Here is a 71130-nt window from a genome sequence, read left to right as displayed (position 1 = left end):
TTGAGTAGGGTTAAGGAAAATAAGAGATCTTAGAATAACCTTAACCATCTCGTGGTCATCCCACTTTACGCTCCCGAGGTTGCGCACTTGATTCACCAAGGTCTTGAGCCGGTTATACATGTGTTGTGGCTCCTCCCCTTTGCGAAGCCGGAACCGACCGAGCTCCCCCTCGATCGTTTCCCGCTTGGTGATCTTGGTGAGCTCGTCTCCCTCGTGCGCGGTTTTGAGCACATCCCAAATCTCCTTGGCGCTCTTCAACCCTTGTACTTTGTTATACTCCTCTCAACTTAGAGAGGCGAGGAGTATTGTTGTTGCTTGAGAGTTGAAGTGCTCGATTTGGGCCACCTCATCCTCATCATAGTTCTCATCCCCTACCGACGGTACCTGTGCACCAAACTCAACAACATCCCATATACTTTTGTGGAGCGAGGTTAGATGAAATCGCATTAAATCGCTCCACCTAGCGTAATCTTCACCATCAAAAGTTGGTGGTTTGCCTAATGGGACGGAAAGTAAAGGTGTATGCTTGGAAATGCGAGGGTAGCGTAGGGGGATCTTACTATACTTCTTACGCTCTTGGCGCTTAGAAGTGACGGATGGCGCATCGGAGTCGGAGGTCGATGTTGATGAAGTGTCGGTCTCGTAGTAGACCACCTTCCTCATCCTCTTGTGCTTGTCGCCTTTCCGATGCGGCTTGTGGGAAGAAGATTTTTCCTTCTTCTCTTTGTGGTGAGAAGAGGAAGACCTTTTCTCCTTCCGTTTGGAGGAGTCCTTCTTCTTCTCCTTCCTCTTGGTGCGGGACTCTTCCGATGAAGTGCTCCCATGGCTTGTAGTGGGCTTTTCGCCGGTCTCCATCTCCTTCTTGGCGTGATCTCCCGACATCACTTCGAGCGGTTAGGCTCTAATGAAGCACCGGGCTTTGATACCAATTGATAGTCGCCTAGAGGGGGGGGGGTGAATAGGGCGAAACTGAAATTTACAAATATAAACACAACTACAAGCCGGGTTAGCGTTAGAAATATAAACGAGTCCGCGAGAGAGGGCGCAAAACAAATCTCAAGCAAATAAGCAAGTGAGACACGAAGATTTGTTTTACCGAGGTTCGGTTCTTGCAAACCTACTCCCCGTTGAGGAGGCCACAAAGGCCGGGTCTCTTTCAACCCTTCCCTCTCTCAAACGATCCACGGATCGAGTGAGCTTCTCTTCTCAAATCAAAGCCGGGAACAAAACTTCCCCGCAAGGGCCACCACACAATTGGTGCCTCTTGCCTTGATTACAATGGAGTATTGATCACAAGAACAAGTGAGAAAGAAAAGAAGCAATCCAAGCGCAAGAGCTCAAATGAACACGGCAAATCACTCTCACTAGTCGCTAGGGCTTTGTGTGGAATTGGAGAGGATTTGATCTCTTTGGTGTGTCTAGAATTGAATGCTAGAGCTCTTGTAGTAGTTGAGAAGTGGAAAACTTGGATACCATGAATGGTGGGGTGGTTGGGGTATTTATAGCCCCAACCACCAAAAGTGGCCGTTGGGAGGCTGTCTGCTCGATGGCGCACCGGACAGTCCGGTGCACACCGGACAGTCCGGTGCCCCCTGCCACATCATCACTGCCGTTGGATTCTGACCGTTGGAGCTTCTGACTTGTGGGCCCGCCTGGGTGTCCGGTGCACACCGGACATGTACTGTTTGCTGTCCGGTGTGCCAGCATGGGCGATTCTGACTCCTGCGCGCGCAGAGCGCGCATTAAATGCGTGGCAGAGAGCCGTTGGCGCGGAGATGACCGTTGCTCCGGAGTCGCACCGGACAGTCCGGTGCACACCGGACAGTCCGGTGAATTATAGTGGACTAGCCGTTGGAGTTTCCCGAAGCTGGCGAGTTCCTGAGGCCGTCCTCCCTTGGCGCACCGGACACTGTCCGGTGTACACCGGACAGTCCGGTGAATTATAGCCGAGTCGCCTCTGGGAATTCCCGAAGGTGGCGAGTTTGAGTCTGAGTCCCCCTGGTGCACCGGACATGTCCGGTGGCGCACCGGACAGTCCGGTGCGCCAGACCAGGGGTGCCTTCGGTTGCCCCTTTTGCTCCTTTGTTGAATCCAAAACTTGGTCTTTTTATTGGCTGAGTGTGAACCTTTTACACCTGTATATTCTATACACTTGGGCAAACTAGTTAGTCCGATTATTTGTGTTGGGCAATTCAACCACCAAAATTATTTGGGAACTAGGTGTAAGCCTAATTCCCTTTCAGCTGCCCTTATTCGAGGCTAGGCTCGGGCGAGGCGTGATCGAGTCGCTCGAATGGACTGATCCCTGACTTAATCGCACCCGTCAGGCCTTAGCAGCTTTATGCTGATGGGGGTTACCAGCTGAGAATTAGGAGTCTTGAGGGTACCCCTTATTATGGTCCCCGACAGTAGCCCCTGAGCCTCGAAGGGAGTGTTAGCACTCGCTTGGAGGCTTTCGTCGCACTTTTTTGCAAGGGGACCAGCCTTTCTCGGTTGCATTTTGTTCCGGTGGGTGCGCGCGAGCGCACCCGCCGGGTGTAGCCCCCGAGGCCTCGGAGGAGTGATTTTACTCCTTCGAGGTCTTAATGCCTTGCGTAATGCTTCGGCTGGTCTGGTTGTTCCCTCATGCGAGCTGGCCGTAGCCCGGGTGTACGGTCGGGTCCCAAGTTCTCGGGCTGGTATGTTGACGCTGTCAACGGTTCGGCCGGAGCCGGGTTTGCGAGAGCAGCCCCCGAGCCTCTGCACAGGGCGAGAGGGCGATCAGGGACATACTCGGCTTTTTTACATACGCCCCTGCGTCGCCTTTCCGCAAGGAGGAGGGGGGGAAGCGACATGTTGCCCTCGATGGGCGCCGAACATGGTGTCTTCGGTGAGCTGCAAGCGGGTAATCCGAGTGGACGTCCGTGCCCCGTTCGTTAGGGGTCGGCTAGGGGCCCAGAGGCACGCCCAAAAGTACCTGCGGGTGATCTGCCGGACCCGGTCCCCTGGCGACGGGGTCCGAGGGCTCGATGCCTCCCTCTGATGGGATTCCATTACAAGATCGCTCCCGCTGGTCTCGGAAATGTCCTAGGGTACCTCGGGAGCGCAGCCCGAGCCTTGGTTATGTATCGAACGTACCCATGGTCATCCCTCGCTCGGCGTCTGAGGCGGCTGTGAACCCTTCGGGGGCTAGCCTTCGAACCCCTGATCAATAATGGGCGCGGAGCCCGAGTAGCCTGAGGCGGCCGTGGAACCCTTCGGGGGGCCGGCCTTCGAACCTCTGACCAGTAGTGGGTGTAGGGCCCACACGATCTGAGGCGGTTGTCGAACCCTTCGGGGGGTCAGCCTTCGAACCTCTGATCAGTAGGGAGGCTCGGAGCCTGGTTCCTTCCGGGGAAGGATCCTTTTCGGGGTATCCCCCTTTCCCGGTCCCTGTTGCAAGAGAGAGAAAGAGGAAAAAAGGAAAAGGATACGAAATCGAACGACGGGGCGTACCTTTACTAACGCGGTCATTATGGCGAAGGCGAAGCGTCGCCCGCTTCTCCTGCCAGAGGCGCCGCCTGTCCCGCCGCGGAGTTAATGCGACGGGGCGAGTGGTTGGCGGGGCGGCCGTTGCGCGTGCGCGAGCCGTTCGAGGAACGGAACACGGGCGCGTTGTCTTCACGCCGTGAGAGAGGGTTCTCTCGCTGCCCCCGGATGGGACGTGAGCTTGGCTGACGACGTGACCGCTGCTCCTGCCTGCCTGCCACCGTCATTACTGTCGGCCCATTTTCGGCCGCACTGACCGCCGCGCCAGGCTGGCGCTGCTGGGTCGCCTCGAGTCACGGTATTGGTTCCGCAACCGAGGAGGCGCGGTGGTGGCGCAAGTGGCGGTGCGGTTGCATGCACGAAGCATTCGACGCGCCGGTTGCATGACACGTGGGCCTGGGCCTCCATGCTGGGCGTGTTGGGAGTCGGAGAAGTGCGCCCACTTGGCGTGGTTGCATGCCGCCTGCATGGCTGCCCGCCCCCTTCGCCCGTTGGTCTGGGTAAAAGTGGACGGTCACTTGTAACCACTGGGCGGTTGTGCGCACCGCGCATGGCGGTTTGGCTTCTTCTGCTCTGAGCCGGCTTGCATGACATGTGGGACCCAGCCCCCGCGCCGCAGGGGAGGGCCTTGGAGCGTGTTGGAGAAGACTCAGCCCGTGACGGCTGGGGACGCAAGTAGAGATAGTCGCCTTTAAAAGGAGGGTGACCCCCTTGGAAGTAGACCATGTCTTCGCGCTCCCTCATGCATCGTGTCTTTCCACCTTCCAAGCCCCCGGATGGGGGATACCCGTCGTCTTTCCGCCTCATTGTTGGAGGAACGCAACTCCGCGGGAGTTGGTACCTTTCAGCCATCGTTCGGCTTCAAGGATTTTCATCATGCAGCCCGGCTGCACCCCTCCGCCGTGCGGTCACCCAAGATGGTGAGCTCCAGCTTGATGGTGGGGGAAAGCGAGCCGGGCTGCGGCCTCTGCCCCTCCCTCAGCCTCAAGGATTTTCATCACCAGGGCTAGGGAGGGGAGTGTGCCGAGTTGGGGTTGGCCCCTGCGTGGGCGGTGGCCCGCTCCTTCACTCAGTGATCGGAGGGAAGGGCGGTCGTCGTCCGTGGCGCCGGCAGCTGCACCGTGCCTGGCTCTCGGACGCGAGTGGCTTCGGAGCCGCTCGCGGCGCCGGCGTCTGCCACGGCAGCTGGAAGAGGTTCTTCCGCCGACGAGATAGCCAGGGCCGCCCACGGACCGACCTCCAACTCTACGGCCTTTTGCCCGTCCTTGCCTCACAAGTTTGGGCATGGGCGGGGGCCTCCTGGCAGCAGCACCCGCCCTGAGGTCAGTGCTGCCGCTGTTCGGCCCCCCGGAGCAGAAGTCGTCGTCGTCGCTGCTGCTGGAGCGAGCGACGGCGCACCGTTCGTCGGTCTTCCGTTGCTCCGCAGGCCCTCCCCCATCGAGTGGGGTTGTTCGTACCTGCGGAGGGGGAATCGGAGTTCCGTTTGTAATGGCACTTTGAATGCCAGTGTTTTTGTTCATTGTGGCTGTCGAGGCCTGAACATGTATGTAATTTTGGCACGGAGCCATGTTTTTTCCTCATTTTCGAGCACTAAGACTCGCCTGTTGGTTGTCTGAACCGCTTCACCAAGCGTGAGTCGCCCCGTGTCAAGGTGACGAGTGAGGTATTCGTATCACGGAGGCGTAGGAGTCCCTCGGCTCGGTCGGCCTTGTTGTCTGAGGCTCCTCTAGCTTAGTTAAAGGGACCCCTTGGCCGCTCTTCGATGAGCCGAGGCCAGGGGTAGCGATATCAACATGAACAGGGGCAGAGTTGGCTCGAAAATGAAACCTGGTTGGCCGGAGCCTAGCCGGGGCGTCCATTAGCGGGACCGACGCCGGAGTTGACCAGCCGAGGCCTCGGGTCGGGCTGGCGCCCTTGGAAGATGGTTGGCCGAGGCCCCGGGGTGACCGGCCGAGCCGCCCGCTCGGGCCGGGTTCCCGGAGGAGACCCTAGCGGTGATGGCCCGGGCTTGGCGATGACGTCGTCCTTCGGAGTGGAGATCTTCGGACCGCGTCGCCGTCCGAGGCTCGGTCGGACCTCGCCGATGGTGTCGTCGATGCCGAGGGTGCTGCTGCCCCCTTCCAGCGTCAAGACCCGAGCCTGCAGGATCAGATTGTCTTGTAGCGTGTGTCTCCTGCGGCCGCCGAGGCCAGAACACACCCTCGCTGTATTGTAAAGCTGCGTCTCTTTTCCTCTTGTTTCGAGTATCTGGACTTTTTTGTCGACAACAGGGATGTTTGTGCGAGCGAGAATTGCTTCTCGCGGAAGGTGATGAGTGAGGTATCCGTATCCCGGAGGCGTAGGAGTCCCTCGGCTCGGTCGGCCTTGCCGCTTACGCGCACTTTTACCCGTCCATGAGGCTCTGTCACCGACTCAGTCGAGAAGGCTCGAAGGATCGCTTCGGCAGAAGAACTTCTGAACGTGAAGACTTGTTCGGTCCGCGGAACCACTTATCCGAACGTGAGTTACTTATCGCAGAAGGTGATGAGTGAGGTATCCGTATCCCGGAGGCGTAGGAGTCCCTCGGCTCGGTCAGCCTTGGCTGCTTACGTGTACTCCGTCGTTTTCAGGATCCACTTTTCGAAGTAGTCAAAAAGCACGAAAGATATTCTGGCAGAAGAGATCTTTTTTCGAGGAAAATTTCGACGCAGAGGGGGTTGCCCCCCTTTTAGCCCCCGAGGGAGGGTCGGGCTTTGCCGAGGCGAGGCCGACCCTTCCTTGATGACTAAACTTTGCGTGGGTGCGAGGTATATGAACAACTTCAAAACATCTTAAGGGTAGAAGCGACGTAGCTGTTGGATGTTCCAAGCGTTGCCGTAGACCTCGCCTTGACTGTTGGCCAGCTTGTACGTTCCGGGCTTCAGAACCTTAGCGATGACGAACGGTCCCTCCCAGGGGGGCGTGAGCTTGTGCCTCCCTCGGGCGTCTTGTCGCAGCCGAAGCACCAGGTCGCCCACCTGGAGGTCTCGGGGCCGGACCCCTCGGGCGTGGTAGCGTCGCAGGGACTGCTGGTACCACGTCGAGTGTAGTAAGGCCTTGTCCCGAGCCTCTTCCAGCTGGTCCAGCGAGTCTTCTCGGCTAGCTTGGTTGCTTTGATCGCTGTAGGCCCTCGTCCTCGGGGAGCCGTATTCCAGGTCTGTGGGCAAGACAGCCTCAGCCCCGTAGACTAGGAAGAACGGCGTGAAACCCGTGGCTCGGCTCGGCGTTGTCCTCAGGCTCCAGACCACCGAGGGGAGTTCCTTCATCCATCGCTTGCCGAACTTGTTGAGGTCGTTGTAGATCCGAGGCTTGAGCCCTTGTAGAATCATGCCGTTGGCACGCTCTACTTGCCCATTTGACATGGGATGAGCCACGGCGGCCCAGTCCACCCGGATGTGGTGATCCTCGCAGAAGTCCAAGAACTTTCTGCCGGTGAACTGGGTGTGAGTTCGGGACCCCGAAGCGATGGATGATGTTGGTGAAGAACGCCACCGCCTGCTCGGACCTGATGCTGTTCAGAGGTCGGACCTCGATCCACTTGGAGAATTTGTCGATGGCGACCAGCAGGTGCGTGTAGCCCCCGGGCACCTTCTGCAAGGGGCCGACGAGGTCCAGACCCACACAACAAAGGGCCAGGTGATGGGTATCGTCTGCAGAGCCTGAGCGGGCAGGTGGGTCTGCTTCGCATAGAATTGACACCCTTCGCAGGTGCGGACAATTCTAGTGGCATCAGCCACCGCCGTTGGCCAGTAGAAGCCCTGTCGGAAGGCATTCCCGACAAGAGCTCGAGGCGCTGCGTGATGGCCGCAAGCCCCCGAGTGTATCTCCCGCAGGAGTTCCTGACCTTCGGTGACGGAGATGCATCGCTGGAGGATGCCTGAGGGGCTGCGGCGGTAGAGCTCCTTCTCATCGCCCAGCAAGACGAACGACTTGGCGCGCCGCGCCACCCACCGAGCCTCGGCTCGGTCGAGGGGTAGCTCTCCTTGGTGGAGATATTGCAGGTACAGGGTCTGCCAGTTTCGATCAGGCGTGGCCCCGCTTCGCTCCTCCTCGATGCGCAGTGCCTCACCCTCGGGGGTCGAGGGTACCTCGGGCTGAACCGAGGGCGCCTCGGGCCGAGCTGAGGGTGCCTCGGGCTGTGCCGATGGTGCCTCGGGCTGTGCCGAGGGTACCTCGGGCGGGGCCGAGGGTACCTCGGACTGGGCCGAGGGCGCCTCAGGCTCGGGCGTGTCGTCGATCTTGACGGAAGGTTGGTGCAGATCCCGGGAGAAGACGTCCGGGGGAACCGTTGTCCGCCCCGAGGCTATCTTAGCCAGTTCATCCGCAGTCTCGTTGTAGCGCCGAGCGATGTGGTTGAGCTCGAGCCCGTAGAACTTGTCTTCCAAGCGCCGAACCTCATCGCAGTAGGCCTCCATCTTCGGGTCGCGGCAGTGGGAGTTCTTCACGACTTGGTCGATGACGAGCTGCGAGTCACCGCGGGCGTCGAGGCGCCGGACCCCTAGCTCGATGGCGATCCGCAACCCGTTGACCAGAGCCTCATACTCAGCCACATTGTTGGACGCCGGGAAATGGAGGCGTAGCACATAGCGTAGGTGTTTCCCGAGGGGCGAGATGAAGAGTAGGCCTGCGCCGGCTCCCGTCTTCATCAGCGACCCGTCGAAAAACATGGTCCAGAGCTCCGGTTGGATCGGAGCCGTCGGCAGCTGGGTGTCGACCCATTCGGCTACGAAGTCCGCCAAGACCTGGGACTTGATGGCCTTCCGAGGGGCGAACGAGATTGTCTCGCCCATGATTTCCACCGCCCACTTTGCAATCCTACCCGAGGCCTCTCGGCACCGGATGATCTCCCCCAGGGGGAAGGATGACACCACAGTTACCGGATGAGACTCGAAGTAGTGTCGCAACTTCCGCCGCGTCAGGATCACTGCATACAGCAGCTTCTGAACTTGTGGGTAGCGGATCTTGGTTTCGGACAGTACCTCGCTGACGAAGTAAACTGGCCTCTGAACGGGCAATGCATGCCCCTCTTCTTGCCTCTCGACGACAATCGCGGCGCTAACCACCTGAGTGGTAGCAGCGACGTAGACCAAGAGGGCTTCTCCGGCAGCTGGAGGCACCAAGATAGGCGCCTTTGTGAGGAGCGCCTTCAGGTTCCCGAGAGCTTCCTCGGCCTCAGGGGTTCAAGTGAAGCACTCGGCCTTCCTTAAGAGGCGGTACAGAGGTAGACCTCTTTCGCCGAGGCGTGAGATGAAACGGCTCAGAGCCGTGAGACATCCCATGACCCTCTGTACGCCCTTTAAGTCTTTGATGGGCCCCATGCTGGTGATGGTTGCGATCTTCTCCGGGTTGGCTTCGATGCCCCGCTCGGAGACGATGAACCCCAAGAGCATGCCTCGGGGCACCCCGAAGACACACTTCTCGGGATTGAGCTTGACGCCTTTCGCCTTGAGACATCGGAATGTCACTTCAAGGTCGGAAAGGAGGTCGGAAGCTTTCCTCGTCTTGACTACGATGTCATCGACGTAGGCCTCGACCGTGCGACCGATGTGTTCGCCGAACACATGGTTCATGCACCGCTGGTACGTCGCACCCGCATTCCTCAAGCCGAACGACATGGTGACATAGCAGTACATGCCGAAGGGTGTGATGAAAGAAGTCGCGAGCTGGTCGGACTCTTTCATCCCTATTTGATGATACCCTGAGTAGGCATCGAGGGAAGACAGGGTTTCGCACCCAGCGGTGGAATCCACGATTTGATCGATGCGAGGCAGAGGGTAGGGAACCTTCGGACATGCTTTGTTGAGACCTGTGTAGTCTACACACATCCGCCATTTCCCCCCTTTATTTCTCACAAGCACGGGGTTGGCAAGCCATTCGGGATGGAATACCTCTTTGATGAACCCTGCTGCCATTAGCTTGTGGATCTCCTCGCCTATGGCTCTGCGCTTCTCTTCGTCGAATCGGCACAGAGGCTGCTTGACGGGTCGGGCTCCGGCCCGAATATCCAGCGAGTGCTCGGCGACATCCCTCGGTATGCCGGGCATGTCCGAGGGACTCCACGCGAAGACGTCGGCGTTTGCGTGGAGAAAGTCGACGAGCACTGCTTCCTATTTGGGATCGAGCCCGGAGCCGACCCGGACCTGCTTGGAGGCGTCGCCGCTGGGGTCGAGGGGGACGACCTTAACCGTCTCCACTGGCTCGAAGTTGCCGGCATGACGTTTCACGTCCGGCACCTCTTTAGAGAGGTTTTCCAAGTCGGCGATGAGGGCCTCGGACTCGGCGAGGGCCTCGGCGTACTCCACGCACTCTACGTCACATTCGAACGCGTGTTTGTACGTGGGGCCGACGGTGATGACCCCGTTGGGGCCCGACATCTTGAGCTTTAGGTAGGTGTAGTTGGGGACGACCATGAACTTCGCGTAGCATGGCCTTCCCAGTACCGCGTGGTAGGTTCCTCGGAACCCGACCACCTCGAACGTCAGGGTCTCCCTTCGGAAGTTGGAGGGTGTTCCGAAGCAGACGGGAAGGTCGAGTCGTCCGAGGGGCTGGACGCGCTTCCCGGGAATGATCCCGTGGAAGGGCGCAGCGCCTGCTCAGACGGAGGACAGATCGACACGCAGGAGCCCGAGGGTCTCGGCGTAGATGATGTTGAGGCTGCTGCCTCCATCCATAAGGACCTTGGTGAGCCTGACGTCACCGATGACGGGGTCGACGACGAGTGGGTATTTCCCCGGGCTCGGCACGTGGTCGGGGTGGTCGGCTTGGTCGAAGGTGATGGGCTTGTCGGACCAGTCTAGGTAGACTGGCGCCGCCACCCTCACCGAGCAGACCTCCCGGCGCTCTTGCTTGCTTGCGATGCCGAGCCGTTCGCCGCTTGCCCACCGTAGATCATGAAGCAGTCGCGGACCTCGGGGAACTCTCCTGCTTGGTGATCTTCCTTCTTGTCGTCGTCGCGGGCCCTGCCACCCTCCACGGGTGGCCCGACCCTGTGGAAGTGACGCCGAAGCATGATGCACTCCTCAAGGGTGTGCTTGACGGGCCCCTGGTGATAGGGGCACGGCTCCTTGAGCATCTTGTCGAAGAGGTTGGCACCTCCGGGGGGTTTCCGAGGGTTCTTGTACTCGGCGGCGGTGACAAGGTCCGCGTCGGCGGCGTCGCGTTTCGCTTGCGACTTCTTCTTGCCTTTCTTCTTGGCGCCGCGCTGAGTTGACGCCTCGGGAGCATCTTCCTATGGGCGGCCCTGGGGCTGCTTGTCCTTTCGAAAGATAGCCTCAACCGCCTCCTGGCCGGAGGCGAACTTGGTGGCGATGTCCATCAGCTCGCTCGCCCTGGTGGGGGTCTTGCGACCCAACTTGCTCACCAGGTCGCGGCAGGTGGTGCCGGCGAGGAACGCGCCGATGACATCCGAGTCGGTGATGTTGGGCAGCTCGGTGCGCTGCTTCGAGAATCACCGGATGTAGTCCCGGAGGGACTCTCCCGGCTGCTGCCGGCAGCTACGGAGATCCCAGGAATTCCCGGGGCGCACGTACGTGCCCTGGAAATTGCCGGCGAAGGCTTGGACTAGGTCGTCCCAGTTGGAGATCTGCCCCGGAGGCAGGTGCTCCAACCAGGCGCGAGCGGTGTCGGAGAGGAACAGGGGGAGGTTGCGGATGATGAGGTTGTCGTCGTCTGTTCCACCCAGTTGGCAGGCCAGACGGTAGTCCGTGAGCCACAGTTCCGGTCTCGTCTCCCCCGAGTACTTTGTGATAGTAGTCGGGGGTCGGAACCGGGTCGGGAACGGTGCCCGTTGGATGGCCCGGCTGAAGGCCTGCAGACCGGGTGGCTCGGGCGAGGGACTCCGATCCTCCCCGCTGTCGTAGCGTCCCCCACGCCTGGGGTGGTAGCCTCGGCGCACCCTCTCGTCGAGGTGGGCCCGACGGTCGCGGCGATGGTGCTCGTTGCCGAGGCGGCCCGGGGCCGCAGGCGCGGTGTTGCGCGTGCGCCCGGTGTAGACCGAGGCTTCCCGCATGAATCGGGAAGTCGCGGCATGAGGTTCCGAGGGGTATCCCTGCCTTCGGGAGGCAGAGCTCTCGGCCCGTCGGACCGCAGCGCCTTCCAGGAGATTCTTGAGCTCCCCCTGGATTCGCCGACCCTCGGTGGTTGATGGCTCCGGCATCGCGCGGAGAAGCACCGCTGCTGCAGCCAGGTTCTGGCCGACCCCACTAGATGCAGATGGTGGCCTGACCCTGACGTCGTCGGCAACACGGTGCTGGAAACCCTGGGGCAGATGACGTATTTCTCCGGCCAGGGGTTGGCCCGCCCATGCCTGCCCGACGTCCCGGCGGATCGGCTCAAGCGCTCCTGTTCCCTCATCGAGCCTGGCCTGCACCCCGCGGATTTGTTCGAGCTGTGGGTCATGGCCCCCCGCCTGAACGGGGACCACAGCTAGCTCCCGTGGGATGTCAACACGGGGCACCGGCCTAGGGAGATCACCATCCTCCGTCATGCCGAGATGATTGCCTTCGGAGGGACCCCCTAGATCGACGTGGAAACATTCGCGGCTTGGGCCGCAGTCCTCGTCGTCGAGGCTGCGGCTACCGTCGGAACAGTCGGAGAGGCAGTAGTCACATGCGGTCATGAAGTCCCGCATGGCACTGGGGTTGCCAAGTCCAGAGAAATCCCAATAGATGCTGGGCTCGTCGTTGTTGGGGGCCTTCGGCTTCCGAAGGTCCTCAAAAACATAATTTAACAGTGTTTCTAGAGTGTAATGTGTGAACAGGTACCTTCGGACTTATGTCAAAGAGGGAGAACCTCAAAAGATACGAAGGTTGGCAGTGCCGAAGCTGTGAAGCAGGAAAGCTTCGGCATGTTCGCAGAAAAGGGAACCGACTTAAAGATGAAAAGGCCATTTAGACCTCGATAGATTGCTATGGAATTATCACCAAATGTAAAGGGCATGTATGTAATTTTGTATGGGTTGTATTCCGTGCCTATAAATAGGTGAACAGTACCCCCGTACTGTTCACGCTGACTTGGCATTTGCTTTTGCGTCACGCTTGTACTTTTTATCTTCTCTCAGGACCGAAGGTACATTTGTAATTTGAAATCATTTCTATTTTTCCATGTCAATAAAATAGAAATGATTCTATGATGATGCTTATATTATATTTCATGCTTTATATGAATCCTTCGTCATTACTTGTTATGTTCACGAAGGTATGTCTCTTATGACCTTCGTCCGAAGCTCATTATTTCCCGAAGGGACATAATGCTTCGAAGGACGAAGGACTTTAACACCTAACACTTTTTATGTTGCCTTGTTCTTAACTCTTAGCATTTGAGAACAAGTCCCCAACATTGGCGCCCACCTCCGGTGAACTCACTTCCATTTCCTGAGCTTTTCGACACCTTCGGCAAGCATCAGCTTCGTCATGCCGCCGAAGAAGGCTTCAGCACCAGGGGCTGGCACGCTGCAGCCGCTGGACCCCAATCAAGACGTCCTTTCTCTCAGAGAGGCACGAAGCCAGAAGAGGAAGGCTACCAGTCCAACACATCCGGAGGATGATCTAGATCAGGAGATTCAGAATCTGGAAATCCTTCAGCAGCAGGTTCAACGCAGGAAGGAGAAGATGGCCAGGCTAGCTGAACTGCAGAGGCAGATAGATGAAGCCTCTGAAGAAGTTCGTCATCTTGCTCAGGATGAGCAACACCGAAGGCCTCAGCATCAAGACCTTCATCAGGAGGGCTTTCACAACGAAGACGACTGGTATGACAATTTCCATCGTGGGAATTTTGTTTTTGATGATACTTCTCCCCTGTCCGCTGAGTTACAGGCTACACCTTGGCCTCCGTCCTACAAGCCGCCTCAGCTCCCCGTATTTGATGGCCATTCAGACCCGAAGCAGTTCTTGATGAGCTACGAAGCAACAGTGTCTTCGTACGGTGGCAATGCTTCAGTCATGGCCAAATCTTTCGTTATGGCTGTCAGAAGTGTTGCTCAAACCTGGTATTCCTCCCTTCGACCAGGAACGATCACTTCATGGCAGAAGCTGAAGGATTTGTTGTTAACCAGTTTTCAAGGATTTCAGACGAAGCCGGTCACTGCTCAGGCTCTGTTCCAGTGCACTCAGGACCACGAAGAATACCTTCAGGCATATGTCCGAAGGTTTCTGCGTCTAAGGGCACAGGCGCCGACAGTGCCCAATGAGATTGTCATTGAGGCCATGATCAAGGGGCTTCGGCCAGGGCCATCAGCGCAGTATTTTGCCAGGAAGCCACCACAAACGCTGGAGAAGCTGCTCCAGAAGATGGATGAATATATTCGAGCTGACAATGATTTTCGCCAAAGAAGGGAGGAGGCCTTCAGATTTTCTGAGATGACCAGGGGCTTCGGAGGAAGATTCTATCCGAAGCATGTCAGATCAATTCATAATTCCAATCAAAATGATGATAAGGGGAGCCAGCAGCAAAGGCCACAGTACTCCTCACAGACTTCGGGGCAACAGCAAAGCTCCTTTCGACCACCAGCTCCAAGAGGCAGAGGCGCCAGGGGCTTCGGCGGAAGATTCGGGGATCAACCCAGAAGAATATTTTGCTTATTCTGTGGTGAAAACAAAGGTCATACTACCAGGATGTGTCATGTTACCATTCAGAAGCAAAAAGAGATAGCCGAAGCTGCTGCGCAACAGGCTCAGCCGAAGCAGGTCATGCACACTGCTTCGTATCATTCGCCCTACATCCCAGAATATGTGGGCAACCATCCTGTAGTCTCTGCTGCTTCGGCAAGTCAGCCTTCAGCTTCCTGGCAACAGCCCCCGCCTCCACCCCCGTTGCAACAAGGCCAGCAGCCAGAAGGGAGCCAATATGCTCCACATCAAAGGGACTTCAGAGAACAGTCCGAAGCTCGCACGGTCAACAGCACCGTGCCAGAGTCAAAACACATCTATTGACAAATATCCTACCTTAATAGCAATCTTTTTCATTCAGTTTTATTTTTTCTAATAAAGGACATTGTTTAGGTTTCATGTAATTAGTTTCGTTGATTCCTACAAGAAAAATATGTTTTCTTCACAGGTTTGTGATAATAAAAAGGACCTTCGGACTATCGAAAATCCTTCGAAGCAACAAAAAGTCGTTCTAAGGAACGCAGAGTAAGTCTGACGAAGTCACAAAAAGTCGTTCCGAAGGGAGCGCAGTGTAAGTTTTCTGCTCCAAAGTCGTTCCAAAAGGAATGCAGAGCATACAACGAAAAGTCAACGCTGATACCGCCTAAGTAAAAGGCGAAGAAGCTCCAAAGACGTTCCTAAGGGAATGCAGAGCTTATACCGCCTAAGTAAAAGGCGAAGAAGTTCCAAAGACGTTCCTAAGGGGATGCAGAACTTACAGCGAAAAATAAACGCTGATTCCGCTGAAGTAAAAGGCGAAGAAGCTCCTAAGGGAGGCTTATAATGAAAAAGTCAGTATTGATACAAAAGATTGTGCCCCATTGCAGGAATGTGTGTATCTTCGGCACAAAATATCATTTTGCATAACATAACATCATCACATCATTTTGCATAGCATAATCATCATACATCATGCTGCATGTGGCACAAGAAGGGGGCATGTTATCGATCTTCGGAAAATGCTTTGAAAAGGGGCAAATCATGCCAAGTTACAGGGAGAAACAATATTGATTTTCGAGGTATAGCTTCGGAGATTATTTTTACGAAGCTTGGATATTTCTTATCAGAACACTATGGATATTGTCGTGATAAATGATAAATTCTTCTTCACGAAGCATGAAAAGAAGGGAAGGTGTTTTTTCGTCGAAGACTCAAAAATGGTACGTGTTTAAAGTTTCATGCATCGTAAAGAATTGAATCATAAAACAAGTATATTACATACAGGATTACAGAATATTACACAAATCATATATCAAATGTTTTTTGCAATAGCACTTAGTCTTCCCTAAGTACTATCTCTGCAGCTTCGTTCAGCAGTCGATCGACAACCTGATCCATGATAGCTTCGGCCATCTTTTTAATTTCGTCGTCATCTTTAGGCTGAGGGCCCGAAGATGCTTGAGTAGGATCTGAGTGAGGACGGGACACGACTACATTACTATTACAAATCGCAAACAGATCTTAAAAGCCTAAAGATTACAACACGGTAAAAACTATTATTTAGTACCTAATTGACCTTCGGGCTCTGTGCTCTTTTTAGCAGCCTTAGCCACTTCTCTAGCATCATGGATGCCCTTTTCACTTCTCTGAATAATTTCTCTTGCCATTTCTCGGCCACCGTTATCCCAGATATCAGTAAAAAACTTTCCACCAATTATGCTAGCTTCGGCCGAAGGATCTTTTGTATCTTCAAAGGACAAAGCAGCTTCGGACTGTGCTAAAATTTTCACATGCTCACAGCCCTTCTTCTCTAAAATGGTGGCAATCCCTCTGGCGCCAGAGAAGGCACATATATCTCCTCGGCTATTTAAAATTTCTTCGAAGGCTTCAGCTTCGTGGTCAATCCATTCAATGACACTTTCGGGATTGCCCCTCAAAAAATTTTCTTCACTTGAGAATGCGCCGACTTTGGCGAAGCTAGCCTTTAATTTTTTAACACAATCTACAGATTTATTGTAGCATTTCTTTTTGGACGAACGAAGCTCTTCAACAGTCACTTCTAGATGATCTGCCCATTGATCGCTGAGTTCACGCTTTGTTTCTTCAAGTATACGTTCTTCTTTGGCTCTGGCCAGTTGTTTCCGAAGGTCTTCAATTTCGCGTTTCTGAGCTTCAGCTTGACTTTTGAAAGCAGCTTCGTCCTCCTTTATTTTATCTATCAATGAGTATAATATTTTGTCTTTTTCGAGACCTTCGTTCCTCAGTTCAATTACTTCGGAACGAAGGTTGCTCAGGGCTATAGTACATCCTTCGTCCTCAGCATCTTTCTGTGCTCTGAGGGCATTGCTGAGTATCAGGCCATGCAGACAGGAATATGTCTGTGTCAATAGTTTTAAACAAACGGAAAATTTTGAATTCAACAAAAATATAAGAATTCCATTTGTCGCACCTTTAAACTGTTGTAAGCTAGGCTGTCAGCCAGATCGTTCTTTGACAGCACCGAAAGTCCGTCTTCTAAAGTTGGAAATCCGAAGCTTCTGCTCATCTCCCGACAGACAGAAATTTCCTTGCTGTCGGGGAGGCAATACAAGAAATCTTCTTCTCCACTGCCATTAAATATCAACGCCCCTTTGGATATTTCAACTTTTGGGCATAGTGTTGGGCCTCTTGTTCTTCTTTTTCTGTTAATTTTTTCCCCGAAGCATGACGAAAAATATAATCACGAATTTTGGATGCTTCGGGGGTAACAACACCAGTTCCTTCAGCAAAAGTTGGCTTTGTTATTTTTTCTGCCTCACTTTCCAAGGTTTTTGCCTTTGAGGGCCCTGAGGGCCCAGCTTCGGCTTCAGTATCTTGCTCTGGAGCTTTAGAACCCGAAGCTTCGACTGTTGTTTCAGGAGTGACGGCAGCCTTCTTCGGAGGGGTGCTTGAAGATTTGATCGTTTCCAGCACATCTAGCACATTAGCCATTCTCCTTCTTTTCGGAGTCACTGCTGGCACTTTTTGATTACTTACTGTTTCAATGTTTGCCACAGGACTCAAAACTTCTGATGTTTTGGAGTCCTCGGTTGCTTCCTTTACCTCTTCCATTTTTTCTGTGAATGGCGCTTCGGCCTTCTCTTTCGTTTCTGGTAACAAAATTTTTGATTGCTCCAATTTTGTCTTCGTTGGTATTTCGGCTGTTTCTGTGACTTCTGGCAGCAAAGTTGGCTCGGCTGGTTTTTCAGCTTCGGTGGCCGAAGAAGTCTCTCCGGCAAACTCAGGCACCGAAGCTGGTTCAATATAACGCGGTCGATAAGTAAGAACCTTTATCTTTTTCCTTTTCGGTTCTGGCTCGCTAGGAGCAGCTGCAGTTTCTTCTTTTGCAGAGGTTGTATTTTTTCTCTTCTGCCTTCGAATGGGGTAGCAATAGTCAGGGTAGACAAACCCGATGGCATCAAATACCCGATTCAGCCTTTTCTTTTTTCGGCCTCCGAAGGCTGCTGACATTGCAGTGTCTTCGGCCTTCGAGTATGTCCCAAGCAGCTCATCACTTAAATTGTCAATGCTTTTCAACCACTCATCGTCTGGCTCAATAAATTTATCTTCAAATTTAAAAGTGTACTTAAACCTGACAAGTCCACCTTCGTCGGCCTCTTTAACGGTTTCTTGTGGCATTTCCCATTTCTCCGCAAGCGGCCACACCCTGAAGGCAATATGCTCTTGTACTAAGTCCCTTGTTCCTATAAAAGAGCAGACAACGCCGAAGGCTCTTTGGCACTCTTCGGCGGCTTCGTTCATTTCAACCTTCGGCCTCCGAAGGCCGAAGCTTTGCCAAATAGGACGCATAATTATACCTTTGATGTCTTCTCGTGCTGATAAGTCATTCTTCACATAAAACCATTCTGTCATCCAATCCCCGGGCCATCTCTTCCGAAAGGTTGGTACGGGACAGCTTGCCCCGGACCGAGAGACGAAGCTGTAGCAGCCAAAGTTGTTATGGTACTGTTCTTTGCCCCAAGGCTTTGTTTCATATAATAATTCATGAACATTACAGAAGCTTCTTGCGTCAGGCTTCAGACCTTGGCTTCTCGCGGCCCACACGAAGATATTTAGCCTTATAATTGCCTCGGGAGTAAGTTGATGAAGATAGACTTCGAAGATTTTCAACACCTCCACGACGAAGCTGCTCAAGGGGAATCGCAATCCAGCTTTCAAAAAGCTTCGATACACCACAACTTCATTTTCTTCAGGGTGTGGACAAGTTTTTTCCCCTTCGTCCGCCCTCACAATGGACAGATCCCGGAAATACCTTCCTCTCATATTAACAAGATGATTCTCTTTGATAGTTGATTTACCATAAACTGAATGGCTTGGTCGCCAGGGGCGATCTTCGGAGTCTTCGCCACCGCTGTCCACATCATAACTTTCACTGTCACCAGTATCTTCAGACAGCCCTTCCAGAATTTCCCTGGTGATCTTTTCTGTGTTGGTCTTCGACATTGCTATAAGAAACCCTAAGTTCTTCTCTTCATCAAGACTCAGCTTCATCTCAGCAGCAGCCTTCTTAGCAGCTTCAGACATCTTCGGAAACACTAAAAAACTGTTTTTAAAAGCCGAAGCTTCAAAGCTAAAAACTTAGCAGATCACAGTGCACAAGAGCTAAAAAATGAGTGAGCAGGAGTGGTTGGCCAAAAAGCGTGCAAAATAAGTTTGCGGTATGGCCGTATTTATACGCCTGATGCGTTGAAAGTTGAAAGACCCCACTTGTCATTGAATGTTGCTATTCTAGCAAAGGGAAGGTGTTTTTTCGGACCTTCGGCATAAAGCCTTCGTTCATATCGCAATCTGAATTTATTATTTCAAACAAATTAATATTGCGAGGGGCTACTGTTGGGGGCCTTCGGCTTCCGAAGGTCCTCAAAAACATAATTTAACAGTGTTTCTAGAGTGTAATGTGTGAACAGGTACCTTCGGACTTATGTCAAAGAGGGAGAACCTCAAAAGATACGAAGGTTGGCAGTGCCGAAGCTGTGAAGCAGGAAAGCTTCGGCATGTTCACAGAAAAGGGAACCGACTTAAAGATGAAAAGGCCATTTAGACCTCGATAGATTGCTATGGAATTATCACCAAATGTAAAGGGCATGTATGTAATTTTGTATGGGTTGTATTCCGTGCCTATAAATAGGTGAACAGTACCCCCGTACTGTTCACGCTGACTTGGCATTTGCTTTTGCGTCACGCTTGTACTTTTTATCTTCTCTCAGGACCGAAGGTACATTTGTAATTTGAAATCATTTCTATTTTTCCATGTCAATAAAATAGAAATGATTCTATGATGATGCTTATATTATATTTCATGCTTTATATGAATCCTTCGTCATTACTTGTTATGTTCACGAAGGTATGTCTCTTATGACCTTCGTCCGAAGCTCATTATTTCCCGAAGGGACATAATGCTTCGAAGGACGAAGGACTTTAACACCTAACACTTTTTATGTTGCCTTGTTCTTAACTCTTAGCATTTGAGAACAAGTCCCCAACAGTCGTCTTCCTCGGACCCAGAGGGCCCGTAGGTCGAGACGTCCGTCACCCGGTCCCAAGGCGACCGCATGCGAAACCCCGGAGGGTTTGGACTCGCCTCTACGAGAGCGTCCGCCAAAACGAGGTCGCTAGGCGGGTTGAGGCTGAATCCAAATGACGTAGGATGGGAATCGGTCGGTACCTTTTGGTCGACGAGCGGCGATGAAGTCACGTCGGGGACTGACTGCACCGTCGTCTCAGGTACGAGGGCGACGCCCAGCAAGCTTTTCGCAAGCGCGCTGGCGTCGTCCGCTTGCTCGGGATTGGCGTGTCGCGGGGAGACGTCGCTCGTCTTCGTCTCAGGCGCGAAGTCGATACCCGGTGCGCCCCTCGTTGGGGTGCCGGTGCTGTCGGCTCGCTCGACAGCCAACGAGGCGCTGCCTCCTGCTTGGCCTTGGTCGTCCTGCCTTCCCCTCCGTCGGCGGGGAAGAAAGCGGGACGAGCTCGAAGGTTGTTCTTCCACCACGCGGGGAAGACGTCGTCGATTCCGCCGCCGGCGGGCGGGCTGTCGGTCGCCATTGTCGTCGTCGCGCGGCGGGGGAAGGAGTATCATGTCGTAGCTGCCGTCGAGGGACATGAACTCAAGACTCCCTAAACGGAGCACCGTCCCGGGTTGGAGAGGTTGCTGGAGACTGCCCATCTGGAGCTTGACGGGAAGCTGTTCGTCAACACGCAGCAGACCCCTACCTGGCGCGCCAACTGTCGGCGTTTCGAGACCGGGGGGTCCCTTGGGCCGACGAGTGAGTGTCGCCGCGTGCCCCAGCCCAGATGGGTCGAGCGCGAGGGCGAGCGCGAAGGGGGGAGAGCGAGGCGGCCAGAGACCGGCGTGAGAGAGGTGGGAATCCCGCGGCCTTCGTGTTCGTCCCACGCCCAGGTCGGGTGCGCTTGCAGTAGGGGGTTAGAAGCGTCCACGCGGGAGAGGGAAGCGAGCGGCTCCGAGCGAGCGCCTGTCTCGTCCTCGTCCCGCGCGGCCAACCCTCTCTAAGAGGGCCCTGGTCCTTCCTTTTATAGGCATAAGGAGAGGATCCAGGTGTACAATGGGGGGTGTAGCGGAATGCTACGTGTCTAGCGGAGGAGAGCTAGCGCCCTAAGTACATGCCGATGTGGCAGCCGGAGAGATTTTGGCACCCAGCTGGTGTGATGTCGTGGCCGTCGGAGGAGCGATGGAGCCTGGTGGAGGGACAGCTGTCGGAGCGGTTGAGTCCTTGCTGACGTCCTCTTGCTTCCGTAAGGGGGCTGAGAGCCGCCGTCGTCACAGAGTATGCGGGGCGCCATCATTGCCTATCTGGCGGAGCTAGCCAGATGGGACACCGGTCTTGTCCCCTGCGGCCCGAGTCAGCTCGGGGCAGGGTGATGATGGCGCCTCCTGTTGACGTGGCTGGCCTGCGCCCTAGGTTGGGCGATGTGGAGGCTCCTCCGAAGCCGAGGTCGAGTCTGTCTTCCATGGCCGAGGCCGAGTCCGAGCCCTGGGGTTGGGCGAAGCGGAGTTCGTCGCCTTCTGGGGCTGAGCCCGAGTCTGAGCCCTGGGTCGGGCGGAGCGGAGTTCACCATCTTCCGGGACTTAGCCCGAGTTCGAGCCCTGGGTCGGGCGGAGCGGAGTTCGCCGTCTTCCGGGACTTAGCCCGAGTCCGAGCCCTGGGTCGGGCGGAGCGGAGTTCGCCGTCTTCCGGGACTTAGCCCGAGTCCGAGCCCTGGGTCAGGCGGAGCGGAGTTCGCCGTCTTCCGGGACTTAGCCCGAGTCCGAGCCCTGGGTCGGGCGGAGCGGAGTTCGCCGTCTTCCGGGACTTAGCCCGAGTCCGAGCCCTGGGTCGGGCGGAGCGGAGTTCGCCGTCTTCCGGGACTTAGCCCGAGTCCGAGCCCTGGGTCGGACGGAGCGGAGTTCGCCGTCTTTCGGGACTTAGCCCGAGTCCGAGCCCTGGGTCGGGCGGAGCGGAGTTCGCCGTCTTCCAGGACTTAGCCCGAGTCCGAGCCCTGGGTCGGGCGAAGCGGAGCTTCCTATGGTGCCTTTGGCAGGGCCTGACTGCCTGTCAGTCTCACTTTGTCAAGTGGCATTGCAGTCGGAGTGGCGCAGGCGGCGCTGTCCTTCTGTCAGGCCGGTCAGTGGAGCGGCGAAGTGACGACGGTCACTTCGGCTCTGCCGGGGGGCGCGTCAGGATAAAGGTGTCAGACCACCTTTGCGTTAAATGCTCCTGCGATTTGGTCGGTCGGTGCGGCGATTTAGTCAGGGTTGCTTCTTAGCGAAGGCAGGGCCTCGGACGAGCCGGAAATATGTTCGCCGTCGGAGGGGGGCCTCGGGCGAGACGGAAATCCTCCGGGGTCGGCTGCCCTTGTCCGAGGCTAGGCTCGGGCGAGGCGTGATCGAGTCGCTCGAATGGACTGATCCCTGACTTAATCGCACCCATCAGGCCTTAGCAGCTTTATGCTGATGGGGGTTACCAGCTGAGAATTAGGAGTCTTGAGGGTACCCCTAATTATAGTCCCCGACAATATATATATATATATGTTTAATGTGTAAACATATGTTTAATGTTTATTATAATCATAAATCATTATATTTTATAATTCACGGACTTGAAGTGATAACCATTTTCTAACCAATCTTTGATCTAATCTATCAGCTATCTAAGGTACATGGCCCATAGGTCTTATCTTCCTGCCTATGTCGAATACCTCTACTGTTGAGCCCATTGGCTAGAAAAAAAGTCGCACCAATCCAACTAGGGTTTGGTACCAACAATGAGATCTCTTGCACGTGTCATACAACATACTCAAGATGTAACCTTATGTTACCATATTATTCTTGTTGAACTCCAGCTATTTTTCATTAGTTAGATGACCTTCATAAGGCTTGACAACCTTTTAAAGTTTAATCCATAGTAGTGAGCCATAAATCAAGTTCTGTGGACCATCTTTTAAAGTTTAATCCACCAAACTTCTTAGATTTCATTGCATCAGTAAAACTATTATTATCCATCTCAAAATCCCTACCGCATCATTGGATTATTAAAAGATTGCATATTTTTTAAGATTGAATTAATTTCTAAAATAACCACTACATAACCCATGGATAAATTATATATAGCAAATAAAAGCATTCTCACGTAGTAGAATAAATCTATCTTGAACGCATATAAGGGATACATGAGCGAGAAAATCACCATCACGCACAACGAGGATCACTCGAGTATGATGGAAGATGAGTTTATAGTGTTATTGAAGTCCATAGATGACATGGTGAAGATCAACTTGGCGAGCAGTCGTCCAATTAGCTGACCAAAAAAAAACCCGATTCATCCAAAACTTGCAGGTTCTTCACGTGAGTGATATTTTGTAAACACTGTTCTTTCCAAAATTTCTAACCCGTAGTAAGGGCTAGTTTGGGAACTCCAACTTTCCAAGAGATTTCTATTTTCCCAAGGAAAATTAGTTCATTTTTCCATGGGAAAATAGAAAACCCTTGGGAAATTGTGGTTCCCAAACTAGCCCTAAATTGGTCGTTTCTCGTGCCTTTTAGGGAGAATCTCCTCTCCATTAGAGCAACTCCAAAATAATGTTAAAAATTTTACCCTAAAAATGATTATTAAGAGCAGGCTAAACAATTTTAAGAGTGAATTATGATGGGTACTCCAACAGTTCTTTTAAGTGTGATATGTGGCGCAATCTGTACAGTCGTTGGGAGACCTTGGATGATCTGATACGTTGAGGAATGGATTGGGAAGGGACGGAACACACCAAAATATGAGGGTGAGGAGGCTGTAGATGCGGGACGCTAATTTTTTGGGGAAGAATGAGGAAGCTGTTGGAGTAAGAAAAACTATTATTCTTGACTAATCTCTGTTTTTGGTTTAGTTTACATGTTCTTTTAGAGTTGCTCTTATACAGTGGATCAGGCTTAGGATACACAAAAGGTAAACAACTGACTCGGTTATGGTCTTTTTTTATCCGATGGATTGGGTTTTGAACTTGTCACACAACACAAAATTAAATTATTACAAAAAATGGTAAAAGATATAAATGAAATTAGCGTGGGATCGTGGTGTGCGTGTGACTTTAGCTTTGTCTCTCATTTTATACTTCTTTTAAAGTGATAGCAAAAGACGAGCTATTTAATTGGATTGATCGCTTCGGTCAAAATTCCTCGCTTTCACTTTCACCGAAAATGAAAAGAAGAACCGATAACGAAATCGCACTGGTACTTCTCCATTCATTCATTCTCGTTGAAGACATCTAAAACTATGACCTCCGGTACTTTGCTTGTTAAATGTACAATTAGTAGTTTGGCTCGGACCGGTACTCTCATTGAGAGGGATTGTTGGTTGTGGTATTTTTGAGAGGTTATATTTATTGTCCTAATTAATACGTAACTAATACCTACTTAGTGCACAGAGAATGCAGAGGTCCTTTTCTAGTACTACTCGGTTGGAGTAGCTGTCAGTTTTCCATATTTTCCTTTCAAGGTTGGTGGCCCAGTGGTCCTACGTGTGGACAGTACGTAGCCCACCGTTTACAAAGAAATTCTGGGTACCAACCCTTTGGATCTGCAGCACACGGCTCGTCTCTGATTGAGACAAACTATAGTAATTTCTATATTATTAAAAACCTATCTTTCACAATACAGTTTTCTACTCTTAAGTCGTCCGGATAAAAACATGCCCAATCATTTATCCCTTCCCTTCTCTCTCCCAATTCATCGCATCCTCTGCTCTACGCCGCTTGCCGTCGATAGTACTGTACCTGATAATAATGGCATTGTTGGAGGCTTTCGGCTTCCGAAGGTCCTCAAAAACGTGATTTGACAATGTTTTTGGAGTGTAATATATGAACAGGTACCTTCAGACATGGACCCTTCGGACTTGAGTCAAAATCGTTGTATGAAGAAACACAAGGAAAACGAAGGATGGAACAGAGCCGAAGTTGTGTGCAAGGGAGCTTCGGCATGTTGGCAGGAAAAAGGAAACCGACTTAAAGAGGAAAAGACTATCTAGACCCCGATAAATTAATATAGAGTTATTATCAAATGCAAAGGGTCTGGATGTAATTTTACATGGGCTGCGACTCGTGCCTATAAATAGATGAACAGTACTCTCGTACTGTTCACGCTGCCTTGGCATTTGCTTTTGCGTCACGCTTGTACTTTTGCCTTCTTTCAAGCCGAAGGTACATTTGTAAGGTAATGTCATTTCTATTTTTCCATGTTAATAAAATAGAAATGAATTAATAATAATATATAAATGTTTATGTTATCTTTCGCATTTCATGTGATTCTCATTTTCACTACCATGTGCCGTAATAATGAAGGTATGTCCTTCATGACCTTCGTCCGAAGATCGTTATATCCCAAGGAAAATAATGCTTCGAAGGACGAAGGACATTAATCATTTAACCTCCTTTTGTGTTGCCTTATTTTTGATTTATAACATTTGAGAACAAGTGTCCGACAGACATAATTAGCACATCTCAAATGGAATGTGGTAGCACTTGTTTCGTCATCTAAATAGTTTAAATGGAATGGTGGTGGTGTGGTCGATATAAATGCAACAGCCCTTCTTCCGACAGCTAGTTTGGTTGGGCACTGTTCAAGAATTGCAACAGAAAAGAAAGAGACAATATTTGTAAAAAAATGAATATATTATAGTATGTACAATCGTGACATTGGTTTTCCAAGTATATGAATATATTATGCCATGTACAATCCTGACATCGGTTTTCCAAGTATAAAAGACGACTAAAACACTGTATGATACAATTCTAAGTTTTTAGATCATAAATATAATTAATAGATAATATGTATAGATAATCGTATAGAGACGATCTCTTAATTTATTTCACTTACACAACAAGAATTCAGGTTATACTCGTCGGCTAGAAACGACGGGAATTAAACTGTTATCGACAATGATTAGTTATTCCCATCGGTATATAGTTAATTTCCGTCGGTTTTTAGTCGACGAAAATTAACTGTCAAGAATTAGTTAACTCCCCGTCGGTTTAATGTAGCCGACAACAGTGTCGTGCTGTAATTCCCGTCGCACCCTTTGAGCGACGAGAATTAATAATCCCTGTTGGTTACACATTGTCGACGTGAGTTAACGCATTAATCCCTTTGAGCGCCGTCCTTCCAACACCAGCATCAAATGCGCGGCCGCGATCCGCGCAGCCTCTCCGACACATGCACTGATGCACCAATGCGCGCGTGCTTGCTTTCACGCATGTGGTAGCTGTGCTGGTCCATAGTGGCACGCCGCTCTGCCATGCATGCCTGCACACGAGTGCTTGAATGTTGAATCTTGATGAGCTTCCTTTCCCCCGGCTCCACCACTCGCGCCAATGGCAAGCACACGGAACGTGTCTGCTCTTGATGGACGGTGCATGTACCTAGCTTGCTTTTCGCATGTGCTATAGCTAGTTGTGTTGTGCTGCTCCTCCAAAGTGGCACGCCGTTCTGCCATGCCTGCGGATGTGTTAAAGTTTAGTGCTCAGTGGAGAGAGAGAAAATGACAGAGACAGTTATCCTTTATTGCAGTGATACTTGTTTATATACAAGTGTATACAGTGTTTCTCAAGGGGTGTGTCCCTTGGGAAAAGACTGTCAGGGATTTGATCACATGTACAATATATTTTGTAACACTCCCCCTTGATCAATCCAAGTCCATTTGATCATCTGCAATCTGTCTTCCAAGATATTATCTCCTCAAAAACCCTGTGGGAAAAATAAGGAGTACACAATGTCTTTTGGATTATGAGTAAAACTCATATTGAATTCCAAAAGAAAATATGCTTATAATCATCATGCATAAAAACCCCTATGGGGAAAATCAATGATGAAGCATATAGCTTAGTTGATATTACCTCGTTAAAAACTTTGGATGAGAAAACCTTAACAAGGCAAAACTCATACAAAGAAAAGAGTGTAATATGATGGTAAAACAGGTCGAATATCACGGAGAAGTACTCCCCCTGATCTTGCAAACACTTAAGTCTTCTCATACCAATCACCTCAACACATTTCTGAAAACGTTGAGTATGGTAGAGATTTTGTGAATAGACCAGTAAGATTATCACAAGACTTTGTTTGCAAGATGTTTATTTCTCCATATTCCTGAAGTCATGGGGATAAAACAATTTAGGAGCAATATGTTTATTAATGTTGCTCCTGATATAACCTGTTTCCATCTGAACAACACAAGCTCAATTATCCTTATGGATAATGGTCGGTGATTCAGTTGAATCATGGTACAATATTGTTCTCCAATGGACCTCTAGCCCAAAGAACAATAATATGTCTATAGCCATCATCTCAAAAACCCCCGTGGGGAAAATAAATGATGAGACATATAACTCAGGCTAATATTTCTCAAAGATAATCATGCCAGAAAATCTGAGAAATCAACATATCAGCTGAGTCTCCTTAAAAACCCGGTGGGAAAAATAAGGAGAGTAGTCATACTCTATTGCTGATTCATTTGAACTCTAGGGAGATAAACTCATATCCTATTTCAAATACAACAATAACTATGCCATAATGTATCATCCTCGAAAACCTCTACGGGAAAAATAGATGATACGACATAGGCTTTGTGTTGATGTTGCCTCGTTAAAAACTTTGAATGAGAAACCCAAATAGGTGAAAACTCATACAAAGAAAAGAGTACAACATGATGTATAAACAAGTTCTTCTGATCAAAAAGGGAAACTCCCCCTGATCTTTACAAAACACTAAGTCATCCCATACATACTCTCAAACACATTTAAAATGTGAAGTAAGGAAGAGACTTAGTTCGTAACTTGTTTTTCATCTAAACAACACAAAGTAATATTATCTTTATAGATAATAAGGTCAATGATATAAAATCACGACCACCACATACCCTCAGTATGTAGTATATCATTTTGTACAATCCCATGAAGTGTACTATAGAATGATTAGTGTAAGTGACCATTAATCTCTGTTGATCAATATTTATCAAACAGTAGGTCCAACTTACTAGAAGTATGTCATTGATCTTGTACCTGGGGATCTTCTATAGATATCCAAGATCAATATATCCAAACATAAGGAGAGCATGAGTACACCTGGAGATCATAACTTGATCTCATGTGCTGTTAGCTAGCAAATCATTGCAAAGCAATATCCAGTCGGATGCTCTTGCAAGATACAATAGCACATCTCATGATCCGAAAAGAATCAAATAACAATGATCCTCTCATATTGAATTTCTTCAATATATGTTGGATATAGACAACTTTGTATCCAAGATACTTAAGATAGTTTACTTTGAATTGGAAATCTCTTTCAATTCATATCCTCTATCTTGAACTCTGTCGATAAGTAATGTATGTTTAAAATATGTTGCACATATTTACACTGAACATACCATACTTTGTGTATCCTTTCAGAAAGAAGGATTCACTAGGTCGAATGTACCATATTTGACCAGGATGCTGTAAGTCACAAAGACTTTCCAAGCATTGCAAATTTGTGATTGGTGATTATGTATTTGGAATCCTTCAAAACTCCATAAATACCATAATCCAGTGACCACATATGCACATGTTGTCACTACATCTATCAACTGCACAGATAGATGATTTACTGCCCATATTATTGTATCGGAATTTAACTACTCACAGTAGAGGAGAATTTATAGCATTAAAATAATGCTTGGGTTTGCGTATAAACCCAGTTGCTACTAGCCATGCTTTCTCACCACCTCATTGTTTCCAAGTCCATGAAAACAAACTTGTATCCACAGTAAGATACCTTGAAGTGAAAATAAGTTAACACTTCTTTCCGGTGAGCAAGGCTATCTCTGCAACATTGTATCACTCAACAAGATCCAGTTTGAGCATACTCATGCTCTGCTATGGCCATAGTCTTTTGGATCACTTGGAGTGCATATACAATTTGCTGAGATGTATGTGTCGACACTTGTAGCTTTTAAATAACACAATTCTCCAGTTGACATAAAGTCATTTTTTATGTACCCTTATGATTCCTCGTGAAATCCCAAAACAAGAATCAAGGGCTTCCGATAACCTAGCCTCATCAGTGCGCACTGAGCTAGGTTGTGAATGTCTTCCATTCACAGGATAATTCATATCCTTTAGGTGTCCACCAACGCTAAGTTGGTTACCAACGAATAGTTGGTTTGCATTTACTATCTCAGAAGGTCTAGCCTTCAGCTGCTTGCAAGCATTTTAATCCCAATTTGTGACCATACTTCTCCCCCTCTTATTTACAACATCATTGTAATAGGGAGTTGAGTGGTGTTCCATTTAACCACTCTTTCTGGCACTTCCACGTAGGATTAATTTTAGTGACACATCATAGTAAATGCACATGGCAGTCAGTTTGCAACTTCTTGCAAATCATTCGAACTCAAAGGTTCAATTTTAGTACGTGATCCTGAGCCTGAATGCTTACTGCATTCATTATAATTTCCTGGCATTCTTTTTGGTACTCGAAATCTCCCCCTAATGCCTGGAAAAGCTCATGATACAAGCAAGCGTACGGGCCATAAATAGATTCTCATGAAGAGATTCTAAGACTTAATGATCGACGGAGAATGAATTCTCACATAGATCCCCAGTTTTCTGTGTGCCCATCCATGTACGCTGCGGTGGTGAGATTAGGAAAACATACCCAATGTACGCATGGGAAATTTTTCATGGATTCCCACGTACTAAAAACCATAGGGAACTTGTACATCCAGTACATGCAGTTAATCACAAGTCAGGAGCGTGCAAAACTTCCTGACTCCAACCATAACTAGTTGGAAATGACAATTCATTACTGATGGTCATTAATGATCTGAAATTTTCGAATCTATCACAGATTCATCATATCCTGTATGGATATCATTCTGAATACCAAGACAAACAATCACCATTGTAAGCACATTAATTTGGTAGATTCAGTAGTGTGGAGGCTAATGTGCTCAAGCTTGAGACATTATTACTTAATGGTCATTTGTTGTCCGAAGGACACACTTCAGGTCATCATATAGATGCACCAAATAACCATATAAAGCCTTCAATGTCCATACCATCTATGTAATGGACCACACTCGTTCCTTTGAAACAATTCAAAGAACTTAACCAATTCAGATCAGATTTTAAGATAAGAGGGACTTAAAATCTCATTCCCAATGATACTCATCAAGTATCCATCTTATGGGAAAAACATGACCAACAGAATTGTCCATAACTTTTCATTTCATCCCAATAATGGAATTACCAATTCAGTCTTACCCAGCATGGTAAGAATCATCACATGAAAAGTTATAACAAATGCAACACTTTGTATGGGAGGATGTATGTAGAATACAGTCCATAAGAAATGTTTCTGAGAAACATATGCAATATCCATCACTATCACCTTGTGTTTCCACATGATAGTAATTTTATGGATATCTCTATAATTTGGTAAGATAAATTAGGATATATCAACACATCCTTGATACTTCCAATACCAAAAGGGGATATGATAATAACATATCATGATATCGCGCAAAGCGATTGTTAAAATATTCTTTCCTCTTTCCAAAGGAATATGAGAATATTTTGTTTCCCCACTTATAGAGTTTGTGGCTCAATTCTCCACATTGCATGTTTCTTCCTCAATTGGAAGAATCCCTGTACAAGTTTGCACAACTCAAATCAATGAGTCTTCAACTCCCTTGATGAGTTGGTTCAACTCTAATCGATGAGTTTGTTCAACTCAAATCACATGAGTGATCAACTCCAATCGATGAGTTTGTTTAACTCAAATTCATATGAGTTTTTACACTCAAATCACATGAGTGTGTTCAACTCACATCGCATGAGTTGAATCTATCACAACATCAATTATGAGATTATACCAAATCTCATGCATCATTTAAATAGTACTCAAAAGCAAATCATCTAACAAAGTGGTCTTCTCTTAGAAAAAGAAGTGTTGTTACATGATTAGTCTAAATCATGATTTACACAACTAACCACTGTTGTCATGTCAGATGGTAGATTGAAGTACACTTCATATCTTAGCTTTCATGAGTAGTATGCATCTATTGGGATTTCATATACAAGATTAGATGCTTAGGCATACAACACTATACCGCGTATAGTGTAATGACAAAAGAGTTTGTCATACTCATTGCCCTTCCCTTTTTAATGTGCTTATATATTTGCTTTCAAGCAAAATATATGAATACAAAGTGTTAGTCTACAACATAATGTAGACACATACTCATAAGTCCACATGTCTTATGATTTTCTTTGCTATTCATTTTGGGCTTGCACATAAGCCACAAAAGCACATTAGTTCTTTTCACAAGAACCATAAGAGAATGAGAGCATCACACTTCCTCCAAAGTGAAGAAGTGAATCCCCATATTATGCAAAAATGATCTTTACATCTAATGAACATATCCAATGAACATTGAGGATAATTAAGCCCAGCAGGCGAGTTATCAAACTCTATTAAATAATTATCCTCCAAATGGCTTAACCATTTTCTGATGTTGTAATATGCCGCAAAATATATCATATCTTTATATGCTGGAGAACTCTAGGTATCACATAAAGTGTACCAAAGGATTTTTGAAAATTGGTGTACACAACGTAGATAATCTCCATGTAATGAAACAATGGAGTAGATCTCTCAGTAGTGGGCAAAACTTTTGCTGCCTGAAAGCATGGTCTCTGGGCTGATATATTCAAGGAACATACCGCAGCCAATGCTTAGGACTCCACTACCCCGTGCTTGACCAAAATTTCAAAAATAAAATGGTAATCACCATAAAGGTGAATAACCAACATCACATCTCCAACATATCTACTTGGAAGAACACATAGGTAATCATCATAACCATATGATGTAGACCTGTTATTGATGGGCAAATAACCTTTTGCTGTCTAAAAGCTTGGTCTCAGGGCAAATAAATTCCAAGAACTTATTGCAGCCAAAGCCTAGATCTCCATCATGTGTTGAATAATCCCAAGTTCAAGATATGTATCATATTTTGCAAGAATTCATCGTTTAATTAAGTATAACTTAATTAAAAGAATTCTTTTAGCAGTCACCATGACTGCAGCGTCCAGCCTGGCTCCATAGCCCACGACGCCTGCATGGTCCGTGATCTTTTGGATAGCACATATAGGTAATCATCTTGAAAGATGTAGACCTCATAGTGATAGGCATTTCAAATGCGGCCTAAAGCACGGTCTCTGGGCTACTAAACTCTATAAAGAATTTAGCGCAGCCAGTGCTTAGGACTCTATCACCCTATGCTTTTCCAAAAATGCAATATCATTTTGCATGAGGACCATTAGTTTCGACTTAATTATGTGCTATGTTTTCCATGCAAACATAAAAGAATGCAAAAACAAAAGCAAGTCGAAAAATTGTGAATTATAAATGAAAATAAAATATAATTCACTAACAAGTCTGATTTTTTTTAATAATAAAAACAGACTAATTTGTATAATTATATGTATCGTCAAGAGTCTAAATATGCAAATTTAGACGCCCTAACTCAAGTTAGAACTGAATGTACATATAAAACCGGGTTTATACTAAAATTCAGAAACTAATAAGGTAAACAGGCCTTATAGGCCTATCTGGTCTTGTGGGGGTGGCCCAGGCGCCACCAGACCGAGGGAGCCCAGGCGCCACCAGGCCGAGGTGGCCTATGCGGCCAGCCTCAAGGCCGGGGCGACCCAGGTGTGCCTGCCAGGCCGGGGCGGCCCAACAACCAGCCAAACGCCCCACGAGCCGGCCAGAGCCCATGTGCGGCCATTAAAGGGGAGGCGGTAACCCTAACCGCCCCCATTCCCAGCAGCCGCCGCCCTCTCGGTTCTCGCGCCAGGAGCTCGCACTTGCCGAAGCCGTCGAACCGAGCCGAGCGCCCGCAGCCGGCGAGGCCGAGCCGCGTCTGCGCCAGGGCCGCACGTTTCGGCGACGTCCGCGCCGTGCGCCGGCCGCAACCGGGCAGCGCCCGCTGCCGGCATGGTCAGGGCCGCACGCCCGCCCGCGAGCCGCCGAGGCCCGCGCTCCCGGAGCTGCCGAGAAGCGCGCCGAGGAGCCAACATGGCCGGCGTGGCCGAGAGCCAGGAGCTCCATCCGCCAGCGCCCTAGGCTGCCTGGCCGAGGGCCTGGCCGACTGCGCCCACCGGCGGGACCGGTCTGCAGGGGCCGCGCCACCCGCAGGGAGCGCGCCAGGGCCAACCGGCCGCCGTGCCGAGCCTCCGTGCTCAGGAGGCCGAGCGCCCCTGCCCGCCAGGTCTTCCGAGCGCCTGCGCGCCGCCAGGGCGCGGATCCAGCCCACGTCGGGTCGCTCCCAGCGCTTGCGTGCCGCTAGGGCGAAGTGGATCCGACTGTGCCGAGGACCCGCACTTGGGGTCGCGCTCGAGGCCAGCAGCCCCGCGGCCGGTCGGGCATCCCGCTGTCGTTGCGCGGGTGCAGTACGGGCGAGGGCTCGCGGCCCCAGCGAGGGCGCGGTTGGCACGCAGCCCCTAGCGCGTGGGCGCGGCAGCCAGACCCCGACGAGCCATGGCCGTGAATGGCGATGCGACAATCAAGAATAAGAAATTTGAAGCAATGGTGGCATAGCAATGCAAGAATGCGTACCAAATTATCCTTCTGTAAATTTCTGTTTGCCAGATACTCCATACATTTGGTTCGATAACCAGAATCATTTCTTTAATTCTTGTCTTCGCGTTATAGAGGACGAAGAAGCATTAAGGCTTCTGGTTCCAACGCTTCTTTGGCAGCACTTGGTGTTGGTGATGAACAATGGAGACGTGCAGAACAAAGCTTCTACAACCAGCGACAAGGCGGCCTTCTTGCGCGGTGCGGGGACTAAAGGCGACCATACACACAAGTGCTGTCAACTATTATAGAAAGATCTTGATGAACAGATAACTGTTCTTTCTTCCTACTTTCTCTCTTTTCTGATCTCGTGAGCAGTGCTGATAACGTGTTAAAGTTTAGTGCTCAGTGGAGAGAGAGAAAATGACAGAGACAGTTATCCTTTATTGCAGTGATACTTGTTTATATACAAGTGGATACAGTGTTTCTCAAGGGGTGTGTCCCTTGGGAAAAGACTGTCAGGGATTTGATCACATGTACAATATATTTTGTAACAGGATGAACGTCTGGCTCTGCTATCGATGGACGGAGCCACTGGCCACTGGAGAAAGCGCGGCAAGAGCGTCCCCGCCTCCCCATTCGTGTCGGCGCTCATGCATGCATGCATGCATGCATCACCAGCACGTACGTGTGGCCCCGTACGCGCGCGTGCACCACACCACAGACCACACCACGACACCACGTCACCACCCACCCAGGAAGACCCGCCCGGCCAGTCCCGTCTCGGACTGCTGCACTCGCTTATCATGTCGGCCCACTACGAGCTCTGCACTCCGCGGCCGCGACGATGCCACCCACCGCTGGAAACCACGACGCAGCCCTGCCGTTTGCTGCCCTATCGGTCGACCGAACGACCCAACTACTTCTCGCCGGGCGGCCGCGACCATGGCACCGCGCTGGAAACCACGACGGAGCCCTGGCGTTTGCTGGCCGTGGCCGGTCGGTGGACCGAATCCAACTACTGGTCGCCGGCCGGCCGGCCGGCGGCATCTTTTCGTCGACACGTACGCTGTGCACCGCGTGCATTATCGTTGATTCGTTGCCTTCGCGTCGAAGGAATTAGCAAAGGCATGCATGCCCTGCACTAGCAGCTGGCAGCCTTTTGACGCTGCGTGCCTATGCCATGCTCTCTCTCTCTCTTTTTCTATTTCGCTGCTTACCCTTTGCAGTTGCAGCAGCGTCTTTACCCACCAAAGTTGCCTAATAAGCATGGTGCAAGGAAAAGAGTGGCTGATACTCACACGCCGTCGTGAAGCCTAATTGGTAGGGCGAAAAGCGTCTGACGGTACGTACGTCGTGGGACGAGTCGACGGCGCCAGCTTTTGTGGAATCTCGCACTGGTTTCATTTCGACGATTTCGTTCGCGTGACTTCGTGCCATGCGGCATGCACGCGCTTAGTACTAGTGTACAATGCCGCGCTGGGGCGTTAGGATTGGGCCGTGTGGGCGGAGAGTGGAGACGACACGACCGACGGCTGGACGGGCGGACGCTGCCAGTGCCAGTGCCAGTGGCACCGCGGCGGCGGCGGTTGTTGGACCGGAGCGGTAGCCGGCAGGGCAGGCCACTGGGCACCGCCGGATCCACCCACGGCAGTGGCACCTGGTGGCCACACGTACGTCTCGTCATGCACGCGCCAGAGTTATGCGTGCATGAGCCATGCACGTCGCGTTGCGGGCGCTGCGCCAGGGCACGCGCGTGCGCGCACCGACGACGGCCGCGCGATTCGAACGATGTGTACAGTATATATAATTAGTGGAGGGAACAGTACAATCGGTGACGCGCGCACTGGCTGATGATCGATGGCCGGCGGGCAACCTTTTGGCAGAGGACGCAACACAAACGCAACCGAGGTCGAGCAGCGAGATGGATCGCGCGCGAGGTGGCTGGCCCCTGCAGGGCAACTTGTGCTGTGCAGCCTGTGCTCAGTGGGCTAGTGCGTCGTCGACTCGTCGTAGCCCCATTTGCCCCAGCCAGGTATCCGGACTGGACATACATGTCACACCAACATGAGCACCGCATTAGCGTTGCGTAACCGAGCACTCATCATATATGTCAAAAAGGCACTGTCCCGTATTACTCTATATATGCAATCTCATCCCATCTCGCGTCAAAAGCACTGCTATTGCGTCTTATCTCATCGGATGGATGCATGCAATGCATGGCCCCGTACGTACGTTACGGGATCAGTCTTTGGTAGGGTGGCTTAACTTTTTGTACAGGCTTTTAGATTAGCTAGGCACTGCGAAGTCGTCTCGTCTGCGCTGACAATGCTGCTGGCCGGGGCGTCCTAAGCGCAGCAGCACGGCTCACGCTGTCACGCACCGGCACCAGCACCCCGTGCTATGCACGAAGACAACTATGCGCCCATAAAAACACCGAGATCGACCACCGCTCCTCTCTCCACTTGCTCACTCACTCACTCACTCACTGCTGGCCTGGTCTGGTAGTGGTCGCCATCGCCGGAGCGCCCTCCGACCTTAATTTAATACGCTACTGTAGTATAATTAAGAGCGTAACGTAGTAGCCAACTACTAGATCAGGACGTAGCCTGCATCAAAATTGGGCATCAACCGCCACGATTGAGCGAGGAGGCAAGGATTAATAGCCTTTCTTTTTTCTTTTCCTTTTTCTTTGTGTAGTGCGGACGTGCGGTCCGCGAGAAACCGCGACAGCGCGAGACATTCGCCGGAAGGAATAAACCCCGGCCGGGGCGGCGCGGCGCACACATGGTGACACGTGCATTCGCCGCGGACTCCGGCCACGACGACCAGGGTCGCGGGTCGCCTCGCCTCTAGGGATGGCAGTGGGTACGGATATGGGTAAATAACCGCGGTTATTTACCCGTTGGGTACGGATATGGTGAAGTTTCATATCCGCGGGTACGGGTATGGATACTATATGGTATCCACGGGTAATAATTTCGCGGGTATGGATATCTGCTATCCATATCCGTTACCCGGTGGACATATGTCATGTGGACCCAAACATCTAATGGACGCATCCCAGGTCCCAGCGGCCAGCATCCTTGGGCTTGTTCACTGCTTCACGGATGGAGTCTGGATCAGCGCCTCAACACTTCAGCAGCAAGGCCGCATTGCCACAAGGCCAGCAGACAGCAGTCCAAGCGGCCCAAGACTGCTCACGGACGGAGTCTTAGAGTCTCGGTCAGTCTCTCTCTCACTCTCTCTTATCTCCCAGTTTTAACCCTAGCCGCCAAGGCCAAGCTCCCTCCCAAATCCCAATCTGCTCGTCTGCGGTGCAGGGCTGCAGGCATCCACCTCCACCAGGCGCTGGCCCAGTTTTCGCCATCCACCAGGCGTCCTTAGAATATGGTGCAGGGCTACCGAGCAGCGAGCAACAAGCTGCCGAGCACAGGGCGCCGACCGTCGAGCAGCGAGCACCGAGGACCGCCGAGTAGTCGAGCACCGAGCAGCTAGCACCGAGCAGCCGAGCAGCAAGCAGAGGGCTGCGACCACCGAGCAGCCGAGCCGCCTCGTCTTCTCTCGTCTTCTCTAGTAAATTAAACAGGCTTGGATGAATTAGTTTTTTGATTTAGAGTTTTGGAGAGATTATTTGTACGGATTTGAAAAGATTACTTGTATGGAACGTTGAAATTATTGTTTGGTGCTAAAAAATATTATTGGAATGTTGTTGGAATGTTAATTTGTGATAAATTTCTGCTAGAATGATGCTGTAATTTTAGTGGGCGGGCGGGTAATGGATATCCGTTGGATAACGGATACCCGACGGGTATGGGTACGGATATAGATCCGTACCCACGAGCGTAAATGGGTATGGATTGGGTTTTACCTCGTGGGTATGGATACGCGAAACATATATCCGCCTTCTACCCGCCCGATTGCCATCCCTACTCGCCTCGCCTCCCCGTGGACGGGCGGGCCGGGCGTGCTCGGCACTGACCGGTGCCCCACCGCGATATACCATAGGGGGCCACGCGAGATTCCCGCCCCCCATCCCATCTGGTGCCGCCGCCGCGCTGCCGCTGCGTGCGGCCTCCCCACCTGGGCAGCCTACGCCCGCAGCCGGCGCGCATGCATGTGCCACGTCGCGGCAGACCTACCACCACGCCGCTCGATCTGGCGACTGGCGGTGCGGTGGTCCGCTGCTGCTGCACGGCGTTTTCCGCGTTTGTTTGCTTGTTCCGTTGTGTTGTCCGCATCGCGCCTCTCTCTCTCTCTCGCCCTCGCTCGCCGGGACGGAGACGGCGAGGCCGGGGCGGCATCTTTCTGCTGGCTTTCCGGCATCTCGTCAGACCAGAGGGGAAAAAAGGCGCCTTTCCGGCCGTAACACTAACCCCCCTGTCTTTTTTTTATCACCCGTGTGCCATCTGTTTCTAGGATGGTAGGACGTGATCGATCCAACGTTTCGCAAGTACCACCACCACCACCGTGACTGTTCGGCCCCAGACGGACGCAACGCCAACCGTGCCTGCGTCGGCTCAACAATCATTGCCACGCGTACCCGGTATCCCGGCCAGGCGGTTCCAGTCAGTCCGCGGACGCCAAGAAGAATTTTTAGGTGCACGGAGTCCAGGTTCTTTGTTCATGACAATACTCAAAGCGAAAACGCAGAAGCATTGTCTCAACTGAGCAGCGGGTTCAGTTCAGTTTCTGAGGCTGTCTGAACTGGATTACAGCACAGCGCCAGCGCGCGCCCGCGTACACACAGACGACACATCTGTGACACTGTCGTGTTCCCTCCTGCGTACGAAGCGATCGCTTTTCCCCCCACTCGCTGCACGTTATCCCTGTCGCCTCCTCCTCAGAACGCCTCCCTTTTATTAGTAGTACAAAGAAAGATGTCCATAAAAATAAAGCCTTTTGTAATAAATGGTAAATAAAGGCGGATATTCTGCGACCTCCGCAAATACGCGCACAACAATCTTGTGCTCCGCTCGATATAAGCCTCAATCTCATAAGATAATGTGTGTATGTTTTCAGAAACAAAATCAACGTTTTAAAATTTTGACCAACAGTTCAGAAAAAAACATATATTTTTAGTGTATGTATGTTGTATACCTGAATTTATACTAAAAATACTTTAACGTAATACTTGATTTGTTTTTATTGATGTTCTATTTCACAGTAAATACTTTATCAAAAGAATATACGCCTCGTGTTTTATGGAACGGAGGGAGTATTTGTTTTCATGTATAGACAATAAAAACATATTAATCCTGTATAATAAAAATTTAATGCGGCATGCACGTCATGGTAGTAGCCGGAAGGCAAAGCCGGCTACGAACTCTCCTCCTCTATAAAAACCATCAATCGCCGTTCCATCTGTTTGCAAGCCGACCGAAACCAGGCAGTGGTGTGGAGTGGACACAACACAACAGGAGAGGAGGAAAAGGGAAAACGGAAATTCACTGCTACTACTCCGTCTCCGTACTAGCACGCCCATAACCTCTCTCTCTCTCCTGCCTCTCACCGCATCGTCTTCCTCTCCCCCCACCACACCCCCCACCCGCCGATCCATCCCCCAAAAGCCGAAGCCGAAACCGAAACCTCCCTCCGCACGCCACCTGCTACCACACACACACCCGCGCCGCCGCCCCCACGGCCGGCCGCGCGGAGGTGACTCGAGAAGGACGCAGGAACCAAGGAGAGAGTTTGGTGAGGGGATCAGAGACGTAACCCGCCCGGACCCGGGCTGCATTAGCCGGAATCCCATCCCAGGCGAGCCTCTCTCTCCCCTCCTCGAACCAGGCGCAGGCGAGCGTCTCTGCCCGCCCGCCTGCTGCTACCGCCAAAACGCCTCCTTTGTTGCCATCCGCCGATGCCGTAATCCGCCGCCCAAAGCTCTTCCTTTTTCCCTCTCTCTCGCCCGCGGCCGCACTCCCTGCCCCAGTGCCTGCCGTGGCGAGCCCAACCCCAATGCCTTTTAAACCCCTCCCCGCTCCCTCACTGATCCCCACCGCCTCCCAATGCCGCCCTCCTTCCCCTCCCTCCCGCTCCCGGAGGCCGTTGCCGCCACCGCCCACGCCGCGCTGCTCGCGCTCGCCGCACTCCTGCTCCTCCTCCGCGCCGCGCGCGCGCTCGCCTCCCGCTGCGCGTCATGCCTCAAGGCGCCGCGCCGCCGCGGGGGCCCCGCCGTCGTCGTGGGCGACGGCGCCGGCGGCGCCCTCGCGGCGGCGACTGCCGGCGCCTGGCACAGGGCCGTGCTGGCGTCCTGCGCCTACGCCCTGCTCTCGCAGGTCGCCGTGCTGAGCTACGAGGTGGCCGTCGCCGGCTCGCGCGTCTCGGCGCGGGCGCTGCTGCTGCCGGCCGTGCAGGCGGTGTCCTGGGCCGCGCTGCTGGCGCTCGCGCTTCAGGCCCGCGCCGTCGGCTGGGCCAGGTTCCCTGCGCTGGTGCGGCTCTGGTGGGTGGTCTCCTTCGCGCTCTGCGTTGTCATTGCGTACGACGACTCCAGGCGCCTGATAGGCCAGGGCGCGCGCGCTGTGGATTACGCGCACATGGTTGCCAACTTCGCGTCCGTGCCGGCCCTGGGCTTCCTGTGCTTGGTTGGTGTCATGGGTTCCACCGGTTTGGAATTGGAGTTTACGGAGGATGGCAACGGCCTGCATGAGCCGCTGCTGCTCGGCAGGCAGCGCAGAGAGGCAGAGGAGGAGCTCGGCTGTCTGAGGGTCACTCCCTACGCTGATGCTGGGATCCTCAGCCTTGCAACATTGTCATGGCTTAGTCCGTTGCTCTCTGTTGGTGCGCAGCGGCCACTTGAGTTGGCTGACATACCCTTGCTGGCGCACAAGGACCGTGCAAAGTCATGCTATAAGGCGATGAGCGCTCACTACGAGCGCCAGCGGCTAGAATACCCTGGCAGGGAGCCATCACTCACATGGGCAATACTCAAGTCATTCTGGCGAGAGGCCGCGGTCAATGGCACATTTGCTGCTGTCAACACGATTGTGTCGTATGTTGGACCTTACTTGATCAGCTATTTTGTGGACTACCTCAGTGGCAACATTGCTTTCCCCCATGAAGGTTACATCCTTGCCTCTATATTTTTTGTAGCAAAACTGCTTGAGACACTCACTGCCCGACAGTGGTACTTGGGTGTGGACATCATGGGGATCCATGTCAAGTCTGGCCTCACTGCCATGGTGTATAGGAAGGGTCTCCGACTGTCAAACGCCTCACGGCAGAGCCACACGAGTGGTGAGATTGTGAATTACATGGCCGTCGATGTGCAGCGTGTGGGGGACTATGCATGGTATTTCCATGACATCTGGATGCTTCCCCTGCAGATCATTCTTGCTCTCGCCATCCTGTACAAGAACGTCGGGATCGCCATGGTTTCAACATTGGTAGCAACTGTGCTATCGATCGCAGCCTCTGTTCCTGTGGCAAAGCTGCAGGAGCACTACCAAGATAAGTTAATGGCATCAAAAGATGAGCGCATGCGCAAGACTTCAGAGTGCTTGAAAAATATGAGGATTTTGAAGCTTCAGGCATGGGAGGATCGGTACCGGCTGCAGTTGGAAGAGATGAGGAACGTGGAATGCAGATGGCTTCGGTGGGCTCTGTACTCACAGGCTGCAGTTACATTTGTTTTCTGGAGCTCGCCAATCTTTGTCGCAGTCATAACTTTTGGGACTTGCATATTACTCGGTGGCCAGCTCACTGCAGGAGGGGTTCTATCCGCTTTAGCAACGTTTCGGATCCTCCAAGAGCCTCTGAGGAACTTCCCGGATCTCATCTCTATGATGGCACAGACAAGGGTGTCTTTGGACCGTTTGTCTCATTTTCTGCAGCAAGAAGAACTGCCAGATGACGCAACTATAAATGTTCCACAAAGTAGTACAGATAAGGCAGTCGATATTAAGGATGGCGCATTCTCTTGGAACCCATACACTCTGACCCCTACACTTTCTGATATACACCTTAGTGTAGTGAGAGGCATGAGAGTAGCAGTCTGTGGTGTCATTGGTTCTGGTAAATCAAGTCTACTATCGTCTATACTCGGGGAGATACCCAAATTATGTGGCCATGTAAGTATAAATGCAAAAAAAAATCGACATTGATTTTGCTTGTTCTGTTACATTGACCTTTCTCCTGCCTCATATTCCAGGTCAGGATAAGTGGCACAGCAGCGTATGTTCCTCAGACTGCATGGATACAGTCTGGAAATATTGAGGAGAATATTCTGTTTGGCAGTCAAATGGATAGACAACGTTACAAGAGAGTCATTGCAGCTTGCTGTCTTAAGAAAGATCTTGAGCTGCTCCAGTACGGAGATCAGACTGTTATTGGTGATAGAGGCATTAATTTGAGTGGAGGTCAGAAACAAAGAGTTCAGCTTGCTAGAGCACTCTACCAAGATGCTGATATTTATTTGCTTGATGATCCCTTCAGTGCTGTTGATGCTCATACTGGGAGCGAACTGTTTAAGGTTGGTACAGCTGTTTGCCTATTATATTTGTTTCTAAGCTGTTTCTGTTCCATAACACATCTGCTTCTGTGTTACAGGAGTATATATTGACTGCACTAGCAACCAAAACAGTAATCTATGTAACACATCAAGTTGAATTTCTACCAGCTGCTGATCTGATATTGGTAAGCGGTAGACATATTTTCGTATTGATATGTATGCTATTATGAGTAATTCTTATGGGCATGCTTTTCTGATTTTCATCATCATATCGAGTTGTTCTCTGTAATATCCTATTGGTTCATCTTTTCCTTTTGGAAGCTAACCATGCATGTAACCTCTAAATGAGAGCTAGTTACCTTCAGGATTGTTTTCATGGGACTATAAGTGTGACTAGTGGGCCTGTATTAATCTCTCTTTGATGGTTCTGTCGCATTTACAGGTTCTTAAGGATGGCCATATCACACAAGCTGGAAAGTATGATGATCTTCTGCAAGCTGGAACTGATTTCAATGCTCTGGTTTCTGCTCATAAGGAAGCTATTGAAACCATGGATATATTTGAAGATTCCGATAGTGATACAGTTTCTTCTATTCCCAACAAAAGATTGACACCAAGTATCAGCAATATTGATAACCTGAAAAATAAGATGTGTGAAAATGGACAACCATCTAATACACGGGGAATTAAGGAAAAAAAGAAGAAAGAAGAGCGTAAGAAGAAGCGTACTGTTCAAGAGGAGGAAAGGGAACGTGGAAAAGTGAGCTCCAAAGTTTATTTGTCATACATGGGGGAAGCTTACAAAGGTACACTGATACCACTAATTATCTTGGCTCAAACCATGTTCCAAGTTCTTCAGATTGCGAGCAACTGGTGGATGGCATGGGCAAACCCACAAACAGAAGGAGATGCTCCCAAGACAGATAGTGTGGTCCTTCTGGTTGTTTATATGTCCCTTGCCTTTGGAAGTTCACTATTTGTGTTCATGAGAAGCCTTCTTGTGGCTACGTTTGGTTTAGCAGCTGCCCAGAAGCTTTTTATAAAAATGCTTAGGTGTGTCTTTCGAGCTCCAATGTCATTCTTTGACACCACACCATCTGGTCGGATTTTGAACAGAGTAAGTATTGCTCTTGCCTATGCTAATATAAGTTTGTAATATGTGCTTTCCTCCTTATTCATTCTTTATATCAGGTTTCTGTAGATCAAAGTGTTGTGGACCTTGATATAGCGTTCAGACTTGGTGGATTTGCATCAACGACAATTCAACTCCTTGGAATTGTTGCTGTCATGAGCAAAGTCACATGGCAAGTTCTGATTCTTATAGTCCCCATGGCTGTTGCATGCATGTGGATGCAGGTAAATGTTGTGATCACCAAACATTACATTTCAATCTATATTTGAGGTTTAATATCACAAGCTGTTTTTTCCCTTAACATTTAGCAAATTGGTATATGACAGTCTAGATTTATTTGAGAACACCTTTTGCAAGATGGGCCATATAACTAGAGTTTACTTTCAGCTAATGATCCTTATTCCTTAAAGAATGTTTATTAGTCACTCGGCATAGGCACATCATGTATTGCACTCTATGTTTAGTAATTAGTATGTCATTGGTTCACTGTTGATGTCTTAGAAATTGCTATGCTTGCAGATGTTTATTAATTGAGATACTTCTAGCTCAATTCTCTTAATTTTTTATATTAAACCATTGTAGTCATAAGGAATTACCTGTTTAAAAGGATATGTTTTCTGGTAAATCAGAGTGGCATTTTTACTAAAGCTCCAATTACTGTCACCTTTGCAGAGGTATTATATTGCTTCATCAAGGGAACTAACTAGGATTTTGAGTGTTCAGAAGTCTCCAGTGATCCATTTGTTTAGTGAATCAATTGCTGGTGCTGCTACAATAAGGGGTTTTGGTCAAGAGAAGCGGTTTATGAAAAGGAATCTTTATCTTCTTGACTGTTTTGCTCGCCCTTTATTTTCCAGCCTTGCTGCTATTGAATGGCTCTGCCTGCGAATGGAATTGCTTTCGACTTTCGTCTTTGCTTTTTGCATGGCAATACTTGTGAGCTTTCCTCCTGGCACAATCGAACCAAGTATGTTTATGTTCCACATGCTGCTCCAGTTCTCTACTATGTTTGGTCGCTTTCTCCAATGCCTTATTCTGTGCAGTAGAAAACCTGCATCTTCTTGTCTGTTAAAATTTATTCAGCATCTAAATGGATTTTCAAATTGATAGGTATGGCTGGCCTCGCTGTAACATATGGACTTAATTTAAATGCTCGCATGTCAAGATGGATATTGAGCTTCTGTAAATTAGAGAACAGGATAATCTCTGTTGAGCGCATTTATCAATATTGCAGGCTTCCTAGTGAAGCACCATTGATTATTGAGAACTGCCGTCCACCATCATCATGGCCTCAGAATGGAAACATTGAACTGATTGATCTCAAGGTATGCTTTATCATTGGGGGGCAGTTAAGGATACGATTTTCATTAGCATTGCTATAGAGCTGATTGTCATTTCCAGCATGCAAATATTATATTCTAACATAATCTATTTACATTTTTCTCTTTACTATGTATAATTACCATACATATCTAATTTATGATCTATTTAGTTTTGGCTTCTGAGTTTGCTTTTTCATGATTATGAAAGGTCCGCTACAAGGACGATCTACCATTAGTTCTTCATGGTGTAAGTTGTATGTTTCCTGGCGGGAAAAAGATTGGGATTGTAGGGCGTACTGGAAGCGGTAAATCTACTCTTATTCAGGCCCTTTTCCGCCTAATTGAGCCCACTGGAGGGAAGATTATAATTGACAACATTGACATCTCTGCAATTGGCCTTCATGATCTGCGGTCACGGTTGAGCATCATTCCCCAAGACCCTACATTGTTTGAGGGTACTATCAGAATGAACCTTGATCCTCTTGAGGAGTGCACTGATCAAGAAATTTGGGAGGTACATCCTGGTCACTTTGACGCTATACTCATGTTGAGTCTGTGTGATTCTTATCTTAAGGAACACAATCTGTTGCAGGCACTAGAAAAGTGTCAGCTAGGAGAGGTCATTCGTTCCAAGGAAGAGAAACTTGACAGTCCAGGTTAGCCTGACATTTTGCTGCCAAGCCTCCTTTGAAGAGTGGGAATGTGGTTTCTTAATGCGTAAACTTATTGCTCCTGGACCTTTTTTTTTGCTTTTGCAGTGCTAGAAAACGGGGATAACTGGAGCGTGGGACAGCGCCAACTTATTGCACTGGGTAGGGCGCTGCTCAAGCAGGCAAAAATTTTGGTACTCGATGAGGCGACAGCATCTGTCGACACAGCAACAGACAATCTTATCCAAAAGATCATCCGCAGTGAATTCAAGGACTGCACAGTCTGTACCATTGCTCACCGTATTCCCACCGTTATTGACAGTGACCTTGTTCTGGTCCTTAGTGATGGTATGAGTTCTTTGACTAAACTAACCACGCCTCCTTTACCTGTTCATAGTTAGATTTCCTGAGCTCTGGTCCTTTTCCAACTCGTGCATCCGATTCTTGGATAAACATTTAGAAAGTAGAAACCGTAGCAAACTGACAGTTTTTCTTCTGCACAGAATTTGGAAACAAGCCTTCGCTGAACTTTTCTCATCGTCTTGATTTCCAGGTAAAATCGCAGAGTTCGACACGCCCCAGAGGCTTTTAGAGGACAAGTCATCTATGTTCATACAGCTAGTATCGGAATACTCCACTCGGTCGAGCTGTATATAGAGAGGCTTAGCTTAAAACCCCGCCCCAAACCTGGCAACAGAGGCTGGGAGGCAAATAGCCCGTATCTGCCATGCTTGCGCCATAGAGGTCCCTGCGAACACCGGAGGGCGGCGTAGAAGACGAGGTGTACATGAGTGGGAGGAACACTGGGCGTTCCCTGACCTGAATACCGTGGAATCGGCGAGGGAGCGCGGTTGGTATTGGTAGGCACCAGGGGAGGAGTTGGTGACACTAGTACATTACCCGAAGCTGATGCTTCAGTATGTATGTATAACAACAATGCATACTGCTTCTCCCTTTGCAGAGTGGAGAACCAAGGGAATAACTCGTGCGTAATAAGAGGAGAAAGATTTGTTTTTTGGCATCAGACTGGTGTGTGTGCGCTTTTGTTTGCTGTGTCCATTAGACCATTACTGTATTTCTCTGCCAAATTTTACTGTAGCCGGTGCCAGTTTCTGCTTCAGAAATTCAGCATCTCAAATCGCCAGGTGAAAAAGGTTCAGCAACCAGCAGTTTGCTCGATGGCCGAGGCTAGTAACTCATCCTGTGCTGAATACAGAGTATCACCACGTCAGGTTCACTGCCCTGACCTGAAAACAATACTCCCTGTGGAGATGACGGCTGGATTACGCAGATACTGTAGTGTAAAATAAGAGATTTACATTGTAGATTATACTTTTTACAGATTAAAGCTTTAAATAGGAGATGAATAGACTGTGTAGTGTAAAATAAGATATTTACATTGTAGATTATACTGTTTACAGATTAAAGCTATGAATAGATTGCTGTTTTTAGAGAGAGAGAGGCTGTAGGGTAAACCCTACATCATAATTTTTGTTTAGTGGAAAAAGGTAACAAGATCAATAGAAACAAGAGAGAGGGAGGGAGGGGGGGGGGGGGGGGGGGGGGTTGTAATCTTTTTTCTAAAAAAACAAGTCACTGGAGGAAAAGGTGTTTAGTTCTCCTAATTAAAGTTTAATCTGTGTCACACACATCAAATATTCAAATATTAATTAAGAGTATTAAATAGATTTAGTTAGATTTAATAAATTTGTCTTGTCTTTTAGTTAGATTTAATAAATTTAGAAAACAACACTCTATCTATATTATACATTCTATCTTTGTGCGCACCATATACAAATGGAGCAAATTACCCCTATTTATTTTATATAGCCCTCTTTTTTTATCTCTGTAAAATATATGAGCTTTATTTTTATAGTGTTAAATATACAATTTTGTATAAGGAAGAAGCCTAAATTTAATTATTTAATTATTGAACTTCAAACTCAGGTATCTTTGGTATCGAACCAGGGGCAGACCTACGTGTATATGAGTGGGGGATCAGGCCCCACTCATTTCTTTGTTGTAAGTAGTAGAACCTAGATTTTCACCATGAGGGTCCCTGCTAAGCATAACTTAGATGCTCCTGCTCTGATATTTTGGTACTTGTTTTTGGAAGTGTGCCCTCATTTTGTATTTTGTTCTGGGACCACCTCTGTATCGAACTACTAAAATTAGACATACTTGGTTCATCGAGAAGCCTTCGATTGTACTTTCTCCATTTTTTATTTGACGTAGTTGTCCCCCCCTCCCAAAAAAAAAACTCTAATCGCTTATCTTATTAAAAATTTGTGTGTTCTTTAAAAGCTACTCCATCCTAAAGTATAGTTTTGTCCATCCTAAAGTATAGTTTGAAGTTCAATGGTTAAATCTAAACTTCTTCCATTATAGAACATGTGTTTATTTATATGTTTAACACTATACTTAACAATATGAAAATAGAGCTCTTATACTTGTAACAGAATAGATAAAAAATAAGCTATGAAATGATAAGGACAATTTGGATAATTTGCTTGAGAGGTGAGAAATAAAAGAATGGAAAATATAGATAGAGTGCTATTTTCTGAATTTATTTGATGAAACTACTGTTGTTCTTATAATTGCTTGAAAACGAGTGCTTTTTTTTAACACAGTCTCATACCAGTGTTGTTTCGTGGATTCGAAGGAAGGCTTTGCAAGATAGGAACTCACGAGATTATTGATTTTGAACTATATATCTGTCTCTTACCAAAATACTCCACTAGAAAAGGAAGTATGACAGGCACAATACAAGCGCAATCTGGTTGGCAGATGCACAGGGCAAGTAGTCATGCACTTGCACCACCGCATCGGGCTAAATAAGCAGCGAGATGCCTAACCTGACAAGTGCACTGAACCCTCAGGGCTCAGCCACCAGCCCACCATATGTACGAAACTGTATATTCTTATCACATACAGTATCAATCTTTTTCATCAAGTACAATACAGCTCTAGGGTACAGATTAAGGTGACAGGGGTAAACAATGATGGCGACAAAGCCTAGCATCTCTCGTCGCCTTCCCAGTTGTTCTTCTCCTTGGGCCCCGTAGGACCTTCCTCCTCGTACAGTTCCGCCGGAAGGCTGTTGAATATTGCCTCTGCTGTGAACCGGAGAAAGAACGGCAGGAAGCTCAGCGCCGTGTCTATCTCTGAACGTGAGCTGTACGTGATGGTCGGTCCCCACTCCCTCATGTACTGCAGCCAGCACGGTTCCGCAACAGCGTCCTCCCCGAGATGCCCTGCCGAGATGATCTCATACCGCGTGCTCGAATCCACTGACAGATCACTTCGCGCCACATCGTTTCTAACTCCGACACCGAGCGTCTCGGAACCCATCAGGTAGCAGCCTGGGTGGGGGTAGCTCGCGTGCCCGTTCCTGGACGAGTAGATGATCGCCTTGTTCCCAGAGATGAACTCCAGATCGCAAGCTTCAACCCACTCGCCCCCGCTGTGCTGCGAGAAGTAGATAGACGACAGCTGACCTGAGAAGTTGCTCACTCGGAGGGTGAAGTGCTCCCAGTCTCCAATGTGCCTACCGACCTTCTGCAGAGCGAAACTCGCAAACCCAACCTTGATGGTGGCAGGCCCGTTGAACGGGCAGAACACCCACATTGCAATGTCAGTGAAGGTCCCTCCATGAGCTGGCTTCACATGAGCGTATAGCTCAGCGCTCTTCAGATTGCCAGCTCTGACGAGCTCCTTCCTGTCATCATCAGGGAGATCAATCCAGTACTCGCCATCGTTTGTCCCACCAACAGGCAGATTCAAGCCACCAGGGAGTATTGCATCTCCCATTTTTGCGTCTTTCTCGTGCAATGTAGCTCCGTTCTCAAAGAACCAAGAAACTGATGACGGTAAGTACGTCTCTTGCGGGTGGAAGAAAACGGTTGGGCCGTAGTGCTTGATCAGAGCATTGATCTGCTCCAGATTAGGCATGGCACCCAGATTCGAGTCGACATTTTTCAGGCAGGGAGTGCTTGATTCATCACTATCTGTTGAATCGGTTTCGCAGGAGAATGTACCAACCGGTATACCACGCCCTCCCACTCCTCGGTGGCAAGGCCTTGTCTTCCAAATCTGGCATGCGTTGTCCATATTTGCAATTGAATGGAAATTTTCGCGCGTGTCCGTTAGGTCATCTCGCACACACCGAACTGCTTCCAGTGAGGGCTTCTTTGGTCCTTTAGTAACCACATAGCCAAGGGCTTTATACCCATTGGGTGGACATGGCAGCCAGATGCAACCACATTCGCTATTGTCATCTTCATTTGCGTCAGCACTGGTCCAAACAAGGGAGTAATCTGATGGTTTCTCAAGGGCGGGCTTGGTATCAATAACTTGGTGGCTAGCCACTTCCCTTGCCACCAGAAGAAATCCCTGTAAGGGGCGGTCATTCTGTTGGGCGTAGTGCCCAAGGCAGTGGAAACCATCAGGAATTCCTTCTGGCTCATAAAATGTAGCATCTGAGCAGGTCCATATACTCCGGAATTTGGTAATACTTGTAACATCAACCTCTCCTATGCATATTGTGCCCTTAGCAAAATCCCCTCCTGCGAAGGAGTTGCTGAAGAAAGTTAGTAAGGAATTCTGGAAAGCATTTTATTTATCTGGTAAAACAATGCATAGTGAACATTGGTACATGCATATATTATTGTTGGAAAACTAGGAACAAGGTTCCAGTATTCAGCACGTGACAACACAAGAACAAGGTTCTGAGTTGCCTGTACAAGATAAGTTAATTACAGATATTGCCTCCTGCAAATAAGCAAACAGGCAGATACTAGTGTTTCCTATACAGTTAATCAGTGACAGTATGATTTAAAAATTTACCCTGACCCCTGACCCCTGCCCCCCTCTACTCTCTCCCTTCCAAAATGTTTTGGATTGAACTGGAAGGTCCATGTAACTTAATATGCTATTAGAGGAGTCTCGAGTTCGAATCTTGGTTAGCATAATTAAAATAAAACAATTGTGGCTCGATCCGTTTAAATTTTTGGTTAAAGTAGATGGTGCATGCAATTTAATATTTAACTTTGTCGGGAGTACCATGTAAATTATCACTTGAAAGTAAAGCAGAGTGGTAGGTAGTAGACGAACTGCTTCATCTTATTCAGTCATTCCAAAACCGAACTGTTAAAAAAATGCTCGTGGATCAAAGAAACCCATGGTTAAAGCAGGCGAAGTACCGCACTGAAATCGCAGAATCGAGGGCAAACGAGACGGCAAGAGGTTGTTACAACTTACAATACAAGTATCCAACACTCAGATCAGAAGAATTTAAAGCAACGACCGATCCCAGTGCCGGTCACCACAGAAAAAGTAGCATACAGCGGAAACGAACGAACAAGGTGACTATCAACGAACTGTAACAAATCTACCAATAATTGATACTGATACGACTCAACCGCGAACTGGTTCCACAGTCAATCAGCACGAACAACAAATGAAAAGCCAGCAAAGGAAAGGCGCTGGGGGAGAGAGAGAAGAGCCCCAAACCTTGCGGCCACTCGGGCAAGGGCGCCGGCAGCTGGAAGGGCTCGGGAGGCCGGAGCTCGCCGCCTCCGGCTTTGGATCGGCCGCAGAAGAGCCAGTTCCACCCGCCCATCGCCGGCTCCTTCCTTCCTTCCGCTCTCTCAGTCCAGCCCGCGGCACCCTCTTATTTTCTAAACCGAAAGCTCTCTCCCTCCTACAGGCATACCTTATCAGTCCATCACCACAGGTCTGGTCAAACCGGCGGCGGCTGGCTCGTCGTCGCCCCCCAGCTCCGGTCTAGCGTGAGGGGATGCTCCACTTGGTTGAGGAGTGGATACGCGCACGCCCCCGCTTCCGCGGGGTCGATGGTGACGCCGAGGGAGTCCCTCTCGAGAGGAAGGGAGGAGGGAGCAAGCTCCGCTGTGGGACCGGGCATCTCCTCTTGGAAAAGGTCGCCGCTGGCCCACCCGCCTTTGTTCCGTTCAGCCTTTTTGGGACGAGTTCGGTGAGAAGTGAGAACATGCTCTTCCGTGCCGTGCAAGGGACTCCATGTGTGGCGTGGCCCAACGGAAAGGAGATTTTTAGCTAGCCGGCGTCGGCTTCCATCAGAACTATAGGTGTTCAGCGGGCCGGGCCGGCGGCCCGAGCATGAGGTAGGCACGACCCGCATAGTTTCGGGCCAGCACGGCACACTGCTTGTCGTGTTGGGTTGATCTAAATTTCGTGTCTAGCCTACGGCCCGAGCACAAACCTGTTGACCGTTTTCGAGCTGGATTGGTTTAAGTTGGCAGTTTGACACGCTCACAATAACGTACCAGACTAACTCGTGGTCTGGTTGCACCAAAAATCGTTAAAATAGACATAAACTAGATTAAAATTCAAAAAACAACAAAAAAGCAAAACATGATAAATTAAAGGTTTAAGAGCTGTGTGCAATGCTGCCTCATTAAAAATCTTTTTGAGTAACCCCAGAAAGAAAAAACTGAGTAACATAACTCTTAATCCTTTTATAAGCTATAACTAGCTAGTTGTCCGTGCTTTGCTACAGTTTTTATATAACATATAAATAGGTATTAAGATATTTATTCAAATATAATTATTTTTTATTTCTAAACACTAAACTACATGTGGTTTGGTGGTTAGCCCCAAATTTTCGGAGCTGGGGGTCTGGGCTCGAGTGCTCGCTCTACACTTTTTTTGCGTGGTGTGATAGCTATGTGGGTGCGGTCAGGTGCTGAGCAGGTGCAGACGCTGGCTGTGTGGGCGCTGGGATCCACAGGGCAGTAGCTGAGAGAGGGGTGGAAGAACCAGTCAGAGAACGTGGGGCGGGCCTAGAGTGTCAGTGTGTCCACAGGGTAGTAGCTGAGAGAGGGACGTGAGAACCAGTCGAGCGCATGGGACGGGCCCAGAGTGTCAGCGTGGAGGGTGAAGCTGTGGTAGCACCATGTGCCCACATTAGGTTCTTAATAGAGTAGTATAGATAAATAGGTATTGAGATATTTATAAACACTAAGGTATTTGTGGTCTGGTGGTTACCCGTAAATGTTTGGAGCAAGGTGGTGTGGGTTTGAGTGCTCGCTTTGTACTATTTTTAGCACGGTGTGGTAGCGCGGAGGGTGAAGTCGGTATCACCAGGTGCCCACATTAGGTTCTTAATAGATTAGTATAAATATAGATTATAATATTGTTCAAAGTTACAACACAGCTCTCCAACTCTCCAATCTCCATGCCTAGTTAATATGCAAAAGCAGAAGCAACATCCAACAAGTTACATAATCAAGAAGGAAAGCCCTAGCCCCAGGCCCTAGCTCTCTTTCTTTCAATGCCCAGCAGCCCCAGCACAAGCAGAAGCAGAAGCAACAGATGCACTTGCAGATGTGCTAGAAGGAGTCACATATCCATCTTCTATAACATCAAGATACAAATTGCCAAAGGATTCTGCCATCTCTTGGTCGTCAATAGAATGCTGGAGTCTTCTATCACCCAACTCCTGGTCTTTTATGCAACTATGCATTCATAAAAAAAATCAAGGAATTCAAGTATTTTTACAGCAACATACCTAAGACGACGGTGCAGTCTGCCCCTGACGCGACTTCGTCGCCGCCTGTCGACCAAGAGGTACCGACCGATTCCCATCTCGTGCCTTTTGGATTCCGCCTCGACCCACCAAGCGACTTCGCTTCGGTGGACGCTTTCATAGAGGCGTGTCCAAACCCTCCAGGGTACGGTATGCGGTCACCCTGGGACCGGCTGACAGCCGTCTCGACCTACGGGCCCTCGGGTTCCGAGGAAGATGACGAGCCCGACTTTTGTTGGGATTTCTCCGGACTTGGTAACCCCAGTGCCATGCAGGACTTCATGACCGCATGCGACTACTGCCTTTCCGATTGTTCCGACGGTAGCCGCAGCTTCGGCGACGAGGACTGCGGCCCAAGTCGTGAATGTTTCCACGTCGATCTAGGGGGTCCTGGCGAAGGCAACCATCTTGGTATACCGGAAAACGGTGAGCCCCCTAGGCCTGCGCCTCACGTTGACATCCTTCGGGAGCTACCTGTGGTCCTAGTCCCTACGGGGGGTCAGGACTCACAGCTCGAGCAAATCCGCGAGATGCAGGCCAGGCTCGACGAGGGAGCAGGAACACTTGAGCCGTTCCGCCGGGACATCGGGCAGGAATGGGCAGGCCAACCTCCGGCCGGAGAAGTGCGTCATCTACCCCAGGGCATCCAGCACCGCATCGCCGATGATGTCAGGGCAAGGCCGCCACCGGCTTCTAGTGGGGTCGGCCAGAACCTGGCTGCAGCGGCAATACTTCTTCGCGCGATGCCGGAGCCATCAACCACCGAAGGGCGGCGTATCCAGGGGGAGCTCAAGAATCTCCTGGAGGATGCCGCGGTCCGACGGGCCGAAAGCTCTACCTCCCGAAGGCAGGGATACCCCTCTAAGCATCGCGCCGCGACTTTCCGATTCATGCGGGAAGCCTCGGTCCACACCGGGCGCACGCACAACACAGCGCCTGCGGCCCCGGGTCGCCTCGGCAACGAGCACCATCACCGCAACCGTCGAGCCCACCTCGACGAGAAGGTGCGCCGAGGCTACCACCCCAGGCGTGGGGGACGCTACGACAGCGGGGAGGATCGGAGTCCCTCGCCCAAACCACCCGGTCCGCAGGCTTTCAGCCGGGCCATACGACGGGCGCTGTTCCCGACCCGGTTCCGAACCCCGACTACTATCACAAAGTACTCGGGGGAGACGAGGCCGGAACTGTGGCTCGCGGACTACTGGCTGGCCTGCCACCTGGGTGGAACGGACGATGACAACCTCATCACCCGCAACCTCCCCCTGTTCCTCTCCGACACCGCTCGAGCCTGGCTGGAGCACCTGCCTCCGGGGCAGATCTCCAACTGGGACGATCTGGTCCAAGCCTTCGCCGGCAACTTCCAGGGCACGTACGTGCGCCCTGGGAACTACTGGGATCTCTGAAGCTGCCGCCAGCAGCCGGGAGAGTCTCTCTGGGACTACATCCGGCGATTCTCGAAGCAGCGCACTGAGCTGCCCAACGTCACTAACTCGGATGTCATCGGCGCGTTCCTCGCCGGCACCACCTGCCGCGACCTGGTGAGCAAGCTGGGTCGCAAGACCCCCACCAGGGCGAGCGAGCTGATGGACATCGCCACCAAGTTCACCTCTGGCCAGGAGGTAGTTGAGGCCATCTTCCGAAAAGACAAGCAGCCCCAGGGCCGCCAGCCGGAAGATGTCCCCGAGGCGTCCACTCAGCGCGGCACCAAGAAGAAAGGCAAGAAGAAGTCGCAAGCGAAACGCGACGCCGCCGACGCGGACCTTGTCGACGCCGCTGAGTACAAGAACCCTCGAAAACCTCCCGGAGGCGCCAATCTCTTCGACAAGATGCTCAAGGAGCCGTGCCCCTATCATCAGGGGCCTGTCAAGCACACCGTTGAGGAGTGCGCCATGCTTCGGCGCCACTTTCACAAGGCCGGACCACCTGCGGAAGGTGGCAGGGCCCACAACAACGACAAGAGGGAGGATCATAAGGCAGAGGAGTTCCCCGAGGTCCACGACTGCTTCATGATCTACGGTGGGCAAGTGGCGAACGCCTCGACTCGGCACCGCAAGCAAGAGCATCGGGAGGTCTGCTCGGTAAAGGTGGTGGCGCCAGTCTACCTAGACTGGTCCGACAAGCCCATCACCTTCGACCAGGGCGACCACCCCGACCGCGTGCCGAGCCCGGGGAAATACCCGCTCGTTGTCGACCCCGTCATCGGCAACGTCAGGCTCACCAAGGTCCTCATGGACGGAGGCAGCAGCCTCAACATCATCTACGCCGAGACCCTCGGGCTCCTGTGGATCGATCTGTCCTCGGTTCGGGCAGGCGCGATGCCTTTTCATGGGATCATTCCCGGGAAGCGCATCCAACCCCTCGGACAACTCGATCTGCCCGTCTGCTTCGAGACTCCCTCCAACTTCCAAAGGGAAACCCTCACGTTCGAGGTGGTCGGGTTCCGAGGAACCTACCACGCAGTGCTGGGGAGGCCATGCTACGCCAAGTTCATGGCCGTCCCCAACTACACCTACCTCAAGCTCAAGATGCCGGGCCCCAACGGGGTCATCACCGTCGGCCCCACGTACCAACACGCATACGAATGCGACGTGGAGTGCGTGGAGTACGCTGAGGCCCTCGCCGAATCCGAGGCCCTCATCGCCGACCTGGAGAGCCTCTCCAAGGAGGCGCCAGACGTGAAGCGCCATGCCGGCAACTTCGAGCCAGCAGAGACGGTTAAGTCTGCCCCTCTCGATCCCAGCAACGACGCCTCCAAGAAGATCCGGATCGGCTCCGAGCTCGACCCCAAATAGGAAGCAGTGCTCGTCGACTTTCTCCGCGCAAACGCCGATGTTTTCGCGTGGAGTCCCTCGGACATGCCCGGCATATCGAGGGATGTCGCTGAGCACTCGCTGGATATCCGAACCGGAGCCCGACCCGTGAAGCAGCCTCTGCGCCGATTCGACGAAGAAAAGCGCAGAGCCATAGGCGAGGAGATCCACAAGCTAATGGCGGCAGGGTTCATCAAAGAGGTATTCCATCCCGAATGGCTTGCCAACCCTGTGCTTGTGAGAAAGAAAGGAGGGAAATGGCGGATGTGTGTAGACTACACTGGTCTAAACAAAGCATGTCCAAAAGCTCCCTACCCTCTGCCTCGCATCGATCAAATCATGGATTCCACTGCTGGGTGCGAAACCCTGTCTTTCCTCGATGCCTACTCAGGGTATCACCAAATCAGGATGAAAGAGTCCGACCAGCTCGCGACTTCTTTCATCACACCTTTCGGCATGTACTGCTATGTTACCATGTCGTTTGGTTTGAGGAATGCGGGTGCGACATACCAAAGGTGCATGAACCACGTGTTCGGCGAACACATTGGTCGAACGGTCGAGGCTTACGTCGATGACATCGTAGTCAAGACGAGGAAAGCGTCTAACCTCCTTTCCGACCTTGAAGCGACATTCCGGTGTCTCAAGGCGAAAGGCGTAAAACTCAATCCTGAGAAGTGCGTCTTCGGAGTCCCCCGAGGCATGCTCTTGGGGTTCATCGTCTCCGAGCGGGGCATCGAGGCCAACCCGGAGAAAATCACGGCCATCACCAACGTGGGGCCCATCAAGGACTTGAAAGGCGTATAGAGGGTCATGGGATGCCTTGCGGCTCTGAGCCGCTTCATTTCGCGCCTCGGCGAAAGAGGTCTACCCCTATATCGCCTCTTAAGAAAGGCCGAGTGCTTCACTTGGACCCCTGAGGCTGAGGAAGCCCTCGGGAACCTGAAGGCGCTAATCATGAACGCGCCCATCTTGGTGCCCCCCGATACCGGAGAAGCCCTCTTGATCTACGCCGCCGCTACCACTCAGGTGGTCAGCACCGCGATCGTGGTTGAGAGACGAGAAGAGGGGCATGCATTGCCCGTCCAGAGGCCAGTCACTTCATCAGTGAGGTACTGTCCGAGACCAAGATCCGCTACCCACAAATTCAGAAGCTGTTGTACGCGGTGATCCTGACGCGGCGGAAGTTACGACACTACTTCGAGTCTCATCTGGTGACTGTGGTGTCGTCCTTCCCCCTGGGGGAGATCATCCAGTGCCGAGAGGCCTCGGGTAGGATCGCAAAGTGGGCGGTGGAAATCATGGGCGAGACAATCTCGTTCGCCCTCAGAAGGCCATCAAGTCCCAAGTCTTGGCAGACTTTGTGGCTGAATGGGTCGACACCCAGCTTCCAGCAGCTCCGATCCAACCGGAACTCTGGACCATGTTTTTCGATGGGTCGCTGATGAAAACAGGGGCAGGCGTGGGCCTGCTCTTCATCTCGCCCCTCGGGAAGCACCTCCGCTACGTGCTGCGCCTCCATTTCCCGGCGTCCAACAATGTGGCCGATTACGAGGCTCTGGTCAACGGGTTGCGCATCGCCATCGAGCTAGGGGTCCGATGCCTCGATGCTCGTGGCGACTCGCAGCTTGTCATCGACCAAGTCATGAAGAACTCCCACTGCCGTGACCCGAAGATGGAAGCCTACTGTGACGAGGTTCGGCGCCTGGAAGACAAGTTCTACGTGCTCGAGCTCAACCACGTCGCCCGACGATACAACGAGACTGCGGACGAGCTGGCTAAGATAGCCTCGAGGCGAACAACGGTTCCCCCAGACGTCTTCTCCCGAGACCTACATCAACCCTCAGTCAAGACCGACGACACGCCCAAGCCCGAGAAGGCCTCGGCCCAGCCCGAGGCACCCTCGGCCTCGACCCCCGAGGGTGAGGCACTGCGCGTCGAGGAAGAGCGGAGCGGGGTCACGCCTAATCAAAACTGGCAGACCCCGTACCTGCAATATCTCCACCGAGGAGAGCTACCCCTCGACCGAGCCGAAGCTCAGCGATTGGCGCGGCGCGCCAAGTCGTTCGTCTTGCTGAGGGACGGGAAGGAGCTCTACCACCGCAGCCCCTCAGGCATCCTCCAGCGATGCATATCCACCGCTGAAGGCCAGGAGCTCTTACAAGAAATACACTCGGGGGCTTGCGATCATCACGCAGCGCCTCGAGCCCTTGTTGGAAACGCCTTCCGACAAGGTTTCTACTGGCCGACCGCAGTGGCCGACGCCACTAGAATTGTCCGCACATGCCAAGGGTGTCAATTCTACGCAAGGCAGACCCATCTGCCCGCTCAGGCTCTGCAGACAATACCCATCACCTGGCTGTTTGCTGTGTGGGGCCTGGACCTCGTCGGTCCCTTGCAGAAGGCACCCGGGGGCTACACGCACCTGCTGGTCGCCATCGACAAATTCTCCAAGTGGATCGAGGTCCGACCCCTAAACAACATCAGGTCCGAACAGGCGGTGGCATTCTTCACCAACATCATCCATCGCTTTGGGGTCCCAGACTCCATCATCACCGACAACGGCACCCAGTTCACCGGCAGAAAGTTCCTGGACTTCTGCGAGGATCACCACATCCAGGTGGACTGGGCCGCCGTGGCTCACCCCATGACGAATGGGCAAGTAGAATGTGCCAACGGCATGATTCTGTAAGGACTCAAGCCACGGATCTACAATGACCTCAACAAGTTCGGCAGGCGATGGATGAAGGAGCTCCCCTCGGTGGTCTGGAGTCTGAGGACAACGTCGAGCTGAGCCACGGGCTTCACACCGTTCTTTCTAGTCTATGGGGCCGAGGCCATCTTGCCCACAGACTTAGAATACGGTTCCCCGAGGGCGAGGGCCTACGACGACCAAAGCAATCGAGCTGGCCGAGAAGACTCATTGGACCAGCTGGAAGAGGCTCGGGACATGGTCTTACTACACTCGGCGCGGTATCAGCAGTCCCTGCGACGCTACCACACCCGAGGGGTTCGGTCCCGAGACCTCCAGGCGGGCGACTTGGTGCTTCGCCTGCGACAAGACGCCCGAGGGCGGCACAAGCTCACGCCTCCCTGGGAAGGGCCGTTCGTCATCGCCAAGGTTCTGAAGCCCGGGACGTACAAGCTGGCCAACAGTCAAGGCGAGGTCTACAGCAACGCTTGGAACATCCGACAGCTACGTCGCTTCTACCCTTAAGATGCTTTCAAGTCGTTCGTACACCTCGTTCACACACAAAGTCTAACCATCAAGGAAGGGTCAGCCTTGCCTCGGCAAAGCCCGACCCTCCCTCGGGGGCTAGAAGGGGGGAACCCCCTCTGCGTCAAAATTTTCCTCGGAAAAGATCTTTTCTGCCAGAACGTCTTTCGTGCTTTTCGACTACTTCGAAAGTGGGATCCTGAAAACGACGGAGTACACGTAAGCAGCCAAGGTTGACCGAGCCGAGGGACTCCTATGCCTCTGGGATACGGATACCTCACTCATCACCTTCTGCGATAAGTAACTCACGCTCGGATAAGTGATTCCGCGGACCGAACAAGTCTTCACGCTCGAAAACTCTTCTGCCGAAACGATTTTTCGGGCCTTCTCGACTATATCGATAGCAGAATCCTACGGACGAGTAAGAGTACACGTAAGCGGCAAGGCCGACCGAGCCGAGGGACTCCTACGCCTCCGGGATACGGATACCTCACTCATCACCTTCCGTGAAAAGTAACTCTCGCTCGGACAAACAATTTTGTTACCGACAAATAAGTCTGGATACTCGAAACAAGAGGAAAAGAAACACAACTTTACAACACGACGACAGTATGTTTGGGCCTCGGCGGCCGCAGAAAACATAAGCACACTACAAGATAAACCGATCCTGCAGGCTCGGACCTTGACGGAGGGGGAGCAGCAGCACCCTCGGCGTCAACTACACCTTCGGCGAAGTCCGTCCGAGCCTCGGACGGCAACGCGGTCGGAGGATCTCTGCTCCGAAGGACGACATCAGCACCGCGCCCGGGCCATCGCCGCCAGGGTCTTCTCCAGGAACCCGGCCCGAGCAGACGGCTCGGCCGGCCACCCCGAAGCCTCAGCCAGCTGTCCCCCGAGGACATCGGCCCGGCTCATGGCCTCGGAAACTCAACTCCGGTGCCGGCCCCGCTAGTGGACGGCCCGGACAGGCTCTGGCCGACGAAGTCTTCTTTTCGAGCCAACTCAGCCTCGGTCCATGCTAACACCGCTGCCTCCGGCTTCGGCTCATCGAAGAGCGGCCGAGGGTTCCCTTAACTAAGCAAGAGAAGCCTCGGGCGGCAAGGCCGACCGAGCCGAGGGACTTCTACGCCTCCGGGATACGGATACCTCACTCGTCACCTTCGCACGAGGCAACTCGCACTTGGTTAAGCGGTTCAGTTAGCCGACAGGCGAGTCCTAGTGCTCGGAATGACGAAAAAACACAGCTCCGTGCCGAAAATACATACATGTTCAGGCCTCGACAGCCACAATGAACAAGACACCGGCACTCAAGGTGCCATTACAAACGGAACTCCGGTTCCGTCCCCGCGGGTATGAACAACCTCCACACCAGAGGGCCTGCGGGGCGACAAGCTCCGGGCGACTCGTCAGCGACCTCTACAGCAGCAGCCATGGTCCCAGGACAGACGTAGCCACCGGAAGGCTCTCGTTCGCATCCCCACTCAAGGGACGCGAACCAGATATTAAAGCCAAAGAGCCGGGGGTCGGTCCGTAGGCGGCGCTGACGGCCTCGACGGTGGGGAAGCTTTCTCCAGCTGCCACCACGTCAGCACCGACGGCGGCGTCCGCCTGTCCACCAACGCCGTGCCAGCGAGCGCGGGCCGCTCCAAAGCGCACCGGCAGGTCCTCGCTCCCGTCCTTGCCATGAAAGTGAGGACAGAGGACGAAATGTTGCATCCTAGCTGGGCAGCAACAGTTCGCCTTCCCCGGCATGGCTGGAGGACGCCTCCTCCGCAGAGCTGGAGGATGGTTTCCACCACCAGAAGCTGGAAGAAGAGGTGGCCAGCCGACCCGTGCGGGAGGTAGAGCCCCGGCTCACCTCGCTCTCCGCCCCAGCAAGGATGATGAAGATCCTTGAAGCTGAGGGCGGGGCAGAGATCGCAGCCCGACTTGCTTCTCCCCACCCAGGAGCTGGTGGTCACCGTCTTGGGTGACCACAGGCGAGGGGATGCGGCCAGGCTGGCTGATGAAAATCCTTGAAGCCGAACGATGGCTAAAAGGTACCAACTTCTGCGAAGTTGCGTTCCTCCAACGACAAGGCGGAAGGACTGCGCGTGTTCCCCATCTGGGGGCTCGGAAGGTGGAAAGACGTGATGCATAAGGGGAGCGCGAAGACATGGTTGCCTTTCAAGGGGGTCACCCTCCTTTTAAAGGCAACTCTCCCCACTTGCGTCCTCAGCCATCGCGGGCTGAGTCTTCTCCAACACGCTCCAAGGTTCTCCCCCTACGACACGGGGGCTGGGTCCCACGCATCATGCAAGCTGGCCCAGGGCAGAAGAAGCCAAACCGCCGCGCGCGGTGCGCGCAACTGCCCAGCGGTTATGAGCATTCCTCCACTTTCGCCCAGACCAGCGGGTGAAAGGGCGGACCGCCATGCAGGCGGCATGCAACCGCACCAAGGGGGCGCACCCTTTCGACTTTGACGCGTCCAGCATGGAGGCCCAGGCCCACACGTCATGTAACCGGCGCGCCGGTTGCTACGTGCAAGAAACTGCACCGCCACTCGCGCCACTACCGTGCCTCCTCGACTGCGGAACCAGTACCGCGACTCGAGGCAACCCTGCGCATGACCCAACAGTGCCAACCAGGCACATCGGTCATGGGCCAGTCAGCCGCGGGAGAAGGCGCGACGGTCGATACGACCAGAAATGGGCCGGTAGTAATGGCAGTGGCAGGCGGGCGGAAGCAGTGGTCAAGTCGTCAGCCAAGCTCACGTCCCCTCCTGGGACAGCGAGAGAACCCTCTCCCACGGCGTGAAGACGACGCGCCCGTGTTCCGTTTCTCGAACGGCTCGCACACGCGCAACGGCTGCCCCGCGAACCACTCGTCCCGTCGCATTAACTCTGCGGCAGGACAGGCGACACCTTTGGCAGGAGAAGCAGGCGACGCTTCGCTTCCGCCATAATGACCGCGTCAAAAAAGGTGCGCCACGTCATTCGATTTCGTATCCTTTTCCTCTTCCTCTTTCTCTCTCTTACAACAGATACCGGGAAAGGGGATACCCCGAAAGGGATCCTTCTCCGCGAAGGAAACGGGCCCCGAGCCCCCTACTGATCAGAGGTTCGAAGGCTGGCCCCTCAGAAGGGTTCAACAGCCGCCTCGGAGCACTCGGGCTCCGTGCCCACTACTGGTCAGAGGTTTGAAGGTCGGCCCCTCGAAAGGGTTCAACGGCGGCCTCAGGCCACTCGGGCTCCACGCCCATTACTGATCAGGGGTTCGTAGGCTGGCCCCCGAAGGGTTCGACAGCCGCCTCAGACGCAGAGCGAGGGATGACCCTGGGTACGTTCGATACATAACAAAGGCTCGGGCTACGCTCCCGAGGTACCCTAGGACATTTCCGAGACCGACGGGAACGATTTTGTAACGGAATCCCACCAGAGGGAGGCATCGAGCCCTCGGACCCCGTCAAAAGGGGACCGGGTCCGGCAAATCACCCGCAGGTAGTTTTGGAGCGCGCCTCCGGGCCACTAGCAGACCCCTAACAAATGGGGCACGGGCGTCCACTCGGATTACCCGTTAGCAACTCGCTGGAGACACCATGTTCGGCGCCCTCCGAGGGCAACATGGCGCTTTCCCCCCTCCTCCTTGCAGAAAGGCGACGCAGGGGCGTATGTAAAAAAGTCGAGTCTGTCCTTGACCGTCCTCTCGCTCTGTGCGGGGGCTCGGGGGCTGCTCTCGCAAACCCGGCTCTGGCCAAACCGTTGACAACATCAACATACCAGCCCGAGAACTTAGGACTCGACTGTGCACCCGAGCTACGACCAGTTCACATGAGGGAACAACCAGACCGACCGAAGCATCGCGAAACGCATTAAGACCTCGAAGGAGTCAAACCACTCCTCCGAGGCCTCGGGGGCTACACCCGACGGGTGCGCTCGCGCGCACCCACCGGAACAAAACGCAACCGAGAAAGGCCGGTCCCCTTGCAAAAAAGTGCGACAAAAGCCTCCAAGCGAGTATTAACACTCCCTTTGAGGCTCGGGGGCTACTGTCGGGGACCATAATTAGGGGTACCCCCAAGACTCCTAATCTCAGCTGGTAACCCCCATCAGCACAAAGCTACAAAGGCCTGATGGGTGCGATTAAGTCAAGGCTCGGTCCACTCAAGGGACACGATCTCGCCTCGCCCAAGCCCAGCCTCGGGCAAGGGCAGCCGACCCTAGAGGATTCATGTCTCACCCGAGGGCCTCCTCAAGCAACGGACACACCTTCGGCTCGCCCGAGGCCCAGTCTTCGCCGAGAAGCAACCTTGACCAGATCGCCACGCCAACCGACCGTATCGCAGGAGCATTTAATGCAAAGGTGGCCTGACACCTTATCCTGACGCACGCCCTTCAATCGACTGAGCCGAAGTGACCGCAGTCACTTCGCCGCTCCACTGACCAGCCTGACAAGAAGACAGCGCCGCCCGCGTCGCTCCGACTACTGTGCCACTCGACAGAGTGAGGCTGACAGCGACCAAGTCCGGCCTCGGGCGCCATAGGAAGCTCCGCCTCGCCTGACCCTAGGGCTCGGACTCGGGCTCGGCCCCGGAAGACGACGAACTCTGCCTCGCTCGACCCCAGGGCTCGGACTCGGCCTCGGCCCGGAAGACGACGAACTCCGCCTCGCCCGACCCCAGGGCTCGGACTCGGGCTCGGCCCCGGAAGACGACGAACTCCGCCTCGCCCGACCCCAGGGCTCGGACTCGGCCTCGGCCCCCGGAAGACGATGAACTCCGCCTCGCCCGACCCGGGGCTCGGACTCGACCTCGACCACGGAAGACAGACTCGACCTCGACCTCGGAGGAGCCTCCGCCTCGCCCGACCCATGGCTCGGACCGACCATGTCACAGGGGGAGCCATCATTACCCTACCCCTAGCTAGCTCAGGCTACGGGGAACAAGACCGACGTCCCATCTGGCTCGCCCCGGTAAACAAATAATGATGGCGCCCCGCGTGCTCCGTGACGACGGCGGCTCTCAGCCCCTTACGGAAGCAAGGAGACGTCAGCAAGGACTCGACAGCCCCGATAGCTGTCCTTCCGCAAGGCTCCAACGCTCCTCCGACGGCCACGACATCACATGAACAGGGTGCCAAAACCTCTCCGGCTGCCACGACGACATGTACTTAGGGCACTAGCTCCTCTCTGCTAGACACGTTAGCACCCTGCTACATCTCCTATTGTACACCTGGGCCCTCTCCTTACGCCTATAAAAGGAAGGTCCAGGGCACTCGTATGAGAGGGTTGGCCGCGCGGGGGAACGAGACGGCGCGCATAAGCCTCTCGCTCTCTCCCACGCGGACGCTTGTAACCCCCTACTGCAAGCGCACCCGACCTGGGCGCGGGACAACACGAAGGCCGCGGGTTTCCCCTTTACGCGTGTCTCCCTCTGGTTTCCCCCCTTCGCGCTCCGTCTCGCGCCGACCCATCTGGGCTGGGGCACGCGGCGATAATTTACTCGTCGGTCCAGGGACCCCCCGGGGTCGAAACGTCGACACCTAGTTTAGTGTAATCTAAGATTATAATTTTAATTAGGCATTAAGAAGTCAACAAAGGCCATAGTTAAAAATATTAGGCACATGCAATAATAGCAAGAAAATTTCAGTAGACCTCTAACCACAAGTATACCACTGCAAAATTGGTAAACACCCCAGTCCATCACAGTAAGTGAGTTAAACAAATAGAACTTGAATTTGGCCAATACTTCAAATAAATCAAAAGAAAGATAAAAAATGTGAAATAGTGAGCAACCCAATTTTTATCTAAGTACTTATGATGTATACTACCAAAAAATAAAAGACTAAGGTAAAGATGTGATGAATTACACCTCACTCCCTACCCTATGAAAAAGACCATATATTCCATGAAATTCTACCACCCCTTCCCTATGAACAAAATCAACCAACTTCAAGAATGATTGCTCTTGCTCAAAGAAGGAGTTAGGAAAATTAAGAAATCTGTTGTTGGACATTTTTTCAAATATAGTAGTAACAGAAAGCACCACTAAGCCCTAAAATTTAGAAAATCGCCATAAAATGACCAGTAGGTATCATTGGCTAAAATTTGGTACAAGGTCACATTATTAACCCTAGATGCCAGCAAAAATAAACCTTAGGGAAAAATTTGTTGTTATATGAGAGTTGTAGTTCAAAGCACACCCTCCTAAATTTTAATATTTTTGTACAGAAAAAACCATTATCATTTTGAGCCTCAATTTTTGAGACTGCGTTATGCAAACTAATGAGAAGATACTGTAATTTTTACAGAATTTTTGGGAATTTTTGAAGCTATGTTGTAGTTCAAACCTACTCTAAAAAGCATAAGTAGGAAAGGGAAAAAGAGAGAATTAGTGAAAGTGATAAATCTTACCCATAATGATTTCACCAAGAATCTGGATAAACTTTTCAATAAGACACTAAGAGTCAGTGGAATACCAAAATAATATGACCACTTAAACTTGACCATACCTGATTCTAAAATGACCAAGTATGCCACTAAAACCTCCAATAGAAGAGTTTGGTTTTATATCACTAACTTAATCATTTCACCTTGCATTATCATTACTAAATTATATACCATAGCATACATATCTCTTATTCATTGCATTCATTTAGATTGCAACCTCGTTGACAGAGAGTACGTGCTCATCCTTGAGCAAGGAGCTGCCCAAGAGGAAGTTCAGGAGCCAGCTCAAGAGCCTGCCCCCGAGGATCTCCTCGCAGCCTCAGCTTTTGAAGGCAAGCCCCGATTTTATGCATAACCATTATATATGCTACTTTACTACACTTAATGTTTGTAGGTTTGTAATGTGCACTTAAGTGTAGGAGTTGCTTGAAAACCTTAGTTGCATGAATTCAGGATTCCTTTTTGAGATGGATACTCAGACTGGCTCCAACAAGGTCCCCTAAAGGGTTCTCTACCCTAAATATAGAGGACCAAACGGTCCTCTACGCTCTCCAGCAACGTCCTCTAAACGGTCCTTTAAATTTAGAGTACGCTGCTGGATTCTCTATATATAGAGTTTCTCTAAACGATCCTCTATTCATTTGACTACTTTAAATAACCGGTTTAGCAAAACTAAAATATGTACAATATATTTGAGAGTATGATAAATACGTATGTAAAAAAATAAAATTTAAAAAATGTCTTTAATATGGGTATTTGAGTATAGAGAACGTGATTTAGAGGACGTTGTTGGAGAGAAATGAGATATAGAGGATGAAATCTTTTAGAGGAGACTGTAAAGGACAGATATAGAGGATGAATATAGAGGACGTTGCTGGAGACAGCCTCAGTATGCTAGGTCGAGTAGCTGCTTTGCTAATTAGGGATCTCGGTAGAAGTCGAGTGATTTTTCTAGCACTCGCGTGAGGTCAGGAATTGATTGTATTCATCTTGATAACGAGATCTATGATGGTCTATGGACTTGGATCCAGGGTGGATGCCTTGTCTATGAGACGGAAATGGAATCAAGGATTAATGTGTGGATACCTGAGTCGAGCGTTTGAAAGTACTAAACACATGTCGGGAAATATGGTAACTGGTAAGCCTAGTACCTGAGTGAAGCTGTGCGTGGACTTTATCCCTCACTTGTCATGAGACTGGGTCTCCCATGCTAGCGATGGTGGGTACAAGTGCGGTCATTGCACGGCGGCAGCCAGGGTCAGTGGAGCATTGTATGCCAAGGTGGTGAGCCCTAGTCGCGAACGGGGAATCAATGGGGACGGCTGACGTGTGTGGGGACAGAGTGCCCCTACATGTCGTGTGTTTAAGTTTACCTTGCAAGGTTAAAAACTCGATTCGAATCGTCTGCTTCTTGCAGCTAATGAGACTGCTTGACCCCTTGTACTACATTGAGTAAAAAAGTGAAATGAGGTTTTACTTGAGATAACATGTTGGATTATACTAAATGTTTGTTACCATGTCTACTTAGAGAGGAGCAAACCTAGCTTAATTATATATACTAGAACTGGTAAAGCTAAAACTGTTTTTAGACTCAGCTAGTGTTTTTGGCAAACCAAACCCCTCAGCCAAACAACTGTATGGTCTAGAGGTAGAGGAGTAGACTCCTCACACCGGGTAAGTCTAGCTGAGTATTAGTATACTCAGCCTTGCTTTTGGCATATTTTTTCTAGGTACGCTACAGGATATGGTTGACGGTGTGACTTGGCCTTCCACCCTGCCACTGGGTCGGACGGTTGAGTGGGATGCTGCCTCGACAGGAGAGGGCCAGGAGGAGTAGTGGGCTAGGCCTTGCCCTATTTATCTGTATCATCATCATCGATTATCCGCTGCATCTTATTATGAACTTGTTATCTTTTATTTAAAACTCTGACTTATGTAATAACTCCAGTACTTTAATGTGTGGTTTCATGTTTATTGTATTCTCTCTGAGACTAACCATCATGTGAGCTAATGGTACCCGATCCTTGGTAAGTGGCTTTATCAGACTAGATCTAAGGGACTGACGGGTTATTCCGATTTAAGTGTGTTGCTGCCTCTAAGGCGTGACTCGGGCACATAAGCTAGAATAATTCGGGCGATTCTACCACAGAGAGATAGAGGGAGGTGAGGTCGTCGACGATAGTCGTTTCGAGTTTGAGGGCACCGTAGTCGACAGAGAAGCTGGAGAGCGGAGGCTGAGCTCCAAGGTCGGCTTCCCGCTCGTCGCTCATCAGAGAGGCAGTCTTGCAGAGGCAAAGAAGAGAGGCGAAGGCGCCAAGGCAGAGGGCGGTGCAGAGGTGATGATTTAGGGTTAGGGTGTCAGGCATGGGGAACTAGGGGAGGGGGGCATGACCGCATGGGTCGCGTTATACAAACACAACCACACAGGGCGGGGTGAAGCGCCCCAGATCCTCTGGAACTCAAATGTGATACAATTACTAGTCCCAGGAGGCTAGTAAACACATTTATACATTAGATTGTTCCAGATATGCTTAAACGTGATAAACCTATAAAGGTGGCGGACAACTTTAAGAGTTGGTCCACAACTCGGGACATATCATCAGAGTGAGGCTGAAGCAACCCGATATACGCAGCGAAGCAAATCAGCGGTCCAACAGCCACAGACAAGGTTGGGAACAGTTGTAACTCTTACCCGATCTCCTTTTCTGAAAAACCACAAATAAGCAAGGGTGAGTACAAACGTACTCAGCAGCCCACCTTCACCCGCGGAATGAGAAAATCAGATATAATGCATGAAATATGTGGAGCTCAGGATATTTTGCAGAAACAGCAATATTTTATGCAGGGTTGTTTTGTAAAACATTTTGTATTTTTCAAAGCGCATCCTCTCCCAAAGGAGCAGGAAGTTTTTCAATATTAGAACAAAATCCCCTGGACTAAACCATCTAGGTATCTCAGCAGTTTCCCACTGGTTTTCATTTTCAAAAACAGCTATTGGACTTCCCGTCCACCATAGCTCACGGCTCAACCGCCGTACCTTTTGAAAACCACTTTTCTCAAACGCACCCTTTTTTTGAAAACAAAACACTAATTGTCATACCACACCAGACTCGTCCATTCCAGTGAACACGGACTATTCGAATAGGTTTGAACTCTGCGCAGAGGGGTACACTTTACCCACTAGTTCGGCTCTGCGATCTCATGGCTAATGAGATCCGAATCTGAATCTCTTTCTTTCCTCGCACGTCCTAACCTTAACGGTTATACCGGAAGGAGTCAGGCCACCGCCATGTCCAAACTGGAGAAAACATTCCCCCTACTTATCCTCCCGGTGCTCCCCAGCCTTCATAACCCTGGGGTTTGGACCGTACGAGTTCAGATTGAGTGACTGCCCATACAGTCTCGAGTGGTTGTACTTATCATGAGTACAGGTAGTGAAGGATGACAAACCGGTCCTTATGTGAGGGGATAATCCTTCTGCTCACACCTAAACCAGCTGAGCCATCACCCTAGGCCCTCCCCTAAACCAGGGAGTCCCTGATCATCCCACTCATAAGGTGATAAGGGTGAAAACCCTTCATCATACACATTTTGAAAAGCATTTTCTTTTGAAAACTCACACTTTTTCTCAAATCATTTGTAACAAATATATCAAGGATTGATTGCGGCAAGCGGCTGGGTGGCCATAATAACTTGTCTCAAAATCATATCATGCATAAAATAACAGGCTGAGGGTTGTGGTTGAAAAATCATAGGTAATTTATGCATCAAAGGGATCCAGTGAGCTTGCCGTGCTTATCCAGCGAAAGGGAGGGAGAGCTCGCGGAACTGGCTTCTCGCTCCACCGCCTGGGGTAGACTTGCAGATCCGGCCTCCACGAGACGGCACGAAAGCTCCGATAACTATGCAATATGAATAAGCAAACATACAAACCAGCAAGTATACCAACAAATATTTAGTATAGTTGTCAGAATAGCAATATATGGATGGATATAGTCTTGAGCAGAATCTGTGTCATGTGGTGTTGAGATACTACTGATGGTGGAGTGGAGGTGCTTACCAAGAGGGCGGATTGGAGGCTAAGCGACACTATGCGCGTAGCCGACAGAGCGGAGTAACTGAGTGGGTGGGGTGTTTGCCTTGGATAAGGGTGTTGAGTGTAGGGATGGCAATTGGACCCGTGGGTATGGATACCCGCGGGTTTCGTACCCGCTGGATATGGATACGGGTTGGAAAACTCACCCGTGGATCCTATCAAGTCGAGTACCCAAAATACGTCGGGTAGGGTACGGATAGTATATTTTACCCATGGATATCCATTGAGTACCTGAAAGGGAATTAGGCTTACACCTAGTCCCTAATTAATTTTGGTGGTTGAATTGCCCAACACAATTAATTGGACTAACTAGTTTTCTCTAGTGTACAAGCTATACAGGTGTCAAAGGTTCACACTTAGCCAATAAAAAGACCAAGTATTGGGTTCGACAAAAGAGCAAAGGGTCAACCGAAGGCACCTCTGGTCTGGCGCACCGGACTGTCCGATGTGCCACCGGACATGTCCGGTGCACCAGAGGACTCCGACTTCAAACTCTTCACCTTCGGGAAATTCCAGAGGCAACTCCGCTATAATTCACCGGACTGTCCGGTGTACACCGGACATGTCCGGTGCTCTAAGGAAGAGCGGCCTCCAGAACTCGCCAGCCTCGGGAATTCACTTCGGCTGCCGTGCTATAATTCACCGGACTGTCCGGTGTAACCGCGGGGCAACGGCTATTTCGGCGCCAACGGCTACCTGCGACGCATTAAATGCGCGCGCTGCGCGCGCAGAGGTCAGGCACGCCCATGCTGGCGCACCGGACAATCTACAGTGCATGTCCGGTGCGCCACCGGACATCCAGGCGGGCTCAGAAGACAGTGCTCCAACGGTCGACCCCAACGTCTTTTGGTGACATGGCTGTCGCACCGGACTGTCCGGTGCGCCATCGAACAGACAGCTCCACCAAACGGCTAGTTTGATGGTTGGGGCTATAAATACCCCCAACCACCCACCATTCATGTATCCAAGTTTTCCAGCTTCCAACCACTATACAAGAGCTAGCATTCATTGCAAAGCACACCAAAAGAGATCAAATCCTCTCCCAACTCCACACAAAGCCTTAGTGACTAGAGAGAGTGATTTGTAGTGTTCATTTGAGCTCTTGCGCTTGGATCGCTTCTTTTCTTTGACATTCTTTCTTGTGATCAAACACTCACTTGTAATTGAGGCAAGAGACACCAATCGTGTGGTGGTCCTTGCGGGAAGTTTGATTCCCAAGTGATTTGAGAAGAGAAGCTCACTCGGTCCGAGGGACCGTTTGAGAGAGGGAAGGGTTGAAAGAGACCCGGCCTTTGTGGCCTCCTCAACGGGGAGTAGGTTTGCGAGAACCGAACCTCGGTAAAACAAATTCGCGTGTCACACTTCTTATTCGCTTACGATTTGTTTTGCGCCCTCTCTCGCGGACTCGTTTATATTTCTAACGCTAACCTGGCTTGTAGTTGTGATTATTTTTGAGAATTTCAGTTTCACCCTATTCACCCCCCTCTAGGCGACTTTCAATTGGTATCAGAGCCCGGTGCTTCATTAGAGCCTAACCGCTCGAAGTAATGTCGGGAGATCACACCAAGAGGGAGATGGAGACCGGCGACAAGCCCGCTACGAGCCACGGGAGCACTTCATCGGAAGAGTCCCGCACCAAGAGGAAGAAGAAGAAGAAAGACTCCTCCAAACGGAAGGAGAAAAGATCCTCTTCTTCTCACAACAAGGAGAAGAAGGAGAAATCTTCTTCTCACAAGTCGCATCGAAAAGGCGACAAGCACAAGAGGATGAGGAAGGTGGTCTACTACGAGACCGACACTTCATCAACATCGATCTCCGACTCCGATGCGCCGTCCGTAACTTCTAAGCGCCAAGAGCGCAAAAAGTTTAGTAAGATTCCCTTACACTATCCTCATACACCTAGACATACTCCATTACTCTCCGTTCCATTAGGCAAACCGCCAACTTTTGATGGCGAAGATTATGCTAGGTGGAGTGATTTAATGAAATTTCATCTAACCTCACTCCACAAAAGTATATGGAATGTTGTTGAGTTTGGAGCACATGTACCATCCGTAGGGGATGAAGACTATGATACGGACGAAGTGGCCCAAATCGAGCACTTCAACTCCCAAGCCACAACCATACTCCTTGCCTCTCTAAGCAAGGATGAATACAACAAGGTGCAAGGGTTGAAGAATGCAAAGGAGATTTGGGACCTACTCAAGACCGCGCACGAGGGTGA

The 71130-nt window shown here is 51.0% G+C and overlaps 2 protein-coding genes and 1 long non-coding RNA gene across 3 annotated transcripts; 2 read left to right on the top strand and 1 right to left on the bottom strand.

The window, feature by feature from the left end:
• Positions 1-35702: 35702 nt before the first annotated feature.
• Positions 35703-37006, top strand: LOC103631702 (uncharacterized). Its single transcript, XR_555344.4, has 2 exons — positions 35703-36468; positions 36567-37006. It is a non-coding gene; the product is annotated as an uncharacterized lncRNA (long non-coding RNA).
• Positions 37007-39008: 2002 nt separating this feature from the next.
• Positions 39009-45816, top strand: LOC100125659 (ABC transporter C family MRP4). The gene is made up of 11 exons (NM_001112590.1): positions 39009-41312; positions 41393-41713; positions 41791-41877; positions 42135-42809; positions 42884-43048; positions 43497-43791; positions 43935-44149; positions 44355-44660; positions 44739-44802; positions 44905-45144; positions 45350-45816. The coding sequence occupies exons 1-11, from the start codon at positions 39252-39254 to the stop codon at positions 45451-45453; spliced, it is 4533 nt and encodes a 1510-aa protein (NP_001106060.1). The 5' UTR covers positions 39009-39251; the 3' UTR covers positions 45454-45816.
• Positions 45817-47699: 1883 nt separating this feature from the next.
• LOC100278579 (uncharacterized) lies at positions 47700-50673 on the bottom strand. Its single transcript, NM_001151811.2, has 2 exons — positions 50308-50673; positions 47700-49361 (listed from the first exon to the last, which is right to left on the bottom strand). Exons 1-2 carry the CDS (start codon positions 50414-50416, stop codon positions 47812-47814), a joined length of 1659 nt encoding a protein of 552 aa, NP_001145283.2. The 5' UTR covers positions 50417-50673; the 3' UTR covers positions 47700-47811.
• Positions 50674-71130: the final 20457 nt, after the last annotated feature.

This window comes from Zea mays, chromosome 1, assembly GCF_902167145.1.
Source record: "Zea mays cultivar B73 chromosome 1, Zm-B73-REFERENCE-NAM-5.0, whole genome shotgun sequence".
Lineage (NCBI taxonomy): Eukaryota > Viridiplantae > Streptophyta > Magnoliopsida > Poales > Poaceae > Zea > Zea mays.
This window is presented reverse-complemented; position numbering and strand designations above follow the sequence as displayed.

What these genes read in the sequence shown, in the direction of transcription:
- LOC100278579 (NM_001151811.2), bottom strand. Translation starts at nt 50,416, where the DNA reads ATGGGCGGGTGGAACTGGCTCTTCTGCGGCCGATCCAAAGCCGGAGGC. An exon ending in CTTGCCCGAGTGGCCGCAAG is followed by an intron (nt 49,362 to 50,307) that starts GTTTGGGGCTCT and finishes ACTCCTTCGCAG; the next exon opens with GAGGGGATTTTGCTAAGGGC.
- LOC100125659 (NM_001112590.1), top strand. Translation starts at nt 39,252, where the DNA reads ATGCCGCCCTCCTTCCCCTCCCTCCCGCTCCCGGAGGCCGTTGCCGCC. An exon ending in AGAGAAACTTGACAGTCCAG is followed by an intron (nt 44,803 to 44,904) that starts GTTAGCCTGACA and finishes TTGCTTTTGCAG; the next exon opens with TGCTAGAAAACGGGGATAAC. An exon ending in TGTTCTGGTCCTTAGTGATG is followed by an intron (nt 45,145 to 45,349) that starts GTATGAGTTCTT and finishes CTTGATTTCCAG; the next exon opens with GTAAAATCGCAGAGTTCGAC.